Source organism: Gossypium raimondii, chromosome 13 (genome assembly GCF_025698545.1).
Source record: "Gossypium raimondii isolate GPD5lz chromosome 13, ASM2569854v1, whole genome shotgun sequence".
In the NCBI taxonomy this organism is placed as follows: Eukaryota; Viridiplantae; Streptophyta; class Magnoliopsida; order Malvales; family Malvaceae; genus Gossypium; species Gossypium raimondii.
The window spans coordinates 35267811-35339899 of record NC_068577.1 but is presented as its reverse complement, the minus strand read 5'-3'; the positions used below and the strand labels follow the sequence as shown (position 1 = coordinate 35339899).

At 33.0% G+C, this 72089-nt stretch overlaps 6 protein-coding genes and 1 long non-coding RNA gene across 10 annotated transcripts; 3 read left to right on the top strand and 4 right to left on the bottom strand.

Annotated features, from left to right (window-relative positions):
* The first annotated feature begins 7589 nt into the window (after window positions 1–7589).
* LOC105783571 (galactinol synthase 2) lies at window positions 7590–9071 on the top strand. The gene is given in 3 exon segments (XM_012609111.2): window positions 7590–8023; window positions 8118–8250; window positions 8253–9071. Coding segments are annotated over 3 exon segments (1014 nt in total). The 5' UTR covers window positions 7590–7705; the 3' UTR covers window positions 8816–9071.
* A 1607-nt stretch (window positions 9072–10678) lies between these two features.
* Window positions 10679–16751, bottom strand: LOC105781554 (ADP-ribosylation factor 2). The gene is made up of 6 exons (XM_052627078.1): window positions 16714–16751; window positions 16440–16587; window positions 11411–11530; window positions 11155–11273; window positions 10989–11070; window positions 10679–10907 (listed from the first exon to the last, which is right to left on the bottom strand). The coding sequence occupies exons 1-6, from the start codon at window positions 16749–16751 to the stop codon at window positions 10902–10904; spliced, it is 513 nt and encodes a 170-aa protein (XP_052483038.1). The 3' UTR covers window positions 10679–10901.
* Window positions 16752–29947: 13196 nt separating this feature from the next.
* On the top strand, window positions 29948–33052 carry LOC105782890 (alkaline/neutral invertase A, mitochondrial). The gene is made up of 6 exons (XM_012607962.2): window positions 29948–30592; window positions 31178–31337; window positions 31413–31624; window positions 31702–32195; window positions 32285–32333; window positions 32428–33052. Exons 1-6 carry the CDS (start codon window positions 29948–29950, stop codon window positions 32752–32754), a joined length of 1887 nt encoding a protein of 628 aa, XP_012463416.1. The 3' UTR covers window positions 32755–33052.
* Window positions 33053–33167: 115 nt separating this feature from the next.
* LOC105782892 (uncharacterized) lies at window positions 33168–33887 on the bottom strand. The gene has a single exon (XM_012607968.2). It carries the CDS (start codon window positions 33790–33792, stop codon window positions 33340–33342), a length of 453 nt encoding a protein of 150 aa, XP_012463422.1. The 5' UTR covers window positions 33793–33887; the 3' UTR covers window positions 33168–33339.
* A 497-nt stretch (window positions 33888–34384) lies between these two features.
* Window positions 34385–40884, bottom strand: LOC105782891 (intermediate cleaving peptidase 55, mitochondrial). Of its 3 annotated transcripts, XM_052626981.1 has the most exons (15): window positions 40582–40884; window positions 39939–40013; window positions 39826–39848; window positions 39441–39704; window positions 39063–39155; window positions 38724–38930; window positions 38343–38446; window positions 38131–38197; window positions 37901–38008; window positions 37530–37622; window positions 36819–36909; window positions 36605–36675; window positions 36300–36355; window positions 35642–35702; window positions 34385–35163 (listed from the first exon to the last, which is right to left on the bottom strand). In XM_052626981.1, exons 4-15 carry the CDS (start codon window positions 39699–39701, stop codon window positions 35068–35070), a joined length of 1308 nt encoding a protein of 435 aa, XP_052482941.1. In that variant the 5' UTR covers window positions 39702–39704; window positions 39826–39848; window positions 39939–40013; window positions 40582–40884; the 3' UTR covers window positions 34385–35067. The 3 variants fall into 3 exon arrangements, with proteins under 3 accessions (XP_052482941.1, XP_052482940.1, XP_012463420.1); XM_052626980.1 differs by having other exon boundaries at window positions 39441–39848; XM_012607966.2 differs by lacking the exon at window positions 39826–39848.
* A 402-nt stretch (window positions 40885–41286) lies between these two features.
* Window positions 41287–44873, bottom strand: LOC105783747 (rhodanese-like domain-containing protein 6). 2 transcript variants are annotated; one of them, XM_052626979.1, is made up of 9 exons: window positions 44585–44873; window positions 44321–44482; window positions 44031–44148; window positions 43712–43910; window positions 43356–43437; window positions 43093–43175; window positions 42796–42928; window positions 42504–42669; window positions 41287–42134 (listed from the first exon to the last, which is right to left on the bottom strand). In XM_052626979.1, the coding sequence occupies exons 1-9, from the start codon at window positions 44732–44734 to the stop codon at window positions 41401–41403; spliced, it is 1827 nt and encodes a 608-aa protein (XP_052482939.1). In that variant the 5' UTR covers window positions 44735–44873; the 3' UTR covers window positions 41287–41400. The 2 variants fall into 2 exon arrangements, with proteins under 2 accessions (XP_052482939.1, XP_012464833.1); XM_012609379.2 differs by having other exon boundaries at window positions 44043–44148; window positions 44585–44872.
* A 10676-nt stretch (window positions 44874–55549) lies between these two features.
* On the top strand, window positions 55550–56586 carry LOC105781119 (uncharacterized). Its single transcript, XR_001129505.2, has 2 exons — window positions 55550–55766; window positions 56092–56586. It is a non-coding gene; the product is annotated as an uncharacterized LOC105781119 (long non-coding RNA).
* Window positions 56587–72089: the final 15503 nt, after the last annotated feature.

Below are 72089 nucleotides of genomic sequence, written 5' to 3'. Positions count from 1 at the left end.
CTAAAAACGGGAGCCAAAATCACTTACAGGCACACCTAGAAGCTTGGATGAACCTTAAGCATGTTTAAAAATGGTGTAAACGGTGTTGGAAAAGAATGAAGAAGAAGTTGACCATCTTTTTCTTTTGTTTATGTTAACATATTTACCTATTTACTAATTTACCCTTAAAATTAACCTTGAATTTTAATCAAATCATAACCTTAACCGTCCATACTAATGGTATAATTAACTAATAAGGCCATTCAACACATTTAAACTAATAGTGATCGACTCTTTCAACTTTTACAATTTAGTCCTTTTACCTAATTAACAAACCAAACATAAAAATTACTAAATCAAACTTTAATACGACACTCTAATGGACTCGTAAATATTAAATAATTAATATTTACCAACTTACTGATCAAAATTATGATCTCGAAACCACTGTATTCGACACCACTGAAAAATAGGCTGTTACAATTGTGCTTCACTTCTACAAAGAATCCCATAAGCACTAACGTATAACATTTGACCAGAGTACTTGGCCTTTTTTAGAGTTCATCAACTAGATGTCGTTAGATAACTCTCATGTTGCTTTTGTAAGGTAATGCTTATTCTGGAAAAAAATATAGCAATGAGATATCTCAGTAGAGTCCCTCCAACAGGCCCTAGCCTCACGTTGGTTAGAAGAGGGCATTCAACATTAAGGACAAACTTGTGTTTTTTCCCAGCTCAAAACAAAGTGTAGGTTTTGTTTTCATTTCTTATAATTGTTTTCGTTCAATTTGTGTTATATTATATTATAAGTTGTAGCAGGGTTTATTTGACTATTATTTGTAATTTTGTATTATATTAATAAATCTACCAATAAAATTTCAATACAATGAGAAAATTTTAAAAATGATTACAATAATATTTTTAACAATAAAACTCTTAAATAATAAATTATTATCAAATAATAATTGTCAAAATTAATATTTACAAGGTAAATATCATACCCGCATATATATTTATAACTGTCATGATGATTTTTATTTTAAATTATTTTGTAAAATAGAGGTTGTTTTACATTTATATAATCATTATAACAAATTAGGATGTAAGGAAGATTTGAAAATATGTAATTATGATTTAAATATTATTATAATGTGATAAATCATGAACAAAAAAACATGTTTAAATCTTAAAAATAAAAGTATTAAAAGGGTAGGTAAAAGGAAAATAATTAAATAATTTTTACGATAGTAGATGTAGAAGGCATGCATTGTCGTAAGTGAAAGAAACATGATAGCAGAGGGTTTCCTCCTAACAAATGGGGTGGGGTCTTTAGTATTTAGATTATGGCCACGAAATAGATTATTAAAAGAGGTAGTGACAGTTGTTAATTTACAAGTTACAAGCAACCCAAAGTCTAATCTAACCTTATGTAATCTTACCCCACCAAACACAAAAATAAACGTAAAACATGGGGTGGGAGTTCCAAAAAGAAAATTATCACACAAATTTGGTCGGTGAGTCAATTATCCATATAATAAAGAAGATTATCCCAACTAACTTAACTAGAAACTTTGAATTTTAAAATAAAACCGTTGATTCAAACAAGAAAATCACCGACTTCTAAACATGGAGATGACACATGGCTTGTCACCCCACACGAAATAAATAGAGTGGATTACCGACACCCCTTGGTGATGTTGCTTGTTTGTATTACACCATGGAGAATGAATATTAATCAATATAACATATGTATATAAAACCAAAAATAGAGGAATATATGTAAGAAGGGGCACTACTTTTTTTAACTGCAATAATTTAATCATATTTTCTTTAACATGTCTTCCTTCAATGGTATCATGATCTACGTCTTTTGAAGGTTTTTGACGCGCACAAAACATATTTTTGTGAAAATTCACTAGACATTCACCATATCTTTTCTAAGCGAAGAAATTTTAAGAATGTGGTTTCCGATCACCGTCATAGAATTCATGCTTGTAATCTTTTAATTTTATTTTACATAATTTCTCCAAAGTTTTATATTTTATTCAATTTAGTCTCTAAAACCGAACCAAGTATAACTTTCACAATTGAGCTTTGTTTTTCATTCCAGTTTCAGTTATGTCCTTCTACAACCCTCAAAAATTCAAATTTATAGAAATTTAAAGTCACTTTTGACATGTTCACAATTTAGTCCCTAAATGCAAAAATTAACAAAATTTATTTTATCAAATAATTCTTAAACATTTCATAACTTCCAAATCTACCATAAACATTCAAAAACCTCAAATAACATCAATGGAAGCTTTTTATATCTTTGACAGTTTTGAAAATGGAGAAATGAGTTAGCTAGACATAATTGTAGCGATCTCAAAAATATAAAAATTACGAAAAATGAACATCAAAAGTACTTACATGCATCGTTGAAAGCTTAGACAAAGTTGCCTAATCTCAGCAATGGTGTTCTTCAGTTGGAAGAGAAGAAAATGATAAAAAGACAAAAAATGTAACATAATATAATTAAGACAAAAAATGTGAGCACTAACCATACAAATATTTAAAAGATGTTAAATTGTGACATTAGGCCTTAATTAATTATTAATTAAGCCATTTAACCTTTATAAATAAAAGCGATAAAATTTTACGATTTTTATGATTTAATCAATTTTCCTTAATTAACTATCAAATCGTTAAAATTTTCGAACCAAAATTAAATACACCTATACAACAACTCTGTAAATATCTCAATTTATGGAACAAGGTCCTAATACCTCATTTTCCGAAACTACTTGACTTTAGAATCGAACCACTTGTACTTAACTAATTATCCAATTAAATGAAATTATCAAATCAAAATTCACTATATCATAATACTTGGCTCGTAAATATTAAATAAAAATATTTACGGAATCACTCGTTGGAATTGTGGTCTCGAAACCATTATTTTTGACACCACTTAAAAACGGGCTATTAAAACTTTGCCCTGTTAGGAAATTTCAACCTTTAAATTTTTACTTGCGAATAGATTCGGGTAATGTGATCTCATAGATTTTTTTTGCTTTCCCACGTAGCTTCTTTAGTATCATGTCAGTGCCACAAAACTTTCACTAACGATACTCATTAAATTCCATAGTTCTTTTATTTACAAAGCTAAAATTTTGACTGATTCTTCTACATATAACAAGTCAGGTTGTATTTCTATCTCATCGAGAGTAATCATGTAAGAGGAATCTGATCTATACCGTTGTAGCATCGAAACGTGGAAAACATTATGAATCTTTTCGAGCTCCGAAGGTAATACTAGCCTGTAAACCATAGGACTAATTCTCTCAAAAACTTCATACAGCTAAACCGGAATACCTTCTTTCAAAGGGAGACTTTCAGAAATAATTTGTCACCAATCTAAAACTCGATATATTTTCTGTTTAGATCAGTATACAATTTCTGACGATCAGAGAAAACTTTCAAACAATATCAATAAACTGAACATTTCCTTCTGTTTCACATAACAATTCAGTTTCTGCTAATTTATTATCATTCAATTCTGATCAGTACAAAGGAATTATGTAATTGCATCTTCATAAAGCCTCATAGTGCCATTTTGATATTCCACTGATAACGATTATCAAATACAAACTTTGTTCACGGTAGAATTTCTTTTATACAACATTGTAGTTGCCTTCTAAAATCTAAATAACACGTTCAGATTGTTTATCAGTTTGAGAATGAAATGTTGTACATAAATTTAGTCTAGTACCCAAGGTCTTATGTAACTTACTCCAAGCCTGGAAGTAAACCTTGGATCAGAATAAGAAATAATATATATAACGGCACGGCGTGCAATCTAACAGTCTCAAAAACGTATAACTCAGTTAGTTTCTCAAGCAAATAAAGTGAGTTGTTTTCGTCAATTTGTCAACAATTACCCAGATTGAATATTTCTTTTTTTAGAGATAACAATAGTCTCGATATGAAAACCATTGTAACATGTTCTCATTTTCACTCGGGAATCTTAATAGGCTTTAGCAAACTTGACAGAACCTGATACTCAACTTTTGCTTGCTGATATATCAAACGTCTTGATACAACTCAGATACTTCTCGTTTCATTGCTTGCTATCAGTATCTTTGTTTCAAGTCATTATACATTTTGTTATCACCTGAATATATCGAATAAATACAGCTATAGGCTTCCCACATAATATCTCTTTTAACTTTAGGATCATTAGGTACTCATACTCAATTTTAGAAATCCAGACTTTCATCACTATCAATACTGAAATCAGTGATTTGACCATTCTGAAATGGCTCCCATTTAGCTAACAAATTCGAATTGATTCTCTGAAACTCTTGAATTCTCTAAAGAAATAACACTTTAACTCTCAACTCAACAATAATAGTACCATTCCGACTCAAACTCAATTGAATATTCATTGCCCTCAATGTGAACAAAGCTTTTCGACTCAACGTATCAACTACAATATTAGCTTTACTCGGGAGATAATCAATCACCAGATCAAAATATTTTAATAATTCTAGACCTCTATACTATTCCAAATTAAATTCTGGAACTTTTGTTAGCATAACTTTCAATTGTTCGAAACTCTGCTGATATTCACTCAGCCAAGCAAAACCGACCTTTTTCTATAACAATGATAAAACTATCATTAAAAAACTTAAATAACGCATCTATAATATATAATAAATCCAAAAAACTACACACTTATGCATTATTCCACTGAGATTTCCTAATTCATTGTAACACCCTATTTTGGCCCGGGTCTAAAAGGCCCAGACTACAACGGGCCTATATGCCCAAACCCCAAATCAAACAGAGGCCCAAAACCAAACCCCAAATTTAATAGCCCAAACAGTCAGAAACCCTAGGGTTTCTAAAGGTTAACATCGTCGCAGCTGCCTTCGCACGAGCCACATCCCCAATCTTCATACCTGCACATCAAGAAAGAAACGAAAAAGGAAACACAATCAAAGATCTCGAATCAAATAAGAAGAGATTTGTTCCTTTGTTTTTTATTTTGAAATGGCTATATAAAGCCATTGAAGATACTATAATGGGGGTCGGATTGGAAAATCAATAAAAAAAAGCTATTAGTTTCACAAAACAGAGAGTTCAAATAGGGAAAAAAGCAGAAATCGATTCAAAGGTTGCTATTAACAGTTTATTAATCTACTGTTAGATCATATGTTTTTTTTACTTATTTGCATGTGAATAAGCTAAGTAAAAAGAAAGAAACAACCTTTCTTTGATTCTGAAGCGATTGAAGGAGCCACCCCCGAGGATCGGTGGCCGAAAACCAAAGGGTTTTCGTGATTTCTTCGCTTCTTCTAATGTTTTTTTGGAATTTTTGAGCCCGGATTCGGGTTAAGGGGGGCCGAAGAAGTTGAAAAAGAAGTTTTCCCCTTTTTCGACCACCGCATATGGTGGTGCCGGCGCCGAAGATCGGCAGCCGGCGCGGTGGCCGATGACCGGACTCTGGCCGGACGTCTGAGGAGGGGAGAGAACTTTTTGAAGTTTTTTTTTGTTTTTTTTAAAACAAACTGAATTTTTTTTAACTAAAGTTTGGCTTAAATAGCCCTTCAAAACGGCACCGTTTTAAGCCTGGACCAACTTGAATCCGACCCGACCCGGCCTAGGATCCACGTGTTTTTGAGCGGATGGGCAAATTGCGCTTTTGGCCCCTCCGCCTTTTAATGTTTTTGCAATTGAGTTTTTTTATCTTCTAAATTTACCCTTTTATTTATTTTAAATTTCAATTTAGTCCTAATATGAACGACGCCGTTTAGAGAAGTAGGGAAAATTTCCTTTTAGTCCCTCTACGTAAACCGCGTGTTCAATTTAGTCCTTGTGACTTCAATTATTTACGAATTTGCCCCAGATTTTTATTTGCAGATTCAATTTAGTTTTTTTTATTTTTTTCTTAAAATTAATAATGTAATTATTATTTTTATTTTTATAACTTTCATATGTTTTTTATTAATCTATGTATATATGTATATATATTTTATATATATATATATATATATATATATATATATTTATTTTTAAAATATAATGTAATTATTATTTTATTTTTATATATTTGTATATATGTACATGTGTATATATTTATATTTTTAACGACTTTTTTTTACATTTATATGTATAAATGTGTATATTTATTCTCTTTTTTTAAATGCTCAAATACATATATTTTTAACACATGTCTTATATATATACGTTTATATCTTTCTTTGCATTATATATTTTATTATATAATTTTATAATCCAAAGTTTTATATGTAAATCACATGTATATTTTTTAATCTTCATAATTTCTATGTGTATACTATATACCTTCTTTTCTTTATTTATTTTGCTTGCTTTCTTCATTCGCTATTTAATTGTGTTTACATTTATATTTTTTATTCATTTGATATGTTGCATGTCATGGATTATTTTTTATATATTCATTTCGTTTATTTATTTTATATTATTTATATGCCATTGTTGTATTTGTTATTGTGACATTCATACATACAATACGTCATCTTTTTACTCGAATTTAAAAATAGAACTTTTCAAAACAGAGATAATACTCGTATTTAGGATTTTCGAGAAAATTGAGCCCTAACGTATTGGGTTCCGATTTTCTTCGTTAAATCTAACAATCGAGAATTTCTCTTTGATCAAAAATAAAATAAAAATTTGACATCGGGAATTCAATATGTTGTGTCCTAACGTATTGGATGTGACGCGTTGATTTCTCGAGATAAAGATTTTCTAAAAAATAAAGGAAATATTCAATGTTTGGGATATTAAGAAATCGTGCCCTAATGTATTGGGCTGCAATTTCTTCATAAATTTTAAACGATTAAATATTTTCTTAAATTTTATTACACGAGTTTTTTGGACCAACTCATCTTGAAAAGAATAAAATATTGTGCCCTAACGCATTGGGTGTGATATTTTTTTTTTCAAGATGAGAAAGTCTTAATAAATAATTTAATTTAACTAAGGATCATATTTATTAACTCTCGACATTAAGACACTAATTAATCAACTTGGTACCAAATTTTGGGCGTTACGAGGGTTCTAATTCTTCCTCGTACGTAACTGACTCCCGAACCTATTTTTTCTAAAAATCGTAGACCAAAATTATTTTAGGTGATCCAATCACACCTTAATAAAAGATTGATGGTGACTCTAAATTTTTATCGACAACTAATTTTTATTTTTTTCCAAAATAAAAGTTGATTTCGACATTCACAATTATCATCAACTTGTGTGCTCTCGCATATACACACGTATATGTAAAAGTAATAATTAGTGAATAGTCTCCCATCACATATGCCCTTGCAAAGTGAGACATACTTGAATAGACTAATTTATATTTGGATGAGGGCATATTTTGTGAATGAAGTATATAATTTTATTTGTAACGGAATTTAAATAAAATTTAGATTTGATGCAGGGTTCAATATGTATATATTAAAAGTATAATAAAAAATAATTATTAAAAAAGAAATATTATCGCTTTACTTTTTTTGGGTGGGCCAACGCGTTGTTTAGATTCCTAATTCCTATATAAGCCCCCCCACCTCCCCACATCCTTCAGCACCTCAACTTCCACTTGCATAATACCAACTACCAAACCAAAACACCAATTTCCCCTCAAAACTACAAGTCCCAACCTCATTTTCCTTCAAACCAAACACACCCTTTTACCATCATGGCCCCTAACATCACCACTACCAAAGCTGCCACTGTCACTGCCAAGGCTCCCAAGAGGGCTTATGTTACGTTCTTGGCTGGGAACGGAGACTACGTCAAGGGCGTGGTGGGTTTAGCCAAGGGACTGAGGAAGGTGAACAGCAAGTACCCACTTGTCGTGGCGCTTTTGCCCGACGTCCCAGAAGAACACAGGAAGATTCTGGTGGACCAGGGCTGCATAATCCGGGAGATCGAGCCTGTGTACCCACCTGAGAACCAGACCCAGTTTGCCATGGCCTACTATGTCATCAACTATTCCAAGCTGCGTATCTGGGAGGTATATTTTCATATCTTCTTCTTTTTTTTTTTTGCATGTTTGAAAATGAATCATTTTCTTACTTTTTTATATTCAAAAAAAAAAAAATCTGCAGTTTGTGGAGTATTCCAAGATGATATACTTGGACGGAGACATCCAAGTATTCGATAACATAGACCACTTGTTTGACATGGAAGATGGTTACTTTTATGCTGTGATGGACTGCTTCTGTGAGAAAACATGGAGCCACACCCTCAGTACAAGATCGGCTACTGCCAGCAGTGCCCTGATAGGGTCCAATGGCCTTCGCAGCTTGGTCCTAAACCTCCTCTTTACTTCAACGCTGGAATGTTTGTATATGAACCTAGCCTTTCTACATATGAGGACCTCTTGACTACCCTCAAAGTCACCCCTCCTACCCCATTTGCGGAGCAGGATTATCTGAACATGTACTTTAGGGACATTTACAGGCCCATCCCTCCCATTTACAACCTGGTGATGGCCATGCTATGGCGCCACCCTGAGAACATTGAGCTAGACAAGGCCAAGGTGGTTCACTACTGTGCTGCTGGCTCCAAACCCTGGAGGTATACCGGCAAAGAAGACAACATGGACAGGGAAGACATTAAGACGCTGGTGGCTAAATGGTGGGAGATTTACGATGATGAGTCGCTTGACTACAACAATGTCGTGGCTTCTGGCCAAGCAGCAGAAGCTGATGAGGATAAGCAAAGCGGCCTGCAACTGCTTTTGGCAGCTTTGTCAAAGGCCGGCGGCTTTGTTCACCGTATTAACGCCCCTTCCGCTGCTTAATTTGGTGACGATACAGATTAGTAATACAATACAATCCACCTAAGCTAAAGCAGTGTAGGAATGAATGTAAATGTGTTCAATTTTTTTCTTGTTTGTAGTATGTATTTGATCTGTCCTTCCATTTTGAAATGGACAGATGTTTTATCATCAGGAACATAAGGACTGTTATATGTTGTCCTTGTGTCTGGTTTGATTAGTTTTTTTTGTTTTTTTTTTACATAAAAATGAATATTGGTATACCATTTATGGGATAATATATAGTTTTTTCTTTTAAATTTGTTATTCAGCCTCCGATGCACCAACCTTTTTCCTAGAAGTTGAATAATGAAGTAAATAAAATTAGCCCTTGTTTGATGGACTTGTCACGTACAAGTGAGGAGCTCCGCATAGCAGAGTCTGCAAAACGTGTATTACATTGTATAGTTACAACACAAGGAGTTAATTCAAGTCAGAAATACATGAAAAATGAAAAATATGGTAGTTGATTCCCTATTTGAACCGCAAAAGACACTCACTTCGGTAAACACATTTAAGGATTGGAATATTGGATTACCCAAAGTTGATCGAAATATGAGAATATTTGGACTCGAAATTTGATGTGGGCTAAATTATTAGGTCTGTTTTTATATTATGGTCAGCCTTGCATAAACATTTTTTTACGCCGACTTGATCCTAAAATTTAATGATAATTAACCCAATTATCATTTCGTGAAATCTAACCCAAACTTCCTTTAAAAAAAAAAGGGAAATCTAACCCTAACCCTACTTCCATATCCTAATTCGTAAAAGCCCAAACTCGTAAGTCCATCACTCAAAAGAAAATCTATTTCTGTTTGCAGGAGAATATAATCACCGTCCATTCTAAAAATTTTAGTCGACAAAGGGATTCAATTTCCCTTTACCAATGGCCCATAACGACGGTAATCCTCGTACATACATACAAACATGGGCAGTTGCGATGCATAATTCACCCACTCATCCATTAGAATTTTTAGATCAACCAAAACTACTTGGTCTCAGTCTGTCATTCATGCAATTCACTGCACCGTCTCAGAACGTAGTTACGCAGGAGCCACTACTTAATACTAAGCTACCCCTTGATGGTGCAGTGATGGGTAAAGAAAGAGAGTGTACCAGAAGCAGAGAGCAAAGGAAGAAGAAGATGATTAACAACAGCGGGTAAAAAATGATGTGGAATGCCACATTAGACTCCATTAGTGGGTTAGTAGTGGGGTGCCTAAAATATTAAAATATTTAATTATTGTAACAAAAATGATTAAATTATAAATATTTTTATTTGGGTGATTATAAAAATTGAATGATGAATCAAGTAGTATACTTTAATTTTAAAAAAAATTGGATAATTGAAGCAGATCCTTTAACTAATAAATGCATTTTGTATAAAACATGTCAATGCAAATTGTGTGTTTGTCGGATCATTTGGGTTGATTTCGTTCCACCCCGACTTATTATTACTATTATAATTATACAGAAGGGATTCTTGAAACTCAGAATTGCTTGGATAATACTGGTATTGAGAAACATTTTAAGTCTGTTGAGTGACGGAAAGCAGTCACATTGTCACTGGCTCTCCTCTTGTCCTCAATGGTTAGGTGCTTTGTGGCTTTAACCTTGCAGCAAACAAACCAGTCACATTGTCCAAAACAAAACTACTTTAATGTCTCTAAGGTATAAACATGTGAAATGGCCGAGATCCTAAGAAGTGAAGGAGACTTACGCAAAATAAAATGAAATGGCCTCACTCTTCCCACCTCAGCTCTACTTGCTTAAAACTTTTCTTGAACAAACAAGAATCAACATAGTATTGATAATGGAACAAGTAAAAAATGTAACATGTTACTATGAAATGTCAACAATGAATTCGTTAATTAACTCTGAACAATGAATTCCATCTACAAAGCATATCTAAACACAAGCTCATCCATTTCATTTAAAAGTTGTCGAGCAAAAGCAAAAAAACAAAACCCCAATAACGCAACATATCATAAAATAGAGATATACATATCCGAATTCCACAAAGATTGCTACCCCAAATGTAAATGTCACCGACCTTCTACCAACCACCTCAAGCCTAGGAAAAATACAATGAATGGAAGCGAGAATTAGAACAGAACAATATCAATAAAGGACACACGTATCAGTCTGAACCTACCTTGTTAGCTATGTTGTTGGAGAGCCAGTCCAGACCCTCATACAACCCTTCACCAGAGGTAGCGCATGTACTCTGAATATACCTGTGACTCACAAGAGAGATTTTAAAACAGAACAGACAACTGGCAGACCAATCTAGAAATAAACAAACAGGGAAAAGGTTATACCAGTGGCGCTGACGGAGGGAATGAAGACCAAGTTTATCAGTGATCTCAGCAGCATTCATAGCATTTGGTAAATCTTGCTTGTTTGCAAATACAAGCAGCACAGCATCCCTCAGCTCATCCTACACATATTATAAGCAACAAAATAATTGAAAATAGTAATTACACATGCATAACAGCTACATGTAGACCTCATTATTGAAAATTTCAAGTTAACAGAGAAACCAAACCAACAAAGTTCAAAGAAGCAAACTGGCACCTCATTTAGCATACGGTGAAGCTCATCCCTGGCCTCAACAACACGATCACGATCATTGCTATCCACAACAAAGATTAGCCCCTGAGTATTTTGGAAGTAGTGCCTCCACAAAGGTCGAATCTGAAAGTTCCCATAAAGCCATTAGAACAAGACATGCTATCAGACTCGAGATATTTCACTCCTAAATTTTAAGAAACAGGCAAATGCAAGTGTTGAGAGCTGGACTGCAATGCAACATGGCGCCAACCACTGTCGAGATCAACAGCAGCTATCGAGCTCAACTGTTTTTGCTTGGCATGCAAGGTTGATTTTTGGACCGAATAAAGCAATCAGTTTTTAGCTATTTTGTTGTAATGTTATTTAGCTTAGTCCAATTGTAACTAACTCTCAAAGTTAGTAGGATTAAGTTTGTGACTTGATTTTTGATGTAAAAGCTGAAATGTCAGCTTATCTTTGTAGTTGTTTAAGTTTGTATTAGTTTTAGTTAAGTGAGAGCAGTTATGTCATTAGGTAACTGTCAAATTAAGCCAAAAATGTAACTCTTTTATATTTTCAAAATTTGAATGAAAATTGTGATGTTCAGTTACGATTTTCCTGTTGTACATTCAAGTTTCATTTGCTGCTCTACCAATTTTTCTTTTTTGCTTCGATCAATCTTGCTTCTGCTTGGTAAATTTGTTTGCTCGATGCTGCCAATGTTCCAACAAATGGTATCATGAGCCCGAATCTTTGAGGGGCCTATGCATTCTGTTGTTTTTCAAACCAAAAGCAAAGCTAAAATTTAGAAGTGATCGAGGCCTTTGAACTCAGTCTAGCAAAATGAGTTTCACTCCACCACCTCCACCAGTGTTCACTGGAGAAAACTATCACATTTGGATAGTCAAAATGAAGACTTACCTCCAGGCACATGATCTCTGGAGTGTAATCGAGAATGATGCTAAACCACCTCCATTGAGGGCCAATCCCACCATTGCACAGATGAGGCAGCATGCTGAGGAGAGAGCCAAGAAGCATAAGGCTATGACCTGCTTGCAAAATGGAGTCTCTGATGTGATATTCACTCGCATCATGGCCTGTGACTCACCAAAGCAGGCCTGGGAGAAGCTGAAGGAGGAGTTCATGGGGACTGATAAGACAAGGCAACAGTAGGTGATCAATCTCAGGAGAGACTTTGAGAATTTGAGGATGAAAGAGTCTGAGACCATCAAGCAGTATTCAGACAGGATAATGGCCATTGTCAACAGCATAAGGCTCTTGGGAGTGGATTTCACAGAGAGCAGAGTTGTTGAAAAGGTCATCATAACTCTCCCTGAGAAATTTGAGTCAAAAATCTCTTCACTTGAGAACTCGGGGGACTTATCAGCCATTTCATTGTCTAAGCTGATAAACTCTCTGTATACACTTGAGCAAAGGAGGGCAAATAGGCAGGAGGAGAATCCTGAGGCTGCTTTTCAGGTTAAAGCCAGTGAAGGCTCGAGTGTGAGTACAAAAGGCAAAAAGCCTTGGCACAATAGAAGGGCCAAGTCAGGAAGAGATGAAGCAAAAAGGGTTTTCCCACCATGTGTTCACTGCAAGAAGACAACACACTCAGAAAAATACTGCTGGTTTAGGCCAGACATACAATGCAGAAACTGCAAGCAGTTTGGTCATGCGGAGAAGGTGTGCAAGGGCAAGCCAAAGGAAACCACTCAGCAACAAGCTCGACCTGCTGAGGATTTGCAAGCTCAGGAGGAGCATGTATTTACTGCAACCTGCTTTGTTGGCACAACAAAGGCCAACAATGATTGGCTGCTAGACAATGGTTGTTCACACCATATGGCAGCAGATGAGAAGCTATTCAAGGGCCTAGACAGAAGCTTCCACTCGAGGATCAGAATTGGGGACGGCAAGCTGATTGAGGCTAAGGGCAAGGGTAATGTGCTGGTTAGCACTGGTTTAGGTAACAAGCTGATCTCAGATGTGCTTTTTGTACCTAACTTAGACCAGAACATGCTTAGTGTAGGCCAATTAGTTGAAAAGGGCTATACATTGGTTTTTAAAGGTGGCTGCTGTAGTGTTCAAGATATGCATGGTCAAGAGTTAGTCACAGTCTCTATGACTGATAGGTGCTTTATGCTGGATGTTAGCCAAGTGGAAAGAAAGGCATACACCAGCCTTGTTGACAGCACTGACTTGTGGCATAGAAGACTAGGTCATGCCAATTTCAGATCTATTGATCTGTTGCATAAACTGAATTTGGTTGATGACATTTTAAAAATTGAGGCTAGTGGGAATGTTTGTGAGGTTTGTCAGCTTGGTAAGCAGGCTAGACTGCCTTTTCCTGCTGATAGTACTTGGAGAGCTCAAAATAAGCTCGAATTGGTGCACTCTAATGTCTGTGGCCGTATGAGAACACCTTCAATCAATGAGAACAGGTACTTTGTCCTGTTTATAGATGATTTAACAAGGTTGTGTTGAAGCAGAAGTCAGAAGTGTTTGAGGCCTTCTGCAAATTTAAGGCATATGCTGAAAATCAGTCAGGCTGCAAAATTAGAGCCTTGAGGACTGATAATGGCTCTGAATATGTGTCTGAGAGATTTCAGAAGCTTTGTGATAGTGCTGGGATTCACCATCAGCTTACTACAGTCTATACTCCTCAACAGAATGGTGTCTGTAAGAGGAAAAATAGGACTATGCTGAACATGGCCAGGTGCCTATTGTTTCATGGCAAGCTTCCAAGTCAGTTTTGGGCTGAGGCAGTTAACACCTCAGTATACCTGCTCAACAGGCTGCCAACTCGAGTAGTCAAGGATAAGACTCCTTTTGAAGCTTGGCATGAAGCCAAACCAGTGGTAACACACCTGAAAGTGTTTGGTTGTGTGTGTTATGCTCTTGTTCCAGTGGAAAAGAGAACCAAGCTCGAGAGCAGGGCAACTCCAGGAATCTTTGTTAGCTATAGCAGCAACAAGAAGGGTTATAGAGTGTATGATCCTACAGCAAAGAAGGTTCAAGTCAGCAGGGATGTAAAATTTGATGAAGAAAAGGTGTGGAATTGGAATGGTGCTGAAGCTGACATGCCTGAAATGGACCAGTTAGACTTGGTTGCTGAACCTACAGAAGAAGGATCGAGTGATGATGTTGTTGATGATACACCAGTGAGGGGCACCAGAACTTTGGTGATGTCTATCAGAGGTGTAATGTTGCTGTGATTGAGCCTTCAGACTTTGAAGAGGCTGCCAAGGACAAGAACTGGATGAAAGCTATGGAGGCTGAGCTGGAAATGATCAACAAAAATCAAACATGGGAATTGGTGAGCAGACCAGAACACAAGAAGGTCATAGGAGTTAAATGGGTGTACAGAGCCAAGTACAATGCTGATGGCTCATTGAATAAGCACAAGGCAAGGCTTGTGGTGAAGGGCTACAGTCAGCAATATGGGGTGGACTTCTTGGAGACATTTGCTCCAGTAGCAAGACTGGAGACAATCAAGCTTTTGTTTGCTTTAGTAGCTCAGAAGCAGTGGAGGGTTCACCAATTGGATGTAAATTCAGCATTCCAAAATGGCTTTCTTAAGGAGGAAATCTTCATTGAGCAACCAGAAGGTTTTGAAGTTGTTGGACATGAAGACAAAGTGTACAGGCTGAGAAAGGCCCTTTATGGCCTGAAACAGGCACCAAGGACCTGGTATGATAGAGTTGATGCTTACCTGATCAAGCTTGGATTTGTGAAGAGTCTTAGTGAGCCTACCCTGTATGTTAAGAGGTCAGAAGTTGAAACCTTGCAGATTGTCTCCTTGTATATGGATGACTTGTTGGTGACAGGGAGAAAGTTGAACTCATTGATGAATTCAAGCTTCAAATGCAGCAAGTGTTTGAGATGACTGATTTGGGGGTCATGACATACTTCCTTGGCATGGAAGTTCACCAGTCTGATCGAGGCATCTTCATCAGCCAACAAACATTTTCTTTAAAGATTCTAGGCAAATTTTGCATGCTTAACTGTAAAGCAGTCAACACACCAGTGGCTCAAGGAGAAAAGTTGACAAGCAGTGGAGATCAGTAGAGAGTTGATGAGAGGCACTATCGAAGCCTAGTAGGTTGCCTGTTATATTTGACAGCAACCAGGCCAGACATCATGTTTGGTGTTAGTCTGCTATCTAGGTTCATGCACTGTTGTAATGAGGCACATTTGAAGGCTGCAAAGAGGGTCCTTAGATATATCAAAGGCACTGCTAGCTTTGGTGTGATGTTTGAAAGTGGGAAGGAACTGAAACTAGAAGGTTACTCAGACAGTAACTGGGCAAGATCCCTCGTTGACATGAAGAGTACCTCTGGATACTTCTTCACACTTGGATCAGGCATGTTTTGCTAGAGTTCAAAGAAGCAACAAACTGTTGCTCAGTCCACAGCTGAAGCAGAGTACATGGCTGCAGCAGCAACAGTCAATTAGGCCATTTGGCTTAGGAAGTTACTTCAGGATCTTAATGAAACACAAGCTGATGCAACTGAACTTTGGGTGGACAACCAGTCAGCAGTTGCCATAGCTAAGAACCCTGTGTTCCATGGTAAAACTAAACACTTTAAAATTAAGTTGCATTTTGTTCGAGAAGCTGAGCAAACAAGGGAAGTCAGCCTTGTGCATTGTAGCTCTGGAGCACAATTGGCTGACATACTGACCAAGCCCTTAGGGGCTACTCGATTTGAATCATTGAGAAGTAAAATTGGAATGTGTTGCATACAATAAAGGCAAGATGCCGAATAATGCAACAGCCACGACATGGATAACCTCTCCTCATACCACCAAAGGATAAACTAGAAAGGCGAGGTGGCATTAGTAGATGTAGATTATGATTATCTTATATGCTGATGCCATGAGCATAAGATCGTCCCTAAGCATATCCATTAGTTGAAACATCAATGTATTGTACAGTTTACCCAGGGTAAAATATCATGTTCCATCAAGCAATAAGACCCAGGGAAACAATATAATGGTAAAATGATGACTAATTATGGTTTGTTCTGCAACATTTTTCGGGTTCCCGTAATATTACCTTGTCCTGACCTCCAACATCCCAAACGGTGAAGCTAATGTTCTTATATTCCACAGTTTCCACATTAAACCCTGGGAAAGGTAGCAGTGCCCTGATAAGGTCCAATGGCCTTCGCAGCTTGGTCCTAAACCTCCTCTTTACTTCAACGCTGGAATGTTTGTATATGAACCTAGCCTTTCTACATATGTGGACCTCTTGACTACCCTCAAAGTCACCCCTCCTACCCTATTTGCGGAGTAGGATTATCTCGAACATGTACTTTAGGGACATTTACAGCCCATCCCTCCCATTTACAACTTTGGTGATGGCCATGCTATGGCGCCACCGAGAACATTGAGCTAGACAAGGCCAAGGTGGTTCACTCTTCAGGTCATTGGCTCCAAACTCGGAGGTATATCGGCAAAGAAGACAACATGGACAGGGAAGACATTAAGACGCTGGTGGCTAAATGGTGGGAGATTTACGATGATGAGTCGCTTGACTACAACAATGTCGTGGCTTCGCCAAGCAGCAGGTGATGAGGATAAGCAAAGCGGCCTCGCAATCGCTTTTGGTAGCTTTGTCAAAGGTCGGCGACTTTGTTCACCGTATTAACGCCCTTCCGCTTCTTAATTTGGTGACGATAAAGATTAGTAATATAATACAATCCACCTAAGCTAAAGCGGTGTAGGAATGAATGTAAATGTGTTCAATTTTTTCTTGTTTGTAGTATGTATTTGATCATCCTTCCATTTTGAAATGGACAGATGTTTTATCATCGTGAACATAAGGACTGTTATATGTTGTCCTTGTGTCCGGTTTGATTAGTTTTTTGTTTTTTTTACATAAAATGAATATTGGTATACCATTTATGGGATAATATATAGTTTTTTCTTTTAAATTTGTTATTCAATCTCCGATGCACCAACCTTTTTCCAGAAGTTGAATAATGAAGTAAATAAAATCAGCCCTTGTTTGATGGGCTTGTCACGTACAAGTGAGGAGCTGTGCATCTTCTTGAAAAACAACACTAAGAGCATAATATAATGAAAATTTTTGACGGAAAATACTAAAAAAAAATAATTTTCAACATTTTAAGAATAGAGATTAAACATCATATTTTGTGAAAATACAATAACTAAGGACGTATTTTAACCTAAAAAGATTTAAGATTAGTGACAACCTTTTTCCTTTAACAAAGTATACTCGTCTTCAGCCTAGAATGATAGTAATACTCATGCAAAAATATTCAATGGGCACCTGCGTTGCACCACACGCACAATCCATCGACCGATCCATACCAATTAGGTTTCATAAGCATAATGACATTTTCAACCCTCCTTGAACTATAAAAAAAAAAACATTTCAGTTTTTCTTTTCTTAAATTAGCCTTTAAAATTTTAATTTTTATCAAATTGATCAGTTGATGAACGGTTAACTTTATTCACATGAATGTCTAGATGTTGATGTGATAGTTTACATGTATATCAGGTCAATAATTAATTAATTTTTAAAAAATTAAAAAATTTATATTATAAAAAAATTAAAATATAATTTATAAGAAATAAAAAAAATTAAAGAATATAATCAATAAAAATAATAAGATTATAACTAAAGAAAAATCATTATTAATTAATAATGAAAAGCTTTAAAAATATTACAAATGATTTCGATGAAGTGGAACCATTCTCCATAAAATAAAATAAAATAAAAAACCAGGAGAAACGAACAAAGTCACAAATTCGCTTCAAACATTCAAAATTCTCTCATTCCCTCCATGGCCTTCCATCCCTATTGCAAATCCAAAACAAAAATGGCAGCTTTCAAATCCGATTTTATCACAAAAGAACAAAAAATAAAAAGGAGACTTTTTGAAGAGTTTCAAAGCATTAGAGATAGCTGAAACAGGGGTCAACCAACAAATTTATTCCAAAATTGAATTAATTTTTAAAAAAAAAAGAGATATTAAATAGTATTTTTTTTAGAAGCTTTACTTTATACTAATTTATAATTTAATCATTTAAAACTAACTAGAACTGTAATTTTCTATTTTAGAGTGCTCAAGGCACCTGTTTGTTCCCCTCTTATTCGCCTCTAAGCTGAAATCTTTGCTTTGGTAGCAGTAATATTAATCAAATAGTTGATACACTAAACAGTAAAAAATGATGATGCCCAAAGCCCAAATGGTGAAAATAATCAAATAGTCAAAAACAAAGACGCGTGATTAAATGATTTTAAGATTTGTAGTTTAAATCATTCAGGAAAAATCTTCAAACAATTCAAGGGATTTTTCTTGAAAAACATGTGATTAATTTTTATTATATGTGAGCCTAAAATTAAACCTAAAATAATGAGAGAATCCGAACAGTGAAAGGGGAGACCTCAGCAAGAGGAAACACATACCGAAAATCGAAGATGATCTGACGATTGAAAAAGGATATTAGAGTTTGAGTAATTCAAGAGTTTAGTTTTGTTTTCATGGATTTTTAGTGGTTTTTGAAGCGAACTAATCATGGATTTGAAAACGGTAGAGAGAGTGTGATGTAATCCTCAAGGCCTGATTTTCAGACCTATGGATGTGATGGACATACACTACCTCAAGGCTCAATAACAAGGTCAAAGGCTAAGTAATTCAAACCAAGATTCGATCAAAAATAATATGTGAGGATGAATCTTTTCGAAGAAAGGGGGAATGGTACATGTGTGAAATTTATTAAAGTCAATTCAACTAAACTACTGATCTTCAAACTGAAAAGATTAGTCAACTTGTGACGAATTTTTGAATGAGATCCAAGAATTTATGGGCTTAGATGTCTGAATAGCGGTTGAAGATCTATCTCTTACCTTCAAAATGCACTTTGAATCCCTAGATTTTGAGTTCGGGAGCTTAAGTTATGACCGTTTTAGTAAAGACTGCGCAAGTAGAATTTCTGGATGAGATTATTATAGAAATTACAAGTTTGGAGTTTTTAATTCGAGTTTAAATCATATTGAGTTCGGGTTTTAGGCTTAATTTTTATTATATATGAGCCTAATATTGTATTTATCAGCTCTTATTATTTTATTATTTTATTTTAAATTTTTTTATAATTATTACGTATTTTAAGTTATTTACGAGTTTCATGTCAATAAGAAAATTTAGTTTAAAACTACTTTTGTTTAGGATAATTAAAGTTTTAGTATACTTAATAGTTTTATTTAGATTTATTTAGCTAGCCTATATAAAAGCCTTTACATTGTACACAATTAAATAAAAATTCATCATTATTCAACTTCTCTTTTAAGTTAATAAATTCTCTTTAAGTTTTTCTTTTAAAGAATTTTTTTGAATTTTATTTTAGAAGAGTTTTAACAATCTTTTCAGATTGTGGGGTGATCTTCAAATTTTTCCTACTAAGTTTTTTTTGGAGGGGAAATTAGATCCACTTGAAGGGGGTTGTAGATTCTTTTTGTTTTCAAGTCGCAAGTCGCAAATTTGACTTGCTGCTCTAAACGTTCGAAAAAAAAATTTGAATTTTGACACAACTTGAAACGTAAGCGAATCTAAATCAAATAACAAAAAAAATTAAAGAAAAGAATTAAAATAAATAAAATAAATAAATCAAATAGAACAATAAATCAAATACTAGAATAATAGAAAAGAAAATAAAAAAGAAAATAAAGAAGATAGATGAAAAAGATGGAACGTGATGTGTAGAAGTCCTAAAGAGCCTTGAAAATAAGAAGAATCCACAACTCTCTTTAAACGACTCTAATTTCCCTTCTGAAAAAGAAAACTTAGGAAAAAAATTGAAAATTATCCGCACAATTTGAAAAGATTGCTAAAACTCAAAAGAAAACTTAAGAAAAATTCTTTAAAAGAAAAATTCAAAGAGAATTTATTAATTCAAAAGAAAAGTTGTTGAAATAATGAATTTTGATTTAATTGTGTACAATGCAAAGGTCTTTATATAAGCTAACTAAATAAATCTAAATAAAACTATTAAGTATACTAGAACTTTAATTAACCTAAATATTTAAACTAAATTTTCTTAACATAAACCGCTAAATAACTTAAAATACTTAATAATTATAAAAAATTAGATTAAAAAAATAAAATAATAAGAGCCGATAAATACAATATTAGGCTCAAATATAATAAAAATTAAGCCTAAAATCCGAACCCAATATGATTTAAACTCGAATTAAAGACCTAAAACTCATAATTTTCGTAATAATCCCGTTCAGAAATTTTGCTTTAACAATCTTCACTAAAGGTCATAACTATTTTCAAGAGAAACAAACAGAAACATCATCCAAACCCCGTACTAATTAAGAGATAATTAATTTTTAGTAAAGAAAGGTCGAAGCTGTCAAACAACAGAGTAGGGATAAATTTGAAGATTTTACTATACTTATTAGCTAAATATTAAATTCTGAAATTTTTATGGTAAAAAATATTTGAGTATAGTTTCAAAAACATCAAGAGGATCTTAATTTAGAATTCAGTAGCTCAAGATATAAATAATTTAGTGATTATGACTCAAGTGGACAACTTTGATATGAACATAAGTAAATAGTGGAATTATAGATAATATTAAATATAAGCATGTTATATACATTAAGTATGTGGAATGGAAAGGAGGAGGAGGAAAATATATGAATATTCAGCTAGCATGAGTTTACATTAAATATGGCTAATTTGCATGTTTTAGGTTTAGGGACTAAATCGAATAAAAGTAAAATTTTAGGGGCAATTTTGTAAAATGTCAAAATGACCAAATTGTATGAAATGGGTTCTTTTACTGTCTAAATTAATATATATTGAAATAAATTATTAATATCAAGTGGGTTTAGAACTTTAATTTTGTTGTATGATGATATTATAAAGTGATTTTGTTAAATATTAATGTTAGTATCAAATTGTGAAAATAGTTAAAATATTAGGGTTTGGTATTAAATTTATGTTTTAATTAAGGGTTGTATGATATCCTAGAATATTTGCATAAATTATTAATTGAGAAAAATTAGTTGATTTGATAGATTAACTAGTTAAGGGACTAAATTGTAAAAGTTGTAAAAGTTGGGGTAATTGTGTAAATTCAAAAATTGAAGGGTATAAATTGTAAAATAAATTGAAACTGAAATATATGCTAATGAATGAGTAATTTTATATTTTAGATCAAGATTTCGTAGATACTTGTGAAAAAGGAAAAATAGTGGAATAGTCCCTAAACTCCTGCAATTATTACAATTCAATTCAGGTAAGTTCGTATGGTTAAATTTTAATAATTATATTGAATTGGAAAATGATGTTACGTATTTAATATATTGTTGAAAAATGGAATGTTGTTATATTATTATGTATTTAGCATATTGTTAAATTATGAATTGAAAAGAATATCCGGTTAAAGTGGAAAGCGGGATTGAGTACAATCGTTCTATGGCAAAGGATGAATTGACGGAAAATTACCCAAGTAAACTGAGTTTCAACATTTGTTGCGAATTTTCATATTTACTTTCCGTTTAGCTCTCACGAGCTTCTATTAACTCATATGAGTTTCAGTTTAACCTTTATGGGTTTTTGTTCAGCTCTTTTGAGCTTCAGTTTAATCCTTATGGGTTTCTGTTTAGCCTTTTAAGCTTCAGTTTAACCCTTATGAGTTTCCGTTCAGCCCTTATGGGTTTTTGTTTAGCACTTATGTGCTTCTCTGCAGCCTTAGGGCTTCTGAATACGATGTACTCATATCCATAAGTCATTCCCCGATTTGGTAAGATCTGATAAGTGACATATGAAATTAATGTTTGAAGACTTAAGGTTATTATAGGTGTTGATCTGAAATAAGTGTATTCATCGATTGAAATTGTAATGAGTAATAAACTCAAGTGTGATATATTGATAAAATAAGTTTATCAATGTTGAATTTATATGAAATATGTTCAAGTATGCTAACAAATGTTGTTGTTGATGATTATACAAGTGCCAAGTTACTGGTTAAATGGTAATATGTTTATTTATATGATGTGTTGAAAGGGGAAGTGCTCAACTGAAAATATACTTATGCTCATGAAAGAGTGGTAAGTTTTAAGTTATGCAATTTCTTATGAAATGGTTTATCATGTGATTAATTTTAAAAAGGGCTATGTTCAAATGCATTAGCTTGTGGTTATGGTGGTATGGTATATTTATGACTGGTGAGTTATGCATATGGAATGAGTGAGGAAAGTAAAGAAATGCAAATGAAAATTTAGAAATTTGGAATAGTTAAAGTTGTTGAATATACTTGATGAATATTGGGGTATCAATATTGGATTATCCTGGATATGTATAAATTTCTTATTTAAAATGAATTGATATGATTAAAGTTTATACGAGCGTACTAAGCATTTATTGCTTACGTAATTGTTTTCCTTTACTTTTTAGATTATCGGAAGCTCGATTAGGTTGGAAGCTTGTCAGAGATATATCACACTATCCATCGGTTCTATCGGTATTTTTGAATGTTTTAATTTTAGTCATAATGGCATGTATAGGTATTTTGTTTAATGTTGGTCTATATGTAAATTTTTTAGATTAGCCACTAATTTTAGCTTGTGTTGAATACCATTTTATAGTTTGTAGATTTGTGATTTGGTGGGGCTAGGTTAGTAACAAATTGGATGAGAAATATGGCTTGTAAAATGACCTATTTTCGTCCACACGGGCAAAGACATGGGCGTGTGTCTCAACCATGTGTGACACACGGCCAGGTGACACGGCTATTTGTCCCCTGTATCTTAAATTTGCACAAAATAGAATGCTCACACGGCCTAGTACACGGGTGTATGACTTGGCCGTATAACCCAAGTCAGTATACTCACATGGGCACGGACACGGGCTAAGACACAGCCGTGTGTCCCTATTTCGAATGCCCACACGGCTTGAGACATGGGCGTGTCTCCAAACCGTGTGAGTCACATGGCCTGACCACATGGCCGTGTGAGTCACATGACCTGACCACATGGCCGTGTGACCCTGCAATGTTGAAAATTTTAAATATTTTTGAAAAAATTTCTAAGTTTTCGACTTAGTCCTTATTTGTTTCTAATGCATAATTTGGGCCTCGAGGGCTCGTTTAAGGGACAATATGTATAACTTTGATTGGTTTCTAATATGAATGGTAGATGAAATGAAATGTCTGATAATTAATTTTGTAAACTCCGGTAATGTTCCGTAACCCTGTTCCGGCGACGAATTCGAGTTAAAGGCGTTACAAAATTTTTCATCTTTTTGTAGAACTCAAAAATAATGAATATATGCGTTGAAAAATTCCAAAAAAATGAAATAGCTCTAAAGCAAGAATGTGACATATCACTAAGAGTAAGATTCAGACTATGACAAGTTCAAGGCATATATAATGCTCTCGGGTTTATTTCAAGAAATAGCGTTTGAACACCTTGGTGCTTCCCTTTCATATTGGAACCGTTATCATAACCCTGACCCCTTAGATCATCAACATTAAGATCAAGAGACTTCAAAACATCTTGTAATTCATTAAAAAGTCTCAATCCAGATGTATCATCCACCTTCAAAAACTCTAAAAGATATTCCTCAATTTTTATTTTATTATTTGACATATACACACATTGTACAATTACAGTCATTTGTTCTTGATGACCAATATTAGGGGTACCATCAAGAATTATAGAAAAACATTTCTCTTCTTTGATGGTCTTAATTATATAACCTTTAACACTAATGGCTAAAAGGGAAATCAACTCATTTTGAATTTTATGCCCAAGATAATGATAATGAATTTCACGGTTTTGAATGCGTTTAACATGATCTTGCATTATCACATCGAATTTCGCAATCATTTCAATCAATCCTAGGAAATTACCATTGCTATCTTGATAGAGTTTTTCATTGGATCCTCGAAAAGCCAAAGTATGAGTAGTAAGACATTTCACAGCTAAAAATACTCTAAGTAAAACTTGCCTCCATCACTCTTTCTCTTTCATAATTTGTTCTTGCAAGCTTTTATCAATTGTTTCAATTTTATCCGACCTTATTCTCATTTCATTACAAGTATTCATATTAGTCATATATTCAACACTGTTTTTATGTTGTTTGAGCTTCTCTCTAATATGTCTCTAATCACTTAAACCCTCATTTGCTAACAAACTTTTGTTACTAATAAATTTAAACAACTTACAACAAAAACAAAACACTTTGTCAACATGTTTGCAATAAACCAACAATTTTCTATCATTAATCTCACCAATGCTTAACTTCCTAGAAAAATAAGCATATGAAAAATGCCTATTATTATTGAGAGGAAAATCTAGATTCATTTCTCTTATAGACCCCTTTTCAACTAAAATTTTCATTATTTTGTTATCAAGATTAACCCAAATTCTAGTATCATAAATATCCAAAAAAAAGGAATTGTTTGTTCTTCACCACTGCCAATATCAAGAGGAATTGTTTGTTTTTCATTAAGACCAAGATTTTCAATATTGGATACTGTTAAAGTTTGTGTGACCCGAATCTCATCTCTTGTTGAAGAAATAAATACACTGGAAAAATAAGGGATCTGTGGGGGCGAGAGGTCAGGGCCATAGGCTCAAGTTCGTATTGATGTGTAGACCATATTGCACAAGTTGAGTCTGTATAAAATTATACTCCTACTATTTGAATTTGATTATAACAAGGTTTTCAACCCTTAAATAGATGTAGTTTAAACTCCTCTTGTATCATTATTTTTTAACATTAGTGAATTTCTTCTCCTCTACTCGTGGTTTTTCCCCCCGAAAGGGTTTCCACGTAAAATCAGCGTTCTTTTTTTTTCTTTTCTTATTATTTTGCGATTATTCTACCGTCTTTATTGACGTTTATTATAACAAACTAATATAAGAGCTTTTTGGGTTTCTTGTCTTGATCATAGTAATGGTGTCATTGAAGTATGATATTTCGCTGTTAGATCACTACACCAGATTCGCATTGTAACAGGTAATGATGCAAGCAGTTCTTGCGCAGGTAGATTTAAAGATGCCCTGCTAGGGGTAGATAAGATGCATTCGACATTGACTAATGAAGATAAACATCATAAGGATTGAAAGGTTCTAACGTAATTACATCTACATCTGTCGAATGATATTCGACAAGATGTGTTGAATGATAAGACTGCTGCTACATTATGGGCAAAGCTGAAGCAGCTATGCATGTCAAAAACCTTAACTAGCAAATTCCATTTAAAGCAGCATATTTATTCTCATCTTTTGGAAGAATGTACGTTTTTGGTTGAACACTTAACTGTGTTTAATGAAATTATGTCAGCCTTAGAAGCCATGGAGGTTCAGTTTGATAAAGAGGATCTAGGGTTAAATCTACTTTCTTCGTTGCTTCCGTCTTATTCAACCTTTAAAGATACGATTTTGTATAATCGTGAATCTCTCACAGTCAATAAAGTCTATGATTCCTTAGCCTCGTATGACAAGATGAAACATCTTGTGGCTGGATCTGACTTTCAGGGAGAGGGTCTTATTGTTCGTAAGAGAAAAAAATGAAATACTAGTGATAATTGTGGGAAGACACAAAAACGAAATCCTGGCAATAAATCTAAGGGTAGATCGAGATATTCAAACAAAGGTAAAACATGTAACTTCTGTAAGAAGAAATGACACATTAAGTCTGAGTGCTATAAGTTACAGAATTAGATCAAAAGAGAGGTTGTGAATCAAAAGGGAAAATAACCAAAACAATCCAATGAAGCTAATGTATTAGAAGACTACATCGATGGTGTACTTCTAGTTGCTTCTGCTATCAACTCTAAAGTGAGCGATGAGTGGATCCTCGATTCTGATTGCACATCCTATATGAGTCTCAATCAATATTGGTTTACAACACATGAAACAGTGTCTGAATGTGTTATTTTGATGAGAAATAATGTTTCACGTAGAATTGCAGGTATTGGCATGATCAAAATTAAAATGTTCGATGGAGCCATAAGAACATTTAGTGATGTACGACATGTGCCAGAATTGAAAAGAAATCTGATTTCATTGAGTACTCTTGATTCAAAAGGGTATAAGTACACAGCTGAAAGTGGGGTCCTAAAAATTAGCAAGGGTTCCCTCGTGGTGATGAAAGGGCAAAGAAAGACTGCCAAGTTATATGTTTTGTAGAATTTCCAAGTTCGATTCACCAGAGGAATCTAGAACACGAAGAACATGCTAGATTATATTCATTCTGGTCTCTGGGGACCATTTAGAGTGCCTTGGAGGGGTGACATTAATTTTATGTTGACGATTATTGAAGATTTTTTCAAAAAAGTTTGGGCATTCTTCCTAAAGTAGAAAAGTGATGTGTTGCCCACATTTAAGAATTGGAAGATTATGATCGAGAAGTAAACAGGAAGGTAGATAAAACACCTTCGGATAGATAATGGTTTGGAATTCTGTTATGATGAGTGTAATGAATTGTGGGAATCAAAAGGGATTGTAAAACACTTGACAGTTCGCCATACTCCACAGCAAAACGGTGTTGCAGAACGAATGAATAGAATAATCATGTAAAAGGTTCGATGTATGTTGTCGAATGCTTGTTTACCAAAGTCGTTTTGGGCTGAAGCGCCTCTACTGCATTTTTTTGATTAACTGGTCTCCCTCCATTGTCATCGAGAAAAAGATTTCACAAGAGGTATGGTTTGGTACTCCTGTTGATTATTTTGATTTAAAGATTTTTAGGTGTCCTGCGTATGCTCATGTTGATAATGGTAATTTGGAATCTAGATTTATATTAAGTGTGTTTTTCTTGGATATAAGGTTGGTGTTAAAGGGTATAAGTTATGGTGTCCTGAAAATAGAAAAGTTGTGATTAGTAAAGATGTTATTTTTTATGAAACTGCTATGCTACCTAATTTACCTCTTAAAAACTCTTCTGATAAAGACTAGTAGAAATCAAACACATATGTGAAGTACGTGGAGCTTCAAATTGATCCAAGATCGACAATAGAGTCTACTAATTAGGTTAGTACAGAAACTCATAGTAGAGTTTTTCTTTAAAACAGTCAGCAACATAATATTCTATTGCTAAGAACAAACCTAGAAGAGAAATTAAACCTTCAAAGAGGTTCGTCGAGGTTGATCTAGTTGCTTATGCTTTAAATGTGGCTGAAGATATAGATGCAAATCAAGAACCATCTACTTATTCCAAGGCAATTAGCTGTGAAGATTCAAGAAAGTGGATGATTGCTATGCAAGAAGAAGGTTACAGTCAGGTTTTAGGTGTATACTTCACATATGTATTTTCTCCAGTTGTTAAACATAGTTCGATTCAAGTCTGGCTTGGTATTTTGGCCATGTATGATTTGGAACTTGAGTAGTTACATGTGAAAACAATATTCTTGCATGGAGAACTTGAGGAAGATATTTACATGCAACAACTAGAGGACTTTTTAGTCTTAGAAAAGAGGACTTTGTTTGCTTCCTGAAAAAATTCCCTTTATGGCCTAAAACAGTCACCTAAGTAGTGGTACAAGATGTTTGATTCATTTATGACTACTCATGATTTCAAAGAAGTAGTTTTGATAGTTGTGTTTATTTTAAGAAAAATTGTTATGGTTCATCTGTATATCTACCCCTTTATATTGATGACATGTTGATAGCAACCAAAGATAAATAAGAGATAAGAAATGTCAAAACCCAGCCTAGTAAAGAATTTAAGATGAAAGATTTGGAGCAGCAAAAAAAATACCCGGGATGGAGATTCTCAGAGATAGAAAAGCATGTAAATTGTATGTAAGTCAGAAAGGGTACATTGAGAAAGATCTTTGTATGTTCAATATGCAAAGTGTCAAGCCTGCTAATACTCCATTAGTAACCCACTTTAGAATTTCATCGGCTTTGTTCTGCAACCAGATGATGAGATTGACTACATGTCACGTGTTCAATATTGAGGAGAAATATTGGTGTCTACTGCATAGATGCCAAGGAGAAGTGTTGAATGGTGGCTAGCCATGCAGCGACAAGAATTTTTTTGATGCACAACCATGCAGCTGAAGTATGGTTGCATGCAAGTATGATAGAATTGCATGATAAACTAGTCTAGTTCAGTTGTAACTTGTTTTAATGATGTATAAAGGCTTGTTAGCTGATATGTTTTTGTTTAGGTACTGGTTTGGCTGATAAGTCAGAATGTTTAAGTGTACAAGAAATGTTTTATAAGTTTCCATGTTGTTAGTGGGAGTTGTTATGTATTTGGTAAAGTTTGTAACTTAAAGGTAACAATTCCTTTTGGAAAGGATGATGAAAAACATTTCCAGCTTCTTCTTGTTTTTTCAGTTTCTCATTTTTTCTTTGGTCTTTGTCTTTTGTTGTTGATAACCCCAACAGATAGCCAAGATAAAATATACACACACAATTCTTCAGGCAGTTCACTTATCCGGTCCATCAATGTTTCTACATAAAGATTAATTGATTCTTCAATACACAAGGCAGCATAAGACACTTAAAGGATATAGTTCTCAAACACATACTTAATTTGCATATATACAGTTTGACAAAGGAGGCACAAGATATAACAGCTAACAGAATTCATGTTTATTCAACTTACTGCAACCACATTAAACAAGGGAAATTAACAATTTTTATGATATTTCACAATTGATAGACATCAATTACACGATAAAAACACCAACAAAGATTTGGTTTTCACCCAATTGTATATATGTTTTTCGAATGTCAATTCACCTTCTTTGCTATGTGTTCTATTCGCGGCTTTCAAAGAAAAGTTCTAAAGTCTTGAGAGAAAAGTTACTTATTAGGGTTTAGGGTTTGATATAGACCTCATCATGGGTCGAGAAATTTAGCCTGGCCTGAAGGTTCGCTCGAAAAGTGGGTAAATTTGGACAAAAATATAGATTTGAGTATCATTAAAACTAATTTAAGATTAGAAATATATTAATTATCATAAAAAAAATACTGGGAATCGACTATCATTAGATCTCACAATTTGGAGTTGATGTATGCACTCAATGCAAAGTATCATAAGGTGAAGTTTAATAACGTTTTCAGAAAAGGGAACTAAGCTACACAGTGAATGGCTAAAAAGTTTGTGAATTATCATTCTCCAGTTAATTGGATTGTATCTATTCCTACAACTTTTGTAATCTTACATTATTAGAAATCTAAATAAAATCAAATCTTTTTTCACTCACCGCAAAAAAATAGTAAACTTTTGTTAGAAATTATCCAAAAAGACATTTTTGTTATGAAGGAGAAAGAAGAAAGAAAATTAGCCTACTATTAGCATTACAATGATACTATATATATAAATCTCTTTCCTTCTAACGTATTCATGCATTACATTTCATGATTCATGTTCCCAGCCTTCTCTTTTCCCCTCCTCAAGGAACCGCATAAATCTCTCTCTCTCAAAACTCTTTTTCCTCCACAAACTATCAACCCATTTCTTATTCAACTCTCAAAACACAAGAACAATACATAAAAAATATTCATGCTTCACTCTTCTGTATCTCCATATCTTTGTTAAAGTTTCAGCTGTCGATATGAACAACCTCAGCTCCCTCTGCAATTCCACAATGAAGCTTCCTTCAAGGGTCCTAACCCTCAGGAACGCATCAGTTGTGGGGTTCAGACATTCGTATAATACCCCTTGTGATCAAAAGCTTACTTGCAAGAGCAAAGCTTCTTTCAGTTTCAATCAAAACTCTCAATTCCACGCGTACCCTTCTCCATTCTTAGCCTTTCAAGGCGTTATCTACAATACACAGAAGTTGAATTGCTTACCAAGTTCAAGTTTTGGCCTACACAATACGGTTTCAAGGCCTTATGGTGTCCCTGTAGAAGCTAGTGCGGTTGAAACCGACAAGAATCCCGAGAGACTTTGTGTGGAAAACTGCAACGACGAGAACATTGTTGGAGGAGAAGTTCCTGGCGCTGAATATGGAAACAGTAGAGCATCACATGAGAGCGAAATTGACAAGGAGGCATGGAGTTTGTTGAGAGATACAGTAGTGACGTATTGTGGATTCCCCATTGGTACCGTGGCTTCAAATGATCCAGGTGATAAGCATCCTTTGAACTATGACCAAGTTTTCATTCGCGATTTCGTGCCTTCGGCTTTGGCTTTCTTGCTTAGAGGTGAAGGAGAGATTGTCAAGAATTTTCTCCTCCATACTTTGCAGTTGCAGGTACCTAGGCTTATTTGTCATCTTGGATAATAATGTTCTAGCAGCATTAGTTGTGCATTTCCTTTTTTTTTTTTTGTTCTGGTCAATTCCATTGAATATATGTTTAATCACCATTTATATGTCACACAAGTATGTCATTTGTAATTCATAGACAGACTGTACAGATATGAAAGGATATCAACCCATCAATCACATATTAAAAACTGATGATAGTTTGGTATTCTTTTTATGTTTATTTAAGGTTAATCCAGGTTCAATTTTTGGGGGAAACACTTCAAGAGTAAAATCCTGAATGCACCAAGTCCATACGTGAGAGTGCACCTTTAAGATTGCCTAGAGAGGGGATTAGGTCCAAACAAAGCAGAGAGTTACCCTGGCTATATTACCACACATAAAGTTGGTACATTGTGCCTTTCAGATTCCTTTTGATCACTGTAGAACTTTGAGAATTTGTTAGTTATGTAAATGCCTCTTTTGCACATGCTAGAGGCTTGAGACACATCCACACACATGGATATGTGGTTTACTATTTTTTGCTGATCAAGCTTGCATAATTATCCATTTGAAACTTGATGTTCAATGTAGAGTACGGAGAAAACTGTCGACTGCTATAGTCCCGGACAGGGCTTGATGCCGGTAAGTTTCAAGGTTAGAACTGTACCTCTTGGTGACAATAAGTTTGAGGAAGTGATAGATCCAGATTTTGGTGGATCAGCTATTGGCCGTGTTGCACCAGTGGACTCCGGTTAGTTTATTTGCTACTTTGTTTTCCGTTAACTAAAAGTGGCTTTTAAGTTGATTGAGGTGATGCTGCTGATAGGACTGTGGTGGATTATATTGTTGAGGGCATATGGGAAGATCAGTGGCGACTATACATTGCAAGAGAGAGAGGATTTTCAAGCAGGGATTAAAATGATCCTCAACTTGTGTTTAGCTGATGGATTTGATATGTTTCCATCTCTGTTAGTCACTGATGGATCCTGCATGATTGACAGAAAGATGGGTGTTCACGGTCATCCCCTTGAGATCCAAGTGGGTTCACTTATTTCTAGTTTTTAAACTCTCTGTTTGACCTTGTTATGTTTTGTTGCCTCATGTTTGATCTACAGGCTTTGACTTATGCTGCTCTGCGATGCTCTCGTGAGATGCTGACAGTAATTGGATGTTCCAAGAATTTGATGACAGCCATCAACAATAGACTCAGTGCACTATCATTTCACATTAGAGAATACTATTGGGTGGACCTGAGAAAAATCAATGAGATATACCGATATAAAACAGAAGAGTACTCCATGGATGCTACCAACAAGTTCAATATTTATCCTGAACAAATTCCTTCATGGCTTATAGATTGGATACCTGAAGATGGTGGGTATCTAATTGGCAATCTACAGCCAGCTCACATGGATTTTAGGTTCTTCACGCTTGGTAACCTCTGGTCCCTTATTTCATCACTGGCCACTCCAAAACAGAACGAAGCTATTCTCAAATTAATCGAAGCTAAATGGGATGATATCGTAGGACATATGCCTCTCAAGATATGCTATCCTGCATTAGAGAACGAGGAGTGGCGCATAGTTACTGGCAGTGACCCAAAGAACACGTCAGTACCTTGTCTACCTTTATAACCAGTCTCTATATATGCATGCATGTATACCTACTGACACTAGTGTGCTTAATGGACTTGTGCAGACCATGGTCCTTTCACAACGGTGGATCATGGCCAGCACTTCTTTGGCAGGTAAACTTAATTATCTAGTTTTGTTGTATGATAGGCTTTGTTTGAAGACTTGAATTATAGTGGCAGGCTCTAAATCTTTATATTACTGCGTTAGTTTACATTGGCATGCATCAAGATGGGCAGAATAGAACTAGCACAGAAAGCAGTTGGTTTGGCAGAGAAGAAGCTTTCAGTTGACCGTTGGCCTGAATATTATGACACCCCAAGTGGGAAGTTTGTTGGAAAACAATCTCGACTTTATCAAACATGGGCTATTGCTGGTTTTTTGACCTCTAGAATGATGTTGGAGAAACCAGACATGGCTTCCTTGTTATTCTGGGAGGAGGACAACGAGCTTCTTGAGAATTGTGTTTGTGCTCTTACTAAAGGTGGCCGCAAAATATGTAGTCGTGATGTTGCTAAATCTCAGATACTTGTGTAATATAATATTTTTAACTGAACACCATTGGTTTCTGTACAGCCACGAGTTTAGAGTAGAGTAATTTAAGAGACCTATAAGCAACATTCATCTTGGAAGTTCGTCATACAAATATGTAATTTTTCCAATCAGTATTCCAAGTTGATTGGTATTGAAAGTGGGAATAGGATCAAACGAGAACAATATAATATAATATATATTTATATTATATTCTCTTTGACCCCAATGCCTTTTTTTTATATATATATTCTCTTTGACCGATAAAGAATAAATGAAAAATGAAAAAGTAAAGAAAGAATAAACATAGGCAAACAAGACAATAGCATATTTTTAAGTTAAAAATGATTTGGCCAATAGGTTGAAGCAACAATGAATATGCTGTAGTACTAACATGCAATGCAACAAGTTTCCCGAGATTGAAACTGCAAACACCTTTTTCTTTTAATTATTATATATTGATTGATTACTAGAAGTAATGCTATTAGTTAAAGACACTCAACAGGAAATGAAAGCAATCCAAAACCATGAATATTAAATTAACCCAGATATGAAGGGTTCTTCTCCTAATGGAAATTAAGACACCTTGTCTTAGTTCTTCTCCTTGGATGATTCCTCACCTTCAATCTCAAAAGCAGATACAGGGTAAGATCTGGACAGCCCAGCAGGGGTCTTGAAAGTGATTTTGCCAGTGGCTGGATCATCAACATAGATATCACTCAGTGTGACCCAAATCAAAAGCTCCTTGCTCTTAACCCCATTCAGCTTCTTTATCCTGTTTTTCTCAATCACTGCAGTGACTTCAGTTGCATAGGAAACAGGCTTCCCAATCTTTTCAAACTTGTGGGTTATGCTCTTCTTCTGTTTAAGCCACACGAACCCTGTCTCCTTCACATATCCACATTCTTCAATGTCTTTCAAAGGCAAAAGCCCTCTGGGCATGCCCATCTCCTCCAGCAAAGACTTGGATTTCACTTGACAGATCTCATCTCCACGGTATACTTCTGAAGCACTGGCTTTGATCTCTTCTGTCACCAAAGACATCTTTTTTCCTCCTCTCTGTAACCTGAAACTGGTGTAAACTTGTCTTGTTAGAGAAGATGCTTAATGGCTGCGTAAAGGGCAAAAGACGATGGGCGTTGATATAGTTGTCAAGCTATTTATCCACCCTTGTGGTAGGAGAATATTTCGATAATGCCATTACGGCAAGTGGCACGCATGCATGGCCTCCAAAATGACCTGTTCAAATTTAGGCTGGGCTTTGGGGTAAAGCCATAAATAATGGCTGGTCCATTCTGGCAGACTGCTGCTTATTGCTGGTTTAGCAGGCAGTGCTTAGGTGAACTAACTGGTACAGCCGAGAGTAATTTAGGTGAACAGAAAGAGGCATTAGATTCTGCGTAGCTAGTAGCTTTCTTAGGTATTAATGAAAAAATAAGATACAGTTGGAAACTTGCTGCAGAAATTAGGAGGATAAAAAAGGATATTTGTCAAGGGAATACGCCAAGTGTGAATTACGTGGGATGGGGGATTCCAGTTTTTTAAGTAACATATCGTGTCATAAACATGAACCATAAAAACTTGTGGGAGCTCCTAAAGAACAAACATTTACCCCATTCAGAAAACTCACTGCTAATACACATTTTAACCACTTCGTTTGCTGATATTAAAACAAAGAAAATTGAAAATGACATGATCAGCCTGTACGTCCTTCTATCATCATTTCACCATCCTAAATTACAGCGTCAGGTGAAAAACATTATCATACAAAGAATTTACTCAAATGGTGGAAGCAGCAATCCCTAATATTTTGCTCTGCCACTGGGAAAGTTGTGTCTTAGCTTTGTACAAGCAGGTCATTGATGATCACAGTAAGACAACTTTGTAGTAGTGTCACCATTTTCCTCACCCAGAGCCTGAACTATGCTAAGTAAATGGAGAGCTTAACCTTTGAAAGCTAGTATTATTCAAAAGAGGGATCTATTTCCCATGAATACAGGTAATTTCATGGACTGTCGATATAAAACAATTAGTAGATGTTGACAAAATTGCAGATCAAAGGTGAAAAGAATTGGCTGATAGCCCTTGTTTACTGGAAATATTGAGCACAAAATGGAGAACATGGAGCACTCTCATTGACGAGTTTGGGTATAAATAGATGCACGCATGACCGGCCAGTTCTGCAGGAAAACTGGAATAATATGCAAAAGGATATCGTGTCTCGGGTTCAAAATAGACACAGGCTTAGAAATCTCCTTTTCTGACAGGTGGTGATCTGTGCCCAACAATTTTCAAGGACGCATCAACTGATTGCAGCTTTTATACTGTTGCGGCCTCCATACCCTTCGTATAACTGTAATTGTTTAGCAAGGATTCAATGTGTTTGATCTCTTTCGGCATTGATCCAGTGAGGACCTGTTTCAAATTTCAAACAATCAGAAGGATTACTGAATACAAGCTACTAACGTAATAATGATTGTGACACTTTAGTTATAACTAGGCTAACCATGAGAAAAAAAAAACTTCATATCGATATTAACCTCTGGTAAAATCCCCCTCCCCCCCTTCCCTTGGGAAGCTTGAAAGATTAAGCTTTCATTAGATAAGATTCTGCTCTTTTTTCTCCAACCACTTTAAATTGGCTTATGTATAATGTTTTACTGAATATGTAAGCATCAAATAGGAAGAAATCCTTAAGAACCAAAAAAATTTGTATTGAAAGCCATCTTCGAGTGATTAATATCAGCAACAAGTCACATCAAAGACAAAGTTACCCTTAAGAATGAAATGGCAAAACTAACAATAATCATCTTTGAGTGATTATTATCAGCAGAAAGTCCCACGATAGGTAAAACCACCACATTTTATATAGTATTGATACATGAGTTTTTACCTCACAACCGGTCTCTGTAATCAAAACTTCATCCTCAATCCTTATGCCTGTGCCTTGGTACCTGCAATACGTCCTCATTAAGCAACTTTCACCAAATGTGTCTGATCCTTTTACTCTACGTAGGACAATCTTAGTAAGGACTCTTTACCATGACAATGACTTTGAGTGCAAAGACACGGACATTTCCAATCAGATGTCCTTGTATATACAAGTATATTTTATTCTGGTAGAAAAAATTCATAAAAATATATAAAACCCAAATCTTATTCTTTCCAAGTTGTAAATGAAAGCTTCTTAAACAAAGTAACGAAATGTTTATCATCTACTGACATCTCAGTCAAATGTGAAGTGTTAGATTCATAAGACAGTCAACAAAAACCACATTAAGTATATGCACTCAAAAAGCCGTAGATTCATCTTGCTTATGGCAGTTCAACCAATGACATAACCACCACATAAGAGGTATATGTCAAAAGAAATTATCATTAATCAGGTAGTGCACCGTAATAGAATTTTTCATGAGTGATTTTTCACACTATGAGTTGCCATAATCATATAATTAAGCATAGCAAGTGACATCAAAGGCATGGTTGGTAGGAAGCTTCAGGTTAGGTTTTGAATTTAAAAATGTAATTTTATTTAGGTATTCCATAAATACCTCTCCGGACCATCAAAACTAGATGGGACATAGATTCCAGGCTCAATGGTTATAACCTGCAATCGACAGTAAATTCACATCAACATTCTAGAAGATAATACCGATATTACCAATGCAAACACCAAGGAAACAATTACTCCTATTGCATACTGTATCATTTATTGAAAGTGCAAAAAATGATATTCCAGCATATAGCATGTAAGAATAGAAAACTTTAATATCTAAAACTTGCTACTCCCAGCTAGTGCAAAATTTGAAGTTGGTTGAAAACATCGAAAAGGGTTTCACTGAAAGAGTTAACTTACTACTCCTGGCTTCAAAGGACGGTCATAGCTGATCATGGAACAATCATGGACATCCATTCCTAGATAGTGACCTGGACATAAAATTTATCAGGCATAATAATTATTTGAGTCACAATTTCTAAAACCAATACAAACGATAATTAATATAGAAATCTTATATGTCATAACAAGGTAAGGTTTAGTAAAACGCTTGCCAATGGAAGCTTAGTCTAACCTATAGAAGTTGGGTTCAATTGGTGATACAATCTAAATGCATCCCTTTTCAGAATCCCAATTTCCTTCAGTCCTTTGCATAGCAATTCAACCTATTAAAGCACACAACTTCACATGATCAAAACATTCCATTACAGCCCAATACAGCTTACAATTCAAGCAACTTTCAGGTAGATATTTCCACAAGAAAATGAAAACTGGTAAGATCAAACAAACAAGCAATTAATAAGATCAATGGCTCATCTGAAGTATACACCATGAATATTAAAGAAGTAATAATTGTTACTTTTTAGTTGAAAGCTTAAAAAAGAAAAAATTGGAAACAATAGGGATAAAGTACCATAAGGTAAATATGTGACTTGTTCTTATTCAGAATAGATTATAGCTATCGTGAACTTTAACAAATTACCTAACAAGAAACCTAACAATTATAAGGATGAAAACTAGCTACATGGGTGTATGTGCATACTAAATTCCTTTTATAAATTGATTATTTTATTTTAAATTGCATGTATAGTTAAGATGTGCTCGTAAGAAATGAAAATTTCTTTCTAAACTTTGGGAGGTAGATTGCTCATCATTTATGAAAGAACCAGTATATTATCCCTTCTTGTGGAGAAACATCAGCACCCAAAAAATGACAGATGGATAATGAAAAAAGTAAAATGCAAGGGCATTTGAAAAACTATGATTTTGAGTTCTTAAACTATACCGAATAGTTGTGTATTTGACGGATGCTAGCACCAGGTCTGCAAAGCCTTATACATTCCTTGTTTGTTTGTAGTATGAGATCATAAAGCTCCCCCTGAAAAATTGAAATCCATAACTATAAGCCTCTCTGCTCGGGTCATATGGCAAGTAAAATAAGAAAGTTCAATGTGCATGTATTCATCCCAGAATTACTTAGAGAATCATCCATAAGACATTAATAAATAGTATCTAATAGATAAAGACATGTTGCACATTTCAAACCCATCAGACCAATTAAAAAGAAAATATCTCCAGAGAACAGTTTCAATACTAGCTTTCTGTATGCAAAGGATACAAATTCAAGTGAAACAAATCGATCATACAAAAGCATACTTGTATAGAAGAAAAGCTTCCACAGGGCGACCATGTACGAGTAAGATCACTGCAATAACCATGCAGCTCACATCCAACGTCCATCAAAACAAGATCCCCATCTTTGATCTAAAAGACAAACAACAAGTCAAATCTTAAAATTGATCATCCTCACAAACACACATAAAATCTTATTTGCACTTGGTTGGTGATTTAAAAACCAAATAACATCTCACAATAATTAAACTTACTTTCTGATCATTTCGAGAATAATGTATAACACTAGCATTAGGCCCACCACCAACCACAGGGTTAAATCTGGTGAAGGACAATGAGAGTAATGAGTTAAAACTATTTGGTAGATAAGTTCACAATGATACTAATGATATTTGTTGCTATACCAAACATATTTGGCATTAAAAAAAGGCATGCTTTCAAGTCTTTTACAAAGGCAAAAGCTTACGCCATTCTCTGAGCACCTCTCATTCTGCATTCATATTCAACCTTAGCTGATAGCATGCCCTCATGAGGATATGTTTTGGAATGCAACATTGTCTGCAAAAGCGCCTGTCCAAGAGCAAGATATATGTTAAATATGAATACCAGACAGGTAATTACCTTCTCCAGACACAAAATATTCCATAACAGAAGGGCATCTATTTTAAGTGCAATCTCAGTAATACCATAAAATAATGTTGATTTACCACCTGATACTAGGATATTTCTAACCTAAAAAAGCTTGATAGCTGAAACCAAGTAATGTAAACTAGACATGCATCAGACATGCATCACATTATACAAAATTCAGGCCAAGTGGGAACAACAGGGTTAGACAAGAAAGTACCTGACAAGCAATTGCTGCAGATTCTTTCATTAACTTAAGTTCAGAAGGAGACTTTACCCATCGTAGCTCATGGGTGAAAATAGAAAGGTCACTCACTTTCCCAACATGAGCTGCATTTTGAAAGGTTTCCAAATCTGTGTAGGTCGGTGTAGCCGTCAGCTTGTTGTGGAACAATTTGGAAGATCTTTTTATCATATTTGGAAGGATCTGCCAGGCATTATTTTAAAAGCATCAAGAAAGAAATAAAAGGAAAAACAAAGAAGTTACTTTCCTTATCATATCATATATGATAAAGCAAGACATTGGAACTATCATATCTACAACGGATTATCATATCACCTTATCTAATTTGCTCACTGGATAAGCTTCTTCAGCTTTGAACATCTCTAGTGCTGCATCAACTCCTGCTATTAGTCCTTGCCAAACAACATCCTACATAAACCATAACTTCATAAAATTTTGAATGAACTTAAAACATGTCATGCATAACAAAAGAACAAGAAGAAACTAGATCATTTCAGCCTCACTGAAAAACTAAAGAATTAGAAATATCTTGATGTTTTCAAGTCAACCTACTCCATGCCCAATGGAAAAGTCCAAATGAACCATCCATCTTATAATTAAAAATGAAAAGAAAAAACTAAAGCCTTCTTACTGCAAAATTAGACAACAAAAGCATTTAGTATCAAAATATCCAGTTATACAACATCAACATACATGAGGTTTTGGTTCTGGCATGAACATGCATAAACCACACTCATGACCAAATACTGCCACCCCACCAGGTTGTTGGCAACCAGTAAGATACAAGTAATCAGCATCTTGTCGAAATGTATAAGGCACAACATCAGTCATCATCTTTACAGGGGCAGCAGCAATGATGGCCAAGCTATTTTCAGGAAGAAGTTCCAACAATCTTTTCCGTCTAGAGATGTATTCTTTGGTAGCTATACCAGGTGTAATCTCCCCTTCCTTCATTAACTGAGAGGTAAACATGAAGTAAAATGCCTTAGAACAAGTACCAAACTAAACTTAATGCATTCTTAAAACCTTCTTCTCTTTGTCCAAGAAGCTGACAGCATGAAATTGCCATTTTACCCACCAAAGCCTTGTATTATTTGCAGACTAATCATACAAAAGCAAAATCATCAGAATTCTCAAATCTCTACCATGTTTTCTAACATCAGAGTGATGAGGACATGTTAAGAAGCACACCTGAGGATGAGATGCTGAAGTAGGTTGTCCAAAATCTGAGACTTTCCCAGTAGAATATGTACAGCGACGGATAGCCTATCAAGTAAGTTTTTCAAAATGATATTAACAGTCGTAGAACAATCACTCTTATATTGAGAAACAACAAAAAAGAATCAGTCATAGTTTTCCAGCAACAATTAATAAGTACTCTACATCTCTGATTAAACACGTGATAGTACGAATTGAATAAATGAAGGTAGTACCCGTCGGTCTCCATTCAAAGAAAAAGAACCAGGAGGAAAAGATAGTAAAATCTTCGTGCTAGAAAACTTGTCATGTAGATAGAACGTGGAAGTATAATAACCCGTTCATAAATCAAAACGTTGTAAATAATAATGAAAATAAATAAATAAAAGCAAATTTAATAAACATAAGCATCGTTAAGATGCGAAGATCGTAAAGCAAAGTCCTCAAAATTCACAACCAACTTGAAAATTCAATTAGCAATCATATACTAATGTCCCAAAAGAAGGAAGATAATAGAAAGATGTTTAATTGAAGCAAAAATTTTGAGCACCAAGCATTTGAAAAGTACCCACTTGACAATTCCTTCCAATAAGCATAAACCATGAGTTAGTTGGTAGAGGAGGAAAAAGAAAGATACTTGTTTGAAGGATAATTGGTGCAGCAGTTTCCTACTCAAAATCTTCATTGTTCCTTTCCTGTTTGCTTCCTCAGCTGGGTTAACAGCTATGCTTTGCTTCCAGTGTAGTTCAGAGTTCAGACTATAGATAATTGGTTCAAAGAGTTTGTGTTGGAGGTTTTGGGAATCAAAAGTTAGTTTCAGTTTAGGGTTTAGTACTTTAAAAGCATTCCCAATCCCCCACACTTACTAACACCGTTCCCGGACTAGTTTAGGGTTTAGGAGGTTCATCATCTATATTTTTTAAATCCAACCTGTGGTTGTCACCAGCTAGTTTCATCGATTAAATTTTGTTAAAATATTATTAAATTTTTAAAAAAATTTGTTCAATTGATTGATTAATTAATTTTTTAACCAGATATTGATCGACCCAAATAATATCGGTCCACATGCAATAGAGTAATGTTACAATCAACTCTAATTTTAATTAAATAAATTATTATAAATTCATAAATTTTTTAAATTATAAAACCAATTCAATTGGATTTTTGTCTCAGTTAAACTAGTTCCAAGTGCTTTGCTCAAACCGATTCAACCCAACGATTCCCATGGGTGCAGTTTTGATTCCAGCAACCATGTATTAATCCATAACAATGGACTATTACATCATTAAGAATGGCTAAAGTTTCTGACATAAAAAAATTAACTAGCTGATTAGCATGCACATGGGAAAATTAGCTCATTTTGAAAGACTAAATCTCTTCAGTTCCAGTGTCAGACCTCATTTCTAAACGGAGAAATGAAGAATAAAAAAAACTAGTCAAATACATATCTAATACATCAGAGAAAACGTCGAAGAAAGTCCTTTATATTGTCCATGTATGGAGACCGAGTTGGAATGATGTGACCAAATTCATGTTCAATAATAACAGAGCAACCATCTTCAAATCTTGATGCCAGGTATCTGCTGGTATGGCTTGTTATCTGTCTGTCCTTGCCGGGATCACTACCAAATATATGAAGTGATGGGCAATTAATGGGCTTTTGCCCGAAATCTGCCAATGGGAGAGCAAATCCAGAGCACAATATCACAAATCTGAGATCAATTTCACCCTTTAGCTTATCTCCTTGTGCACAAAGTAAAGCAGCCATTGCTGCTCCTTGTGAAAATCCCAAAATCCCATCAAAGGGTCCTTGCTCGGAGAACATTTTTTTCAAATAGGCTAGTGATACATCAAAGCCATCAGTTTGTCCCTGGTACTGAAGAGGGTCGAATGGCTGATTTGCTATTTTCCAATCAGCTTCAACCTTCCCACCAAAATCAGATGCAACCAACCATGCATACTTCCTTTTGCAGTTCTCAGGTGGAGGAGCATGTTGTCCAGAAGGTGGAGCACAACTATTTTTTGCTTCTGTACAAGACTGGTAAATGAATGGCAACTCATGGGGTGCATCAATAAAAACAAGTTCAGCAATGCTTTTAAGTTTCTTGGCTAGTGATGCGCTTCTTCCTTTAAAACTGGAGGCATTTTGCCGAAAACCATGCAAGCATAAAATTCTTAATTTCCTTGGAGCTGCATTGCCTCAGAATAGAAGTTATAACAATTTTAGGACCAGAAAAAACAAAATCCAGATCAATTCTTACACTCAACTTTAAACCACTTAGGATATCAAGGTAATCTAGTATTCAGTATTAAAAATGCAGGTTTCAAGATAAATCCCCTAGCAAATGAGCTTTACACATAAGTTGCAAATCTATTTGCAATAAACAATATGTATGCTTTTGTAAATAGATGCTAAAAGTGGCATATCATAGACGAGATTAACAATAATAGAAAAACAGTGTAGAGTATCCCCAACACCAATTAAATTAATCAGTTAATTACTTAACATTTCTTGCTTAACCTAAGACTTACTCTTATATAAGAGATTACAGACCTTACCATTTCTTGAAGGCAGCTGAGATGAGATTTTGGAATCTGAACAGACAGTTTTCAGATCATTTTTGTCCAATACTGTTGCAAGCTCACCATCTTCCACAGATGGAATGGATCCAAAATCCATACGATGTTTCTGGCACAACTCACAAACATATGCATCACTCTTTATCTGCCACCCAAATTGGCAAAGTTCAGAAACACCAATGATGAATATAAAAAATAAAAGGTGTACCAGAAGAAGCATAAACAGAATCTTGTTAAAAAAGATGGCTCAAGAGATAATTGTAGAACATACCTGACAACTATCACAGACCAAGACAAGTATTCTGCAGTGAGTGCAGCGGCAGCGTGAAGAATAATTGTCGTAAGAAGAGCCACAAATGAGGCAGACACCCATAATACTAGTATCTGAACTCCCAACTGAAATCCTACCAGCAATACAAAGAGATATAAGGAAAAAACATCAGCTTTCACAATTCATGAATTGAACTATTATGCTAGTATGCAATTTCTATTACCATCCTAAAGTGATCAACAAATACGATATCAATAAAGTTTTAACATAACATGTTGACAAACTACGAAACCATACCGGTGATCGAAAACAAAGTTCTTTCCTCTGAAGAAGCCACCATCAGGAAATTGTTCCAAATAGCGTTGTATTCCCCCATATAACTGCAATAAAGCCAATACAGCCAAGACTATCACAGTTGCCCTCATCATATGAAGGGTTGAGCTTACTTGCTTTGGGTGATATTATCAGAATAAATACACATCAAACTTATAAATTATTCCATAGATAAACAAGAAACTGAAGCTGGTGACATGATTTTCTATTTGGTTTCAGAAGCTGACCTGAAAGACATTCTCAAACCCAGCACCTTTTGACCTAATATAAGCTGATGCCATCTCACAACGGATTCCTCCAGTGCAATACCTGTAACAGAAATCTGTTAACACAGGATACTCAAAATGGTAGAAGATGAACATATTTAGCAGAAGATCAGTTTCTATCATTCAGAGAGGGTGAATAGTTGCAACATTCTGTAACCACACCTTCAACCAAAAAGAATATCATTTAACAATAAAGGGATATAAAATTGCAAGTGAAGAGTTGCTTGATAAAATATGAATTCAGAGACAATGATTTACAGGTGTGAAAGAACTGGAATAAACATCGACAGAACATTATCAGGATTTAGAATACTAACATGAGGACATGTTTTCCTCGCAACAGTTCTGAATTATCATCTATCCAAGAGGGCAGATCACTGTACTGCCTGATACCTGGATCTAGTGTTTCCACACTTGGAGCATGAAACTTGCCTATTCTCGTCTCATATAAATTTCTTGCATCCAATAGAACCAGCTGCTTATCATCGGTAGGACTTCCATTCTTCATAAGTTGCCCTGAGAAGCACAAAAATTACCATCAATAAACACATAATTAGAAATTACAACCATTAGCCAACATGAAACATATATGATAAGTAGAAAAATGTAACTAATAAGCCATTAGAAGGGATAGACCAAAGTCCATACGAGCACTTTGAAGAACAGAATGGAACTCGGCAGCAGAGAGATGCCTCCCAGCATTAGAAACCTCCGGTGGATTTAAAAGGGGATAAGAACTAAAAGTAACCAATTCCTAAGAACAGATACAACAAAAATATTACACTCGCAGGAAAAATCAACATAGAACGTGCAAGTTTGGGATGGTAACAGTACAAATCTATAGAAGCAAGTGAAGGACAAAAGTTACAATACAAGTTTAGCAGCTGAAAATGATAATAAAACAGGTCCTGAAAGGTTGAACAAACCTTGACAACACGAATGGAAAGAGATGTAAAGCCACACTCAACAGCAACCTTGTCGTTCAAAGGATGATGCGAAGAAGCAAGCTTGAAGTCAGTTCCTTGGAACAAACTATTGGACTTCACGGCTTCTATGTGTTTTTCCAATGCCGACAGCAAACCACCAACCTGCTTATTAAGAAGAAGAAGAAAAAAGACCGAATCATCCTTAGAGTAGAAGGAATGCAAGTGTAGAGAAAAAAAGGTTGGAAATGGGCAGGCAGAGGTTACGGTGACATTGACGCCATTAGGAGAGAGGCGGACTCGGCCGAGAAGACCCAGAGAGTTGCAGTTGGAGTGGTAGAAGGAGAAGAGAGAATTGAGATCAGTGATGAAGGCGAATTTGTAATACAGAAGCACTCCATATTCATCCTTTGACATTGCCTTCAGTTTCAGAGTAACGTGGGAGTTTCCGTTTGGACTTCGAGCCCTAAATCCTAAATCCAAAAGACCCCGCCCTTAACCTTTGCCTACGCACTGTTGTGCGCTTTTTTATTCTCAGCATTTACTTTTTTTTTTGGGTGAACTGCAAAAATGGTCGTGATCCTTTTATTTTGATCACCAACTTTTAAATTTATTATTAAATTTTTTAAATTTAAATATTTTCGAAAAATATAATTTTTGGAAAATAAAAATTAATATATTTTTTTTGTTTAGATGATTTATTTAAAATATTTCTTATTATATCTTAAAAAGATTTTAAAATTGTTTTCAATTAAATAAATACACATTTGAAATATTTTTATATATTTCATTGTTTAATAGAATTTATTTTATATATATTAATTTTATTTTATATATATTTTCATATATTGCAATGATTTATTTATAAATAAATACATCAAAATAAATATAATATATTACTCAATTATTAAACTAGAATATGTCATAAGTTTTCGTATTTTCGTAAATTTAAAATTTACTTCATATATTTTAGATATCAAAATTCAAGTTTAGTCATTAGCACTATTAAATATATTTTATTAAATTTAGTTTAATTATAACGTCATTTTTAATTACATGACTACCAAGTGAGTATTTTTTTTGTTTAAAATGTGGCATCGACAAAATTGACGAAAAAATTGAACAATGTTAACAATTGGACTTGATTTTTAAATATGAAAGTAGGGGACTAAATTCCTAATTTGTGAAGAGTATATAGATTTATGGCATATTTTAACCTCTATACTACAGAACATTTATTATTAATATATTTATTATTAAAATATTAATATCAAATATCTTTCAATAATATAAAGAATATAATTTAAAATTATTATTTTTAAAATTTATTATTAAAATAAAATTGAAATATTAAATAATTTGTTAAAATAATAAATTATATTAATAGTTTATTATATGGTTAGATATAGATAATTAAATATGTATGTTTAATAATATTAAAATTATAATATTTTATATTTTATATTATTAATTTAAAAAATAAAAATAAAAATAAAAATTTATTATTAATATAATAATATTAAGCTTAACTTGAGTTAATTTTCGTATAAAAATAAAATTATCCATAAAGAAGCTTTTTTTCAAAAAACGACTTTCGTTTTTTAAGAGGGCAAGTCATTTAACAGAAAAAATGGCTTATTTTATGTTGACTTGTAAGTCATTTTCCGTTAACCAAGCTATTTTCTATGAAATAAATATAGGGAAATGCAAAAAATATTTTTCGTAAGTCATTTTCCGCGTACAAACATTTTCCGTAAGTCACCCTTATGTTAGTTGTGTTAAACTAGTAAGGAAACAAAAAGCTAACATGAGACTTCTTTTATTATAGTGCGTTTGGTTCGCTGTATTGGATTAGAGGTGTATTGGATTAGAGGTGTATTGGATTAGAGGTGTAATAGCAAATCAACTGTTTGGTTGAATGTAATGGAATAGAGGCGTAATAGTAATCTTGTGTTTGGTTGAATGGAATAGAGGTGTAATAGCATAATGGAAAAAACTAAAATGACTAGAATATCCTTAGCATAAATTTGTTTTGGTAAATGATTATTGTTATTGTTATTTAAATTTTAATAAGGTTATTATTATCAATAATAAATATTTTAATCATATTTAAACATAATTATTATTAAACCCATTTTAATTAAAATATATAATTTCATAAAATTCTTAATAATTAGCGAAATTTGTTTTGGTAATTAATTATTAATATCAATAATAAATAATTTAATCATATTTAAACATAATTATTATTAAATATATTATAATTAAAATATATAATTTAATAAAATTCTTAATAATTAATATTCTTATATGAATTTACTCAAATCATAATATATGATACTGTAAAATATAAATTAACATAATTATTATTAAATATATTATAATTAAAATATATAATTTAATAAAATTCTTAATAATTAATATTCTTATATGAATTTACTCAAATCATAATATATGATACTATAAATGAAAATTTGAAATAATTAATATTAAATATATTTTATTTAAAATATATGATTTAATAAAATTTAAAATAATTATAACTAATAAATTATATTTTATGAATCAGATAATTTAAAATAATAATTATTACATATAATTTAATAATTAATATTAAATTTCATAAAATTCTTGATAATAAATTTTCTTATATGAATTTATACAATTTAAAATAATTAATATTAAATATAATTTAACAATGATATATAATTTCATAAAATTCTTAATAATAAAATGTTCTTATATGAATTTACTAAAATCAATATATAACTTGAGAATTATATTCGCATAAACATAATTAACTTATATTAAGAAAAGGTTAGATGAAAATGAAATTGTACATCATAATCCATATGTTATATAGTTTTACAACATCAAAAAGTTTGAACATTGATATTTAATGGTGAGAAAGAAATCTTCTGACCCATTCAAATCGGGCAATAGAAGGTAAACTAAAGAAAACGATCATTTGAGTTGGATGATCGAGAATTTTACTCAAAGCATCATACCGATCGTCGCTTAAACCTTCAATTGACCATAAGGTGAATATAAATTTGAAGCTTTCTCTTCCATCTTTTCCTCCGACTTCACCGAACTACCACCCTGGAGGCCATAGTCCCATCGATTTGATCGCCAACGGCTGGATTTTTCCCCAACAAAGTGGCGCCTCCTCAAATGAAGAATACATATTATCACGAGCATCGATTTCTTCTTTCTCTTGTTTGAAGATGAGGAACCCCTTGGTCTCTATCTCCTCGCGGATCTGTATCGAAACATCCATGACGTCTAAAGAGACGTTAGCTTCATCATAGAATGTGTTTCTCTCATTCATATCTCAGTAGTACGCTCATCCTCAAGATGTATTTCTTCAAGAACATCAAGAATTGTTTGAGCGTCTTTCCGATCGTCCGATCTCTTGCGTATATCACAAGAAGTTGGTTGTAGTAAGGAAAGAACGATGTCCGAATCGAGAGGCTTCTTTGTGACTCTAAAAAATGAGGAAATCATATTAGTTATAAGTTTTGTAAAAAACAAATAAATACTTGAAATACATTTTACCTTTACATAGGATTCCCAAATCGCATCTTCAAAGAACAACGAAGTCATTTATGCTCGTCCCAACCAAAACCATCGTTGTTTTGGCCATTAAGCATGTCGTGACGATCGACCATTCCTTTTAGGCACCTAATCCGAGATTCAATATTTGGTTTCGCCTTCAACATTGCTCTTGGTAAAGCCTTTTCTAGCATTTTCTCTAGCTCGTTCAAATAACCGCTTTGAACCCTAGACGATTAAATGTTCCTACATTGTGCAAATCCACCATGCAAGAAACTAAGGTGCATCCTCCTCTCGAACCCATTTTCTTTTGCTTCCTCGAGAAGCTTGAGAAGAAGCACCGTTGGTGGAACACCGACATATTGTTCTTAAAAAAAAAACAAATTAACATTATTTACTATTTTGAATATCATTTAATTGTTGGGTGAACAGTTTATAATATTATATCTGTAGTTCAATACTAAATTTAAATTTATAACACATGCTTAATGAAAAGATAATTACATTATAATTCAACAAAGTTTCATAAAGTTTCATAAAGACCACCAAAGTTTCACAAAGTAGATACATAAAATAACATCAACAAATCAATTCAAACTGAATTTGTCCCTAAACCTAACTAATTTCTAGATGCTTGCCATTCATCGAACATTTGGTTGGCTAGTTCCATCCTCCAAGTTGCCCAAGCATCCGATGGATGAATATTTGTGATATTCGGTTCATCGTCATCCACCACATTAGTAGGTAATCCTTCTCCCATCTCCGCTTCAATGGGATCAATACTCATATGGGTTCGAATAAATTTATGGAGCAAACAACATGCAATAATAATTCTATTGTGCACCCTTACAGGATAAAACGATGGACTCCTAAGTATTCCCCATCTAAGTTTTAATAAGCCAAAGCATATTTCAATGACATTACGTCTGAGGCATGTTTCATATTAAAAACTCTTGCGAGAACTTGGTCGATAACCCCGACGCCACTCATTCAGGATGATATCATTGTCCTCTAAATGGTGCAAGAAATCCTCACAATTTGTGTATCCAAGATCAACTAGATAATAACAACCTATAAAATAAATAGGCTAAAAATGATTAATTCAAGAAACAAAGTTTGATCTTAATGAATAATTCAAATTCCTCTAAGTATACACTGTACCATGAGGAACTTTTAGTCCATGTCTTCTATCGATGGCATCTCGGAGCACCCGTCCATCGAAGAATCGAACCTTCCCAACCAGAAGAACATAAACAAATTGCATCTCGTGTACAAACACCTAGCATATTTGTTGCTATGTCACCTTTTCGGTTCGATATCTAGGTTTATCACTTGTTGGCACCCTAATCTTTATGTGGGTTCCATCAAGAGCACCTAAGCAATTCTATATCACATGATATAAAACCTTGTGTTAGAATACTAATTTAAATCTAAGTCAACTAAATGTTGTACAAGCTATATATAAAACTCAGCCTACTACCTTAAACCATTTCCACCTTGTGTCGAAGAGTCACGTAATTGGCTCCGCTTTTAAATAAGACATCTTGTAAGCGTATGACAAGATCTAAAACACTATGAAATGCTCGCTTACGCTTTCCGAACCTTCTAAAGTGATGCTTGATAACTCGATTTTTCGGTGATGGGAGATGATATGTAAAAACATTGCTACTTGCTCATCAACAAGCATGAACCTTGACGACTTCAATCCCCTATCGATTCTAACATCTCACATAGTTTACAAAAGGCGCTTCTATTCATCCTAACTTGTTCAATACAAGTCTCGTCACTAGCATATACAAGCCTCTTCACATAATCCTGCTTTTGCATAAAAATCTAAGGTATAGGACCTAATCCTTGGTTGATAAGTCTCAGAGGCTAAGGTCACACCCATTCTAAACAAGATCCAAATCGCAATTCTACGATTTCCAACCATAATGTCAAAGCAAGACCAATTCTTTTACGCCTCACACTTTGTGCAATTAAAGGCGATTTGAGCCATTATCGCAACATATTAAAATTATAACACACTATCAATGAATTGAAGTTGCAATTACACATTATCAAATAAAATAAACAATACAAATTTAGAACACACGAAGCAAAATAGTTGATACTAAATGATATCGTTGCAACTTTAATTTCATTTCTTTATGAATCACCCAAACAATAAAGAAATTATAAAGCATGTATAATTGACCTAAAATTAATTGTTGGTGTATGTATAATTGACCTAAAATTACTTGTTGGTTTAATGTTATTTACCCTAAAAACATTGTTGGTGTATGTATAATTGTTGGTTTAATGTTATTTACCCTAAAAACATTGTTGGTGTATGTATAATCTTTTAATTTTACGTATATTTTAAATATATATGATAATTTTATTAATTAATATAAAAATATAATTCTCTCCACATAAAATTATATCAACATTAATACTTAACAAACATGTTTCATGTTTATTATTAATTTCAAATTATTAATATTAAAGATAAAAATTATAATAATTACAATTATATTTATGTTATTAATAATGTTCTCATTATTAGTATCATAATATTTATAATTTAATTAAACATCGAATTTATAATAAATTACATGTACTATTTTAAATAATAACAACCTTTGCCGCATGAAGAATTTTTTTTGATAGATTAGGTCACAAGCCCCATTTTTGGTTTAATTATTCTTTCGTCTCTATATTTTTACACATTTAAAATTTAATTTATTTATTTATAATTTTAAAATTTAATCCTTTTACTTTGTTAAATTGGATTAAGTGACAATTTTAACTTAAAATTGCTCTCATGACAAATATTATACAAGTCATAAACTAGATAAGCAAATAAGATTGTTAAATATGAATAAAAATAATAATCGGATGGAGTATTTATTTTTAAACTCGTTAAATTATTTGACTAAAAATAGTAATCGATAAATAATTTAAATACCAATGTAAAAAAATTAGAGACGAAAGTAAACGAAATGAATATGGTTTGAGAGATAGTGACGTAAACCATAATAAAAGAGAGCAATTAATCACATTAAATTAGCTTACTTTGGTCGGTGAAATGTCATATAAAGAAAGATATAATTATAATTTAGCTTTGGTAAATAGATTACAAACTTTCACCCTAAAACATCATGAAGGGCATGAAAAGTAATTAAAAGGAAAGGTATTTTAATGAAATTAATTACTTGCTTTTACAAGTTTTAGCAATATTATATCAAGATTTTTTGAAAGCAAATGAGGAAAGCTTATTTTGAATGCTAATTGAACCTGAAAGTAATTACTTGCTTATTTTAATGGCTGACTTTTTCCTTTGTATTATCATGGCCTATGTTCAAAACACATGCTCTTCAAATCCTATACTCGTCCCAATCAAGAACAAATCAAAATTTTCCAGCAGACAAGGTCCAAAAGAACTAAAATAACAAATTCTATTGACTAACAAATCAAGAACAAGGTCCAGCAGACTAAAATAACATTTCATCTTCCACAACAGTTTCATCTTCTACTCACTAACAAACTAAAATAACATTTTCCAGCAGACTATCAAAACAATGTCCAGAACAAACCAACAAAATCTTTATCGCCTATAACCTCTTCAAACATGAATTTATAATGTACAAGTACTTTAACTTACCTACAAGATTGAAATCATAATAAATTTGATATCTATGTAACTGACCATGTGTATCAAAGCTAACCCACCTCGAGGTTAAAACTGTTCTATCTCGATATTATCTATCTTGTGATATTACTAGCGTAAAATACATAATTATGTTTAATAAATGATCCAAACACAATGTACTTTGATAAGTTCAAAACCAACAATAGAACTTAATGATCTGTAATAAGTTGATAAAAGGTAGTTGTAGGAATTTTGCAATAATATTATTGCTTTTAAAAGTTCGATGAAACATTATAAGTTTGACTATAGAATTCGAACTTTGGACCTACAATTAAACCTAAACATATAGATAGCTTGGTTAGAAGAAAAAATCATATTACACCGATTGGAAAATCCAACTCATCATTGCTTTTCTCGCTTATCAAAGTCCTAAAATATCAAATTTTATTCTTAATTTACAACAAATTAGTTATATACATATAACTCAAATTCATATCTTGCCCAAATTCATAGATTAAAACACAAAAGAAAATAGAAATTATTACTCATATCAAACATCCTATTCAATCAATAACAAGAACCTCAAATTCCAAAATGTTTAATATCTTAAAAAAATCATATTTCTGTTCATCCTAATTAACTATTTAGAAAAAATGGAATACATGAAAGACATTGAAGTACCAGTATCAGTATCTTCACACATATATCCAAAGCCAGACTACACAAATTGCATCTAACAGCTTCTAGTTTCTATGATCTCGCACTCAAAGATGAAATTCAATATTCTTAACATTATAAATTGTTTTGAACATTCGTTATCATCTAACATTTTCATCTTACCTATTTTTGCTACTTTTAGAGGACCAAATTACAACAGAACAAACAAACAAAAGAACTCAAACTGCAGAAATCTTACCTATTTTTGCTACTTTCAGATGACCAAAAGAACTCAATGATCTTACCTATTTTTGCTACTCGCCGTGCACTTAAACAAACAAACATTGGAAGAAATCTCATTCGGTTTTGGAGATCAAAAAAGGACTCGAAAATTACAACAGAACAAACAGAAATCGAAGATTAGCAGAGAAGAGAGAACAACTTCGAACGGCATGCATTTCTTAAGCCTAACCAACAACAGAAAACACATTTCAATCGCACATGCAATACAAATGAATAAAATTGGCTAAAACTAACCTATTAGCAAATCGGGCACAATGAAGAAGAACTCGAAAAAGCAAAAGGGGAAACCGATTAGATAAAAACAATAGATCATATTTACCTCGAAAGTATTGGTTTTCATCTACAATAGAAAAGGATATTAATCTATCGGGAAACATAGACTAACCAATGACGCAAATCGGCAGAAACTGTGAGCAAATCGGCCGAAATAGAAAAGAAAATAATCGGGGGAGCAAATCGGCAGAAAAGGCAAGAAAATAATACTGGGAAAAAGCAATGAAACAAGGAAGCAATTCGGATGAAGGTGGGAAACGGAAGAGAAATAGAGGGGATCGATTAGGGGTAAAAGAGGGAGGGTTTAGGGTAGCGTCGTCTAATCTGGGCAGAAGGGGGGAATAGAAATCGGTGCTTTTCACCGATTAGGGAAGTAAGGGGATACACGCGTATTAGCAATACGCTCAACCAAACGGCGTCTTAGATAGGTATTACGTGGGGCCCACCGATTAGGGGTGTATTGGCTTAGCCAATACACCAAACCAAACAAGCTCTTAGTCTAATAAAAAAATTAGTCCTCTAATATTTATAAATTTTATAAATTTGATCTTAAATATAAAAATTTAACAAATTTAGCTTTCAATATTGATAAAATTTGTTATTTTAGTTCAAATTTTAAAAATTTTAATAAATTTAGCCCTCAACATTTACAAATTTTGTCAATTTAGTTCTAATTCTAAATATTTCAAAAAATATATTTTTATTAAAAAAACATTTTTAGCCTTCTATTAACTCTTTCACGAGCAACTAAATTGATAAGAAATCAATAAATTTTTACACATAAATTTTTTTCACTCATAAATATTACCCGCAATTATATGGGCTACCAACAATGTCCTTAAATACATCACAAGGCACGGAGTTAAAAAGAAACTGAAAATTAATCTTGTCGAAACCATTTTTTGAAAAACAAAAAAAAAATAGTTATCGACTTAAAAATGAAAATGGGAGTCGCCATCGATCTTTTATTAAGGTGTGACCAGTTCACCATTAAAATAAATTTTAGGTCTGCGAGATTTGAGAAAATAGGTTCGGGAGTCGGTTACGCACGAGGAAGGGTTAGCACCCTCGTAATGCCCAAAATTGGTACCGAATTGATCATTTTATGTCTTAGTGTCGAAACTTTGAAAAGATTTTAAAATACGATCCTTTGAAAAGAAAATTTGAGTAAAATGAATTGAATGATGAGATTCACTTATTTCAAAGAAATAAATCGTCACACTCAGTAAGTTAGAGTGCAACATTTTAAATCCTCAAAATTAAATTTATCTCTTGACTTTAAAAACCTGTGCATTTTGAGAAAGATAACCGATTATTTGGGTCAAATGAAAAAAATCAAAACCCAGTAAGTTAGGGTTCGATTTCACAAAATTCCTAAATATCGAACATTGCCTTTATTTTTAAAATCCTCGTCTCGAGAAAATAACACGTCATATCCAATGCGTTAGGACACAACATGTCGAATTCCCGAAAATGAGTTTTTATTTGAAATTTGTATGTTTGAAAAAATTTCGATTATTTAGATTCGACGAGGAAAATTGGAACCCAATACGTTAGGGCTCAATTCTCTCGAGGATTCCAAACTTCGAGTATTTTTGAAAGTTTTTGAATGAAATAACTTCGACACTTGTAATCTTTTGAATGAATAACGAAATAACATTGTACATCGGGAAAAGCTAATTTACAAACTAAAATCAATACTAATGAGTCACAAAGAATCAATTCATGCGAATAGGTTATACAATAAGCATAAAAGCAATCATACCGCACATTAAACCAATATTAATATTATGTTAGAAAGGTAAATGAGTTAAAAGGTAATTAGGGAATCATCTAACAAAAACAAAAACGATGAGAAAAAATAAAATATTTGAAATCGTCAATAATAAGTTATACGTATATGAATAAAGAATTAAAATGAATAATATATTTGCAAACTTGAAACATTCAAAATAGAAAAGAATGATATACACATTTTAAAATAAGTAATAGATGGAGTGGAAAACTTAATATAAATAAATTACACATAATAATATATAAAAGAGTTGAAATAAATAAAACATATAATAAAATAGGGTTTGAAATAAATAAGTTATTTATACATAAAAATATATGAAGGATATGTAATAATATGAAATCGATAATATATTATGTATATATATATATATATATATATAAATAATTTAACACAAATTATATATACATGTATAGAAAAATATTAAGTAAGAATATTATTGTATAAATCTTAAAGCAAAGAACTATATAAGTGTAGTTAAAATGTATTCTAAAATAAAGATGTAAAATATGTATAAATTATATTGAAATTGCAACAAGAATGCATAAGATTGTACATGATAAATTTAAAATAATGTTAATGATATGTTTAGAACAATAATATGTTATAATATTAAAATAATATGGTAATAAATTTAAAATATACTAAATTTATACATAAAATAATGCTAGATGTAAAGTTAAATATATTTTAAAAATGATGAATATTAAACTAAAATAAAATTTGAATACATTTAAATTAAACAAAAACAGGCTAAATTGCGTTTAATTCCAAAATTAAAAGAGAAAAATAAAAATAAAATAACATTAAGGGCCACAGAGGAACGCGCGAACAACTTGAGGACTAAAAGGGTAAATATCCTTTCCCTCAAAACGCAGCGTTGCAACAGGACCAGATTAAAAAAATGAATGAAATTTAAGGTATTAATCAAATAAGATAAAAAAATAAATTAAAATAATTAAAAGAGTAGAGGGTCCAACTGCGTAAATAAACCATTGAGATGAAATGCGCGGATCCTTCCCTCGGGTCGGGTCACCGCGCGGGTCAAAAGGCCACTAAACGACGCCGTTTTTATATCACGCATAAAAAACAAGGCACTAAGCCACTCAGCAGACCCGCAAACCCTAAGCTAGAAACCCCCTCTGCGCGCCGCTCGACGGACTAACGTCTGGAGGTCCCAATTCCTCACCCGTTTCCGATCGCGACGGAAGGAGCGAAAGATCGACCACCAGGTACGTTCGTCCCTCCTCTCTCTCTCTATTTCTCCTCTTTACAAACGATTGATGAACGCGAAAAAAAAGAAGAGTAAAAAGAATAGCAAAATAAAAGGAATAAATCAGAAACCCAGGAAATCACCTTTTTTTGTATTTTGATTTTTTGTTTGTATTGATTCTGTATGTAAAAAATAGAAGAAGTTTACAGTGTTGGAATCGGTCTTATATAACCGAATCGAAAAGAAAATCAGAAATAAATAAAAAAAAAACCCAAAATCTCTTCTTTCCTTGCTATTTTGTTTTTTTGTTTTCTTTCGTTGCTGGTTGTTTATCCTTCTTGCAGGTACGGGTACGGAGCTGTGGACGTGGCGGATACGGAGGCTAGCACGTGCGACGGGAGGACCGAAGGCGATGTGTTGCGAGGCTGCTGCGGTGCTGGGAGGGGGCTGTTGCTAAAGGCTAGGGTTTCTGATTCTTTTTGGGTGTTGGGCTGTATGATTGTTGGGCTGGGTGTAGTGGGCTAGGCTAGTGTTTGGGCCACTTGGATTTAAGCCTGCTATTGTAACAAAACTGGACATTTTATTTATTTTATTTTATATTTTGGTTTTAATACTAGGGCTCGGGTTTTAATTCTTATTGGGCCATTCGGGCCATTGTAATTTTGGGTTTGTTTTTCTGGTATGGGCCCGGGCAAAAATGGGCTCTTACAAATTTGACCTCGAAAATTTTAATGAACGGGGATTACTATATTTGTACCTAGATTGTAACAGGGTGATAAACCAAAATCTGTAACCTTGAGTGGTGAAATCTCTTCTTTGTTCAACAAGAAAATTTTCAAGCTTGAGGCCCCTGTGGAAACCGCCATAGAATGACAAGTATGAGTGATTTTGGAAGAAATTATTTTATGTATCTTTTCATTATATTATTCATAGTTCCGCTCAATTAAAAAAGACACATTATTTTTTATTTAGAAATTTAGTTCAAATGTAAATATGATGCGGGAAAAAAAATGATGTGTCTTCTTTTAATTGGACGGGAACATGGATGATGTGATGGAAATGGTCCATAAAATAATTTCTCATGATTTGGGTGATGGATTTAACAAAAAAAGCGATCGTATGTTCTTATTATTTTTATACATTATTTTTAAAAAAAGTTATTATTTTGATATTTTCTGTAACAATCAGATTTTCGTTGGTGTTAGAAAATTCGTTTCGAGGTTGAAATTCTTAAATCAAGCTAGCCCAAAAAAATTTAATCAAGTAGTTACGAGGTGAATACAAAACTAGAAAAAAGAATTTTTTATTAAATAGGTCCTTAAGTATAGTACATGTACTAAAATGTAAGGTGATTAGATTAGTGAGAATTGATTAAGGAAATAACTAGGTCATTAGTATGTAAATATATCAAGGACTAAAGTGTAATTAAATCATATTAAAATGTGTTAGTGGCCTAGCATGATTTAAACCATCCACTTTCATTATTATAATCCTAAACTAGATGATATTCATTGATTTTGTTTTATTATATTAGTAAAGCTTAATTATGTGTATGTAAGTATGATAGTGGGAGACGTGAAAATATATATTCATTCAATTTTCTTCCCTACCATCGAAGGAGAGCGAAAAGAAAGAAATAAAGAAACCATAGCTTATAATATTAAATTATCATGGCTTACTCCATAGAAATTTGAATTTTAAGTATAGTTTAATTTACCATTATTGAATGTATAGAAAACTTGAGAGAAAAAGCTTGATCGTGGATATCTAGTTGCTTTAAGCTTGAATTATGGTGAATATAAGCTTATAGGATAATGGATTGTGTTAGGAATAAGTTATTACTAAGAAATGGTTACGTGGCCATGGATGGATGTTTAAGTACTCAATGAGAGGAAGGGTTGAACTTTGAGAAATAAATGTATTTTGAATAGCTTGAGACTCCTAGATTATAGTTCTAAAGTTGAATCAAGATTCGAACAAGTAAACCTTGAGTTATGAGAATTTCAAACATTAGGGTTGTAAAGGACCTAAGAGAAAAGTATGAATAATATGTTTAATGTAAATGCTTTATAAGATAGATGAGAACCTAATATCATTTCTATACTCGAATTACTGAACGAGGCTGGAAACGAGGTCGAAATGTCAAGGAACAAAAAAGAGGCAAATATGGACAACGAGTAACAGATCCGGTTCATGCCAACCTAACTTGTTTTTAATTCATGATTTCATTAAGTAATTGTGTCTATAACATGTTTAATATCTAAAGGTAAGTAAATGTGTATTATGCTATGCTAAATTGGAAAATGAAATGATATTGGTATTTGATCTCATGAAAAGTATAATGTGTGTGTGTTCATGCCTTGTAGAATTATGAATATAGAAGGTAAGTGGCTAAATAAGTGTATAAAGATTTCATTATGATGCTTAAATGAATTATACTTGATAACTTGAAATGAACCTTGTTGAGTTATGTTATACTGTTGAATGCAGAGCGTATATTCAATGATAGTTCTCTAGAGCCCTAAGGGTCGAGAATGTACAGTTCACATTTTATTTGATTGTTATTTAGAGCCCTAGGGGTTAAGAACATATCACTAGCTCCAGAAGCCCTTAGGGCCGTAAGCTTATATTGAAGTTACTTAGCGACAGGTGCATTTCTGAGGTGTGTTCTCTAATTTCCTATTGGGTCAAGAATAGTTCTTTAATTCCCTATTAGATTAGGATGTATCACTAGCTCTAATCCCCTGTTGGGTCATGAGCATAATTTGACGTATTAATATGTAAAACCATCATTGAATTTGAAATCTAATAATAGGGGACAAAACATAAGTTTATGTGGCTAAATGCTTGTTGTGATATGTGATTATGATGAAACATAAATATGAACCATAAGTGATATAAAGAAATGAATCCAATTTATTCGATTTGTAAAATTGAGATTAAGATTTGACAAGCACGTGAAAGACCATATGAATACGAATTAAGAGCCCTGTGGGCCAAATGATGGGATTTATGTATTATCATCCAGTTATCATTCTTGTATAGACATAATTATCTATTTATACAATGTTTATATATATATAAACATGTGTGTATTGAATTCAAATTATGCTACTACCACTGAGCTCTCGATGTTTAGCATGTAGATTTGTTTGTTCCATGCATAGGTAAGGAATAGGTGCCATTAGCTCTTAACCTTTAGAAGCATAAAAAATCCTCATCTCAATTCATCCAAAGTTTGTATTGTTCATCTTCAATATTAGAAGTTACTTGACATGTAGCTAAGCTAATAGGTAGTTGTTAGAGTCTATTATGTTATGTTGGTCATTTTGGCATTTGTATGATCGTTGGTCATGTTATGTTGCTTGCTTGTCAAGTAAACTAGCATGATGGATAAACATGATAATTCGTTTAACATGTACGTGTTCATATAAAGGTGTTATAATTCGTGAATGATGTTTTGAACTTAGTTTTTGAGCATTTTTTAATCATTATTTTGGTATGGTGAAATTAAGGGTCAAAATAGGTGAGTTTAAAAGTGATTTTTGGGCCCTAACATACATGTATTGATACATGACTTGGTTGTATCATAACAAGTAAGAATGCAAAAAGCAATAGTACAGAGGACTAGTATTGGTACTGTAATACCCGATTTTGGCCGGGGTAAAAGGCCAAATTACAAATAGGCCTATATGGCCCAAACCCGAAATAAACAGCGGCCCAAAATTAACCGCAGGCCCAAAACAAATTTCGAAACCCTAGGGTTTCTAAGGACCAACAGCGCCGCAGTCAAGCCCCCGCATCTCCACGATCGTACCTGCATAGCAAGAAAGGGAATAAACAACAAAGAAGGCAAGAAAATCAAGAAATTGCGAATCAAAACAGATATCAGAATAGATTTTATTTTATTTTCTTGTTTTCATTACGGCTATAAAAAGGCATCTCAAATACTGTAAAAAGGGATTTTTGACATTTACTGGGATACAAAGGAAAAAGCAATAAAAATACATCAGTTTTCTTTAAGGCGATTCTCAAAGTTTTTTTTTTTATTTTATTTATTTTTTGATCTGTTCATGAATAAAAGAAAAAAGAAAGGAAAGAAATTCTTACCTTCATACAAGCGCCGTCGAAACCTCGTTTACTCCGTCCAAATCAGAGTCTGATTCAGTTTTGGGATTGAAGGCGGCAGAGGAGTGTGAGAGGATTTAGTTTTTTTTTCTGATGGTTTAATGAGAATGGAAAAGATTCTGATTTTAGGGCTTTATATAGCTTTTGTATTGTGCAAAAAACAGCACCGTTTAGGGCCTGATTCAATGGCTCCAAAACGGTGCTGTATTGGTCATTTAATCTCAGCGACCCGCGCGGTGACCCCGTTCGGGGAGGACCCACGCGTTTTGTGCTTTTGGGTAATTTGCGCATTTAATCCCTCTTATTTTGTAGTGTTTTCAAATCAGATTTTAATTATTTTAAATTTCAGCTTACATTTTTGTTTTTGTTTCACTTAGATCCTGAACAATGCGCAGCGTTTTGGGGGTGAGGAAATATTTCCAATCTGCCCCCATGTAATCTGTATATTGCACTTTATCCCCTCATCTTGTTTATAATTCTATTCTTTTCTTGTTAATTTACATTCAATTGTGATTTAATCTGTTTTACATTTGTTTTTTTAATTAATTAATTAATTAATTAATTGTTATTGGTGGTATATTCGGTCATATTTTTCATTTTTTATACATTATCCTATTATACGTTATTATTTTGAGTTTTACTTATATTATTATTATAATTTTTTAATGTATTATTTTATTAACTCAACATAATATATAATTTTTGTGGTTTTATTTTTATAATATATTTTTAAAATCCATTTTATGTACTTTATATTTAAGTATTTATACAATAAATATTCTTATAATATTTTATACAAGTTCAATTTATATCAAATTATTTCTTATACATGCATATATACATAATAAATCATCGATTACATGTTATTATATTATTTCCATTTATTTCATATATAATTTATTTCTTTTTAAAATACCCCATTATATACTTAAGTTATTTCAACCCTTTTTATACGCACTATTATATATATACCATTATATGATTTTTTTCAATCCCTATGCATAATTGATTTAAATATATATATATATATATATATATTATTTTATGTATTTTGATTTATTTTGTATATAATATCTACTTTTAAATTTATTTGGATACTATTATTTTAGATGGTATTTATTTTTAACTATATTTTTATTTATTTCAAATTTCCATATATGTATATATTTATATATTTTTCTTTGTTTTCATAAATGCATTATGTATTTTTATATATAAATTTTATAACCCAAAATTTTGTGTAAATTATCTTTATGTCTTTTATTCTTCATAATTTCAAATGTATATATATTTTGTACCTTTTATTCTTTATATTTTGTTTATTTCCTTCATTTGTTTATTGATTTATGTTTTCATTTATATTTTAAAAGAATATTTTATTTTGCTCATTTATTTGATACTTTGCATGTCGTTGGTTTTTTTATGTATATTAGCTTCGTTTATTTATTTGTTTATATTATTTCTATGCCATTATTATAGTTATTATTGTATTTTACATTTAATGAAACATTATATCGTTTTTTACTCAAATTTACAAAAAATGGAAAACTTCGAAAACAAAGGCAATACTCGTATTTAGAATCTTCGAAAAGATTGAGCCCTAACGTATTGGGTTCTAATTTTCTTCGTTGAATCTAATTATCGAGAATGATCTTTAAACAAACAAAATAAAAACTTTATTGTCGAAAATTCAATATGTTGTGTCCTAATGCATTGGATGTGACGTGTTGATTTCTCGAGATAAGGATTTTTTTAATTAATAAAGGAAATATTCAATGATTAGGATTTTGAGAAATTGTGCCCTAATGTATTGGGCTGCGATTTCTTCATAAATCTTAAACAATCGAATATTCTGTTAAATTTTATTACACGAGTCTTTTGGACAAACTCATCTTAAAGAAATAAAATATTGTGCCCTAACGCATTGGATGTGACATTTTCATTTTCAAAGTGAGAGAGTCTTAATAAATTTGGGATCGTATTTTTAACACTTGACATTAAGACATCAATTAATCAATTTGGTACCAATTTTTGGGCGTTACGAGAGTGCTAATTCTTTCTCGTACGTAACTGACTTCCGAACCCGTTTTTTCTGAAACTCGTAGACCAAAGTCGTTTTTAGGTGATCCAATCACACCTTAATAAAAGATTGGTGGCGACTCCAATTTTCATCAACAACTAATTTTTGTTTTTTCAAAAAAATAAAAAAAAATGGTTTCGACAGGTACAATTGGGGACTTGTATTGATACCACAATGTTTGATATAGGTCCTTGTACTATTTTGATCCCTTTTGACCTCTTGAGGCTCGTATTCGGCTCCAGATTTTTAAATTATTTCAACATAATTTGAAAGTCCTAAAATTTCATTTATATATTTTCTAAGATTTTATAAAAATGTTTTAATGTTTAATCCAATTTCTTACTGAATGGAATAATTGATAATAGTCTTTGTTGCTTTGACAACAGATTTTACATCTCGCATTCAAATCAAACGACCAGGTTGGGTGTAGGATTTCACAATTTTAGAATTAGAACTAAATTGAAAAATTTTGCAAATGTCGAGAGCTAAATTTATTATTTTTTATAATTCAAACTAAAATGAAAAATTTTGTAAACATTGACGGATAATTTTGTTGAATTTTTGTATTTAGGATCAAATGATAAAATGTATAAACATTAGAGGGCTAAATTTGTTATTAGACCAATAGAAAAATCCCACATTAGCTTTGACTAAATTTGTTACTCATCTAACAACAACAAATAGGAGAGTGACTAAAATATTTAATTTTGAAATGTTTAATGACTAAATAAAAATGTAATAGTTAGGTGACCAAAATAGAACGAAAGGCATAGTTAGGTGACTATTTTTATAGTTTAACTTGTTTCTTGAATGTTTTTAGGATAAATTACACTAATAGTCACCGATATAGTTAAGTTTTCCTTTTAGTTACTTAACTAAAAAAATACTATTGGGTCACCAATATTTTGAGATTAATTTTTTAGTCACCCAACCGTTAAGTGAAATTATAAAACAAACTTAAATTCCACCTAATATCCACATAATATTATACAATTATTTATTTAATTTGAACACCTATTTTTTATCTAATCTTTGTCTTTTATTATTTGGAATCGTAAAATCTCTTTTTATAACATCAATTAGAGATTTCTAATGTAGACTAGCAAAGAAAAGGAAAGAAGGTAATAAGGAGCAAAAGGATGAATATGGAAGTAACCAATGTGATTCTCATTTGTTATTGTGGTTTTCCTATGAAGTTAAAACCTTCATGGTCAAATGGAAATCTAGGCAAAAAATTCTTTGGCTATAGAAAGTACAGAAAAAGGTTTTGTGGTGGTTGTCATTTTTTTTACTTGGTATGATTGATAGATAACTCATTGTGCAAGAATTGTCCTCTTTAAGCTCTTAAGAATAAAGAAAAATTTAGAGAGAGAAAATGAGAGAGAATGTTCTTGATTTTGTCTTGGTTCATTTGCGTAGTCATATGGTAAGTGAAGTAAAAAAAATATGAATAAAAGTTAAATGGAGGCATTTAGGATATTTAATGATGAATTGTATTTTTGAAGTTTATTGAATATTATTTTATATAATTGTCAAGTGTTTTATATTTGAGATTTATTTAATCTAATTTTTGAATTATAATTTTTTATATACATATATAAAATATTTTTAAAAGTAGCGATACATTCGAAATGATACACTTGAAAAAAATCAATACTAGACATACCAATACTAGTAGAAAAACTATAAGTCCACTCATATGGGATTGACTACTTTGGGGCCAACAATTTTGAATGAGAAAGGCTCACCCAACTCAAGAATCCTATGCACTTCTCATATGGGAACCATTAGATCAAGTCCAAGTGGCATGCCTAATTAAGGTCCACTCGAAAGTCTTTCTATTACATCCCAATAAGACCTTTTATAACTTTTTTACCAATCTATACACTACCATATTACCAACTATACATGCTAACATCTAAGGGCTCTCCTTAGCCTTGCAACCAACCTTTTAGGTTAGATTGCCAACCCAATGAAAGCCACAGTATATTCTTCCTCCATATAAGCTACCTTCTTCTCTAAGAAGTGACATGTATCACATCCTAGAAATCTAAAGTCTAATTGAGTATGGCTTTAGCCTTAAACATCTAATGATCAATATGCCTAAGTTCAGCTTAAACGTGAGATAAAATGTTGGCTAAGTGAACTTGGTGAAATAGACAAAGAACACGTGGGAACAAGAGTGTTTAAGAATGCTTGGATGCTTTATTAGAATGGATGTTATGTACAAGGGTGGGGTCTATATAGTTGCTACTTCTTACATTTAAAGACTAATATTCACCCAATTAGACGGTCTAGATAAATTTTAGCCTAAAATATCTACACTAAGGTAGTTTAGCTATAGTAAGGAAATGGAAAGCCTTTTAAAGGCTTTTAGAGTCTTTGTTGGACACCTAAAGGTCTATCTCTTGCACCTTCTAGGTGCCTCCAGTGCCTTATGTTATTTGGGTACCCCATATAGGCCTTTTGTGTTTAATGATCAAATTAAGGAGTTTCACTTGAATGACTATGGGTCATGTCATTTTCCCCCATATGATTCAACAATGCCTTCGTTGTTATCCTTCAAGTGAAACTCCTTAATTTGATCCTTAAACTACAATAGCTTTATTATCTGATTGCCTCTTCCACTTGAAAAAGTATTCAAACCTTGGAAAATATAATGTTTTCTTATAGATATGCTCGAACAAGATACACTCTACTCTTTATTTTATGACATTCATACTTCTATTGGTTCCCAATTTGAGATGCCTTTTTCATGACTATCCAAGTCATCATGGTAAGGCTTTAGTAAGCTGATATGAAAGACAAAATGTAACCTCATGTATGGTGGAAACTCCAACTTATAGGCAACTTGAATAACCTTTTTAAAAACTATTAAAGGTCCTTCATACTTATACATTATCCCTTTGTGTTGGCCTCGTGGTTAGAATACCATGTGTTGCTTAAGTAGTACCAAGTTCTCCACTTGGTATTGGGTATCTCATTGCTTAGCATCTATCCACTTCTCGGTGCACTTGGTTTCCTTTATGTTAGCATTCTTGGGCTAACTCTGATTATTCTTGTATAGTTGTTAGCAAACTTGTAAATAGTTGGGTTAGACCCTTTTATAACCTGCTGTGATGGTTTCAAGTGTTGAAAGTTGATACCTTGTGCCAATCTCAAAGGGGTTTTGGCTGGTCGTCATGTTATGTTGCAAGTTGTATTTAAATTAAGCTGTGTTGAAGAGCTTTGTCCAATCCTTCTAAGTGGCACTCATGTAGTACTTAAGATAAACCTTTAATAACCTATTGAATTAATTGGTTTAGCCATATTTTCTTGGGTGAAAGGATATGGATAACCTGAAGTTGGACCTTATAAACTTAAATAGTTTAATCCAAAGCTTTCCAGTAAAACTCCCAACACAGTCGTTGATTATGGATTACGACACACCCCAATATTTGACCACATGTTTAAGGAAAATACGAGAAACATCATCAATAAGGTGGTTTTTTATGGATGGGTAAAGGTCCCATACTTTAAAAATTGATCCACTAACACCATTATATCGCAATAGTAGTCCACCTTGGGGAACCCAACATGAAGTTAATGGAAACAATTTGTAACACCCCTTGCCGAACCCGATTATTGAGTCCTAGCTACAAGATGCTACATTTGTTCCTAGAGCAACTACAATTAGTAACTATATAATTTCTAGCAATTAGGATTTTATATTCACTACATGATTTTTGATATCTTTATATCATGTCATATAATCTTATCCAGGGTTTATACGAGCTTAAGAAAGTTCTTTTGATAGCTTGAGCTTACTAGAATGCAAAGTTTCAAAATATTTGGGCTGGCATTGCGACATTAGGGGTGCGATGTCACGACTTTCAAAGTAGTATGTTGGTGTTACAACAATAGACCAAAATGTAAAGTTTCCAAACTTAATTGAGTTGCCGTTGCAACTTCAACAAAGGACATCGTAATGTTGGTAGTTGGTGTTGTGACTTTGTAGGCAGTATACTACAAGTTTATATCCTCTTTCAACTAGTGTCACGACATCCATGGGGTGGTGTAGTGACTTTGTAGACAAAATACTACAACTTATATGCTTTTTGATTTCAACCTATCTTTCAACCTAGTTTGGAAAATTTTGGTGACTTATAATGGCAATCCTCAAAAATTATAAGTTCATATCAAATCATCATGTTATGCCAATTATTACAATAATAACCTATGCAACCTTTTGTAACCAATTACTCAAATGGCACACAACTCATGATCAAAACTATGGTTAACATAGAAACATAACCAAAGACCCTATATACATGCCACGATTTTAGGTACCAAAATAAATATGTTTCTATCGTCTTGATGATAGTGTGTGATTCACACTGATTTGGATTGGTGACTTCCACAAGATAAGGATCTACAAGTAGGGAAAAAATGATAATAAGCATTTAATGCTTGGTAAGTTCATATGAAAATTACAATGCTTACCTTACTCATAGGTGAGCATGCTACTAACCAAAATAATTTGGCATACATTTTGCTAAATCTTGACACAAAATGTAACAACAAGAGGCATAGCAAGCATAGTTATACAAATGTGGTAGGTATTATAACATGTCCAAAACATCATCAACTCAATCCAATTCATACAATATCATCATATTTTCATATACTATCATCAATACAAAAGATTATACCATTTCAATTTAAACTACATATCATAATAACTTATCAAATTTGGATCATTTCATTTTTTTCAATTTCAATGTTTTGCCCAATGTAACTTTAGTAAAATGCACTCGGACACATAGGTGAATTACACCAACAAGGCACTGAAGTGCAAATCACATAGGCAAAAAATGTTTAAACATATTCAAATACATCCCTCCACAACACCAAGGTCTTCGTAGAGACAATGAATAGTCAATGATCCACAACAAATACCGGATCTCGAAATAACTTTTCATAATTTCCATATCATCAACTATCTCGTTCACAAGTGCGCATATGACTCTATTGGCATGCCAATTGTATCCTAGCCTTTTACTAAGTTCATATGGGCATAAATCATTCATATTTTCATTTTCTTACCTGTAATCATTCATATTTTCATATTCATACATTGTAACATTCATATTAACATATTCATACCTCGTACTATCACATATTACTTTTTTGAGTTCTGTTGAATGAATCTGAACATAGATACATACATTTAATGATTTTTCCATTATCCTAGTTACAACTGATAGATATAACATCAATTACCTATCTCAATTTGTAACACTCCAATTCTGGCTTGTGCAAGGTTTGGCAAGTAGACTCAAATTAATATGTTTGGTAGGGCAGTATCCGCAAAAGAGTTTCTTTTAGCTTGCCAAATAGGCATATTCCTAAAAGTGTTTTAAGCCGAGGGTGGTTCAATGACAAATCATTATGTTGGTTGGAATGAGATAACAACCAAGAGAAAAGATGACTATGGAAAGAGTACTCGCTTAAGGTGTAGTGCGCCATATTATTAGAGTTACTATGTTAGTTGCATTGTAAGTGTAGTAGTTAGGGGCCCTCTAGTTGGGGTAACCGGATATTGTCTATATTGGATTCTTATTTATAATTGCATTTACAGCTGTAGACTATTAATGAAGATATTTTGAAAGAGCATGACACATGCCAAGTTTCACCACAAGAACATGGGTCTTATATGTAAATTTATATTAGTTAAATGGGCCTAAAAAAAGAGTTTTTCTTCCTCCCATTAAGATGTTGCTGTAGGCTTTCTTTAGAAGTTGAATATAGTTTGCTATCTTTATGCTGGAATTGAAGATCAGATCCGAAGTAGGAGATTTCATCATATCCTGGGTGAGTATTTTAGTTATGCGTGTGGTCTAACACCCCTAACCCGTATCCGTCGCTGGATTAGGGTTACGAGGCACTACCTAACTTAACACAGTCATTTATCACAATTCATGTCTACTAATCATATTTCATATACAAACCATTTTTTTTCGAACCGACTAAATCATTACTCAAGCCGTATCTTATAACCAAACATTATCATACATATATACTTCGAACATACTTCCCAAAAGAGTTTATAACATGACCGAATATACATAATAATTAGTATCTCTAACAAGCCATTTCGCATGGCCACTTATATACAACTCAAAATTTACCACAGTCTATACATGCCATATGCCATAATATCAAGCTTTCAAAAATACCAAATTGTCAATTGATAGTCTGATGATAATCCTTGACGACCCCCGAGCTCGAGCTAGCTTTATATATCTATAAAACAATAGAAGAATGCACAAAGTAAGCTTTGGAAGCTTAGTAAGCCATAAGCAAATAAATCATCTCAATGATATTTATAATTCAATTCAACTAGGTTGAATTCAAATAAATCTCAAACACATAAACATTTAACTAACTCATATAATTGCGTATTATCACATTAAGTACTAAACTTACCTTAATATTTCATGAACATAAAACTTCACACATACCTAAACCATTCAAATCAAATTCACATTCAGAATTTTTTAGATCATACGAAAATAATATAAAACTCGTACAATGCCATATCCCAGATATGGTCTTACATGTTAACGCATATTGATGCCGCTGTCCTAGACAGGGTCTTATATGAATCATATACGATGCCAATGTCCCAAACATGGTTTACACATTTTCTCACTTCGATGCCAACGTCCCAAACATGGTTTACACGTTTTCTCACTTCGATGCCAACGTCCCAAACATGGTCTTATATGAAATCACACCTCGGAAGTCCTAATATCATGACATCAATATCCAATATATTTACTAAGGTTCATTCGGAGCTTTTGACTTCGTAATTTATTCAATTCATACACGAAACTAGTCATTCAATGCTCAAATCAATTCGGCAATATATATATTCATATACGAATCAAATTCGGCAATGTATATCTATATACAAATCAATTTGGCAATGAATATCCATATACAAATCAAATTTGGCAATGTATAACCATATACAAATCAAATTCGCAATGTATATCTATATACAAATCAATTTGGCAATGTATATCTATATACAAATCAATTCGGAATATATATCTATATACAAATCAAATTCGCAATGTATAACCATATACAAATCAAATTGCAATGTATATCTATATACAAATCAAATTCGCAATGTATATCTATATACAAATCAATTCGCAATATATATCCATATACAAATTAAATTGCAATGTATAACCATATACAAATCAAATTCGAAATGTATATCTATAAACAAATCAATTTGACAATGTATATCTATAAACAATTCAATTTTAGCAATGTATACCTATAAACAAATCAAATTCGCAATGTATATCTTTATACAAATCAATTTGACAATGTATAAAACATATACATTTAAATTCAAAAACATTTATTTACTTATAAACTTACCTCGTACTCAGAATTGACGAATCGGATCGATTACTCGATAATTTTGCCTTTTCCCCGATCTAATTCCAGGTTCCTCTTTTCTTGATCTATATGTATTCAAAATTAACTCATTTAATCATATAATCATTCAATTCAGTCCAAAAACACATATTTAAGCCAATTTGCACTTTAGCCCTAAACTTTCACATTTCTTACAATTTATTCCCTATTTCACAAATACATAAAATTCATAAAATTCAACAAGACCCGTGCTTGACTGAATTACCATAGTGCCCCTAGCAGCCCATATTTCACATTTATTCACACTTTTAACCCCGCATTTTCATCTTTTCACAATTTAATCCCTAATTTACATTTTCATAAAAAAATCACTTTATAAAATATGAAAATCTAACATCAAATATTCATATTTCACCATTAAACATCAAAGAAAACATAATCTCATCAATGACAACTATTAAAATCTTTAACAGATTTGAAATCGAAGGCACGGGCTAGCTAGTACTAGTTGGAACGATCACAAAAACATAGAAATCATTAAAAACTGAGTAAAAATGCACTTACATGCACTAGAAATGTTGGCCGAATGCTTCAAGCCCTAACTATGGCTTCCTAACCTTCAAATTTCGGTAGCGTTTAGCTTTTGGGAAGATGATACTTTAATTTTACTTATTTTAATTTTAAGTTATTTGGTTATTTACTAATTTAACATTAACATATAACCTTTATAATTTCATTTTAATGGCCATAAAAGTCCACTAGCAATTTATATGGTCTAATTGCAACATAAAACCCTCAACCATTTAATCACATTATCATTTGATACCTTTAACTAATAGAACTCAAGTTTTGCACTTTACGCGATTTAGTCCTTTTTATCGAATTAAGCATGCAAATGATAAAATTTCTTAACGAAATTTTCATATGACTCTACTAACATGCTGTAAACATTAAAATAATAATAAAATTAATATTTTAACTTTAAATTTGTGGTCCCAAAACTACTGTTTTGATTTGACCCAAAAACGAGTTGTTACATGTGGAATCCTGAAAGGTAAGTTTGTTAACTTTGGTGAACGGTAAGATTAAAGGAAAATGGGATTTTTGTTAGGGTTTTTAATGTTTCAAAAGATTGTAAAATGTATATGAATGGGTTTTGATAATGCTTCTATGTTCTTTTAGTAGTGATGGCTACTGATTTCAATTTTGATTTTGGATCTGACATTCAAGCTGCTGTAAATGGGTTTTAGGTGAGTCTCCACTCTGGCTCCTACTTGTGAATCATATGAATAAGATTTACTGAATTATAATAAACCTGGAGTGTTTAGTGGACAAGTAAAACTTAGGAAAAATGGGGCAAGAAGGATAGTATATGAAGAACTTTCATGACTTAAAAGTGGATTGATGAGTATGCAGGTAAAGTCTAAATGCATGATGATTGGTGTATGGGTAATTGTTATGTTGGGTTTTGAATACATGAATGTGAAATGGATGGTGTATGAGTACTTATGTCAAAGTATGGTTGTATGTTTATGCCTGAAGTGTGTGTTATGAGTTGAGTGTTAATTTGGGTGTATGTTAGTGAATTAAAGTGTTAAATCTTAAATGATGACAATGCATGAAGATTTTGTCAGGTGAGTATGTGTCTGTTCACCGTGGTGGAGTCTAAAGGGCTCATTTGGGACTAAAAAGATGAAAATTGAATTGAATCTCTGAAGGAAATGCCCATGGCCATGACACCCTCTAAAAAGAATTAAAGGATGGTGATTACCCAATAGGGTTCTCTACGTGTCCCAGAATGATGATGGGCAAACCTCACGTGTTGTAAGTTTAGGCAAATCCATGTCATAAACACGTCAAGAAAGAATAACCTTTGTGGCAAACTCTGAAAGAATAGCTTATGTAATGATTTATGAAAGAATGTAAAATGCCTCTATGGTTTACACGGTAAAGTATTATATAATACGGTGACTTGATTGGAAATAATGAATTAAAGAGATATAGAGAAGTAAAGGGGTTGTATTGAAAGTGTGAACCGAATAAGGATTTAAGTTTGATTGTTCAAAAAAGGTATTTATTATTTGTGTACATGTTCATTCTCGAATTATGAAGATATGATGGTTCAGAGATTGAAGAATATAGTGATGTATCAAAGACATTGATAGAAAAAGAAATTATAGCAGAGTATGGTAGGGTATTTGATGTGTATAAGAATAGAGTTAGAGGAAGTGCTCGCAAAAGACAAAGCTAAATTTTAATAGCGATAAGATCGTAATTATGATTTGGTGGTTACAATACGCAAGTATTACTCAGGTAAATGATGTTTCCCTCACTAAGTTCTTATGAGTTTATTTTGTGTGTATTGTTTTTCAGATGAGACAATGTGAGTCTGCGCCAGAAGGGACGATGTCAGGGTTACGCCAAATGAAATGGCGTATCAAATTATTATGCATACGAGCAAGTTTGGTGGCATGTTTAAGTAAAAATGTTAATTAGAAATTAAAATTTTGGGACAACTATAATAGAGGAGGATTTCAATTCAGATTTCTTCTAATTAAATTACCATGTACTGCAATTGTATTTACCTATTTTCTATGCATGTGTAAATTAGTTTGAGTGGGAATGTGTAGTAAAGTTATAATTAATTGTAAATTGTATAAGTAACTTAAGTTTTTGTCTATACTCATATGG

Coding starts and splice junctions, on each gene's coding strand:
- LOC105782892 (XM_012607968.2), bottom strand. CDS start 33,792: ATGTCTTTGGTGACAGAAGAGATCAAAGCCAGTGCTTCAGAAGTATAC.
- LOC105782891 (XM_012607966.2), bottom strand. CDS start 40,629: ATGAAGATTTTGAGTAGGAAACTGCTGCACCAATTATCCTTCAAACAA. Junction 36,676..36,818: donor ATTGAACCCAACTTCTATAG/GTTAGACTAAGC, acceptor TTTTATGTCCAG/GTCACTATCTAGGAATGGAT. Junction 35,164..35,641: donor TTACAGAGACCGGTTGTGAG/GTAAAAACTCAT, acceptor AATTTGAAACAG/GTCCTCACTGGATCAATGCC.
- LOC105781554 (XM_052627078.1), bottom strand. CDS start 16,751: ATGGCCATCACCAAAGTTGTAAATGGGAGGGATGGGCT. Junction 16,588..16,713: donor GTAAATGGGAGGGATGGGCT/GTAAATGTCCCT, acceptor CAAACATTCCAG/CGTTGAAGTAAAGAGGAGGT. Junction 11,071..11,154: donor TCCCTCCGTCAGCGCCACTG/GTATAACCTTTT, acceptor TGTGAGTCACAG/GTATATTCAGAGTACATGCG.
- LOC105782890 (XM_012607962.2), top strand. CDS start 29,948: ATGAACAACCTCAGCTCCCTCTGCAATTCCACAATGAAGCTTCCTTCA. Junction 30,593..31,177: donor TCCATACTTTGCAGTTGCAG/GTACCTAGGCTT, acceptor TGTTCAATGTAG/AGTACGGAGAAAACTGTCGA. Junction 31,625..31,701: donor GTCATCCCCTTGAGATCCAA/GTGGGTTCACTT, acceptor TTTGATCTACAG/GCTTTGACTTATGCTGCTCT.
- LOC105783747 (XM_052626979.1), bottom strand. CDS start 44,734: ATGTCAAAGGATGAATATGGAGTGCTTCTGTATTACAAATTCGCCTTC. Junction 43,911..44,030: donor AAGTGCTCGTATGGACTTTG/GTCTATCCCTTC, acceptor TGTGCTTCTCAG/GGCAACTTATGAAGAATGGA. Junction 43,176..43,355: donor GGTTTGAGAATGTCTTTCAG/GTCAGCTTCTGA, acceptor GCTTTATTGCAG/TTATATGGGGGAATACAACG.